At 40.9% G+C, this 72,089-nt stretch overlaps 1 protein-coding gene across 1 annotated transcript; it reads left to right on the forward strand.

Annotated features, from left to right (window-relative positions):
* Positions 1 to 6,325: 6,325 nt before the first annotated feature.
* LOC128694868 (cleavage and polyadenylation specificity factor 73) lies at positions 6,326 to 33,120 on the forward strand (the record flags this gene model as incomplete). The annotated part of the gene is made up of 8 exons (XM_070081004.1): positions 6,326 to 6,455; positions 7,438 to 7,613; positions 11,717 to 11,869; positions 13,770 to 13,878; positions 14,090 to 14,289; positions 20,002 to 20,136; positions 25,225 to 25,347; positions 32,885 to 33,120. Coding segments are annotated over 8 exons (1,125 nt in total), but the record flags the coding sequence as incomplete, so codon positions are not given.
* Positions 33,121 to 72,089: the final 38,969 nt, after the last annotated feature.

The following is a 72,089-nucleotide window of genomic DNA, read 5'->3' on the forward strand; positions in this document are numbered from 1 at the left end:
AACAACCCTTCCTCAGCCCTCTGGACAAAAGTTTTGGTAATCCCGCACCTCCTCCTAACTTCCAAACTACAAATTCTCTGCATTATATTCACACCACACATTGCCCTCAGACATGACATCTCCACTGCCTCCAGCCTTCTCCTCACTGCAACATTCATCACCCATGCTTCACACCCATATAAGAGCGTTGGTAAAACTATACTCTCATACATTCCCCTCTTTGCCTCCAAGGACAAAGTTCTTTGTCTCCACAGACTCCTAAGTGCACCACTCACCCTTTTCCCCTCATTAATTCTATGATTCACCTCATCTTTCATAGACCCATCCAAATATCTGAATACATTCACCTCTTCCATACTCTCTCCCTCCAATCTGATATCCAATCTTTCATCACCTAATCTTTTTGTTATCCTCATAACCTTACTCTTTCCTGTATTCACTTTTAATTTTCTTCTTTTGCACACCCTACCAAATTCATCCACCAATCTCTGCAACTTCTCTTCAGAATCTCCCAAGAGCACAGTGTCATCAGCAAAGAGCAACTGTGACAACTCCCACTTTATGTGTGATTCTTTATCTTTTAACTCCACGCCTCTTGCCAAGACCCTCGCATTTACTTCTCTTACAACCCCATCTATAAATATATTAAACAACCACGGTGACATCACACATCCTTGTCTAAGGCCTACTTTTACTGGGAAATAATTTCCCTCTTTCCTACATACTCTAACTTGAGCCTCACTATCCTCGTAAAAACTCTTCACTGCTGTCAGTAACCTACCTCCTACACCATACACCTGCAACATCTGACACATTGCCCCCCTATCCACCCTGTCATACACCTTTTCCAAATCCATAAATGCCACAAAGACCTCTTTAGCCTTATCTATATACTGTGAACAGTATTTAGATAAGGGTAGGGAAGTTTTCATTGCATTTATGGATTTAGAAAAGGCATGTGATAGAGTGAATAGGGGAGCAATGTTACAAGTACAGTACAGTGGACCCCTGATTATCGGCCAACTCGGTTATCGGCAAGTTTTTCGGCGCCCAGTTATCAGCCATTTTGGACACGTCCATCCGCCGGCTGGGGCAGTTTGCGCTTTAGTTTGGCTTTGTCTCTTGGTGGCTGAGGAAGCTTCTGCTCATACATCCAAACATTTCACTTGTTTACCATTGTTTTTAGTGGTTTTTCTTTCAGTGCAACTGTGAAATAAGTAAAGCTGGTTCCAAAGAAAGTTCTTAGTAAACTTCCTATGGTAAAGAAAGTGAGAAACACCATGGAATTTAAGCGTGAAGTGATAGAAAAGTTTGAGAGTGGTATGAAGGCGATGGAACTTGCCAGTATGTACAGCAAGAATAAATCAACAATTACATCCTTCCTGGCAAAGAAAGAACAAATCAAAGACACTAATGTTGCAAAAGGAGTAACTTTTCTAACTAAACAAAGGCCACTAATAATGGAAGAGATGGAAAAGTTATTATTATTGTGGATTAAGGAAAAAGAATTAATGGGAGACAGTGTTGTGGAGTCGATCATTTGTGAGAAAGCAAAGCAGTTGCATGAGGATCTTGCAAAGAAAATTCCTGGAAAAAGTGCTGCAGTTTGTGAATTTAGGGCCAGCAAAGGATGGTTTGATAGATTTAAGAAGCATAGTGGCATACACAGTGTTGTAAGGCATTGTGAGGCTACAAGTTCTGACAAATGTGCAGCTGAAAAGTATGTTCATGAATTCCAGGACTATATAAAGGCTGAAGGATTCAAACCCCAACAAGTGTTCAGTTGTGATGAAACAGGCCTGTTTTGGAAGAAAATGCCAAACAGGACCTACATTACCCAGGAGGAAAAGGCACTGCCAGGACACAAGTCTATGAAAGGCAGGCTTACTCTTTTGTTGTGTGGTAATGCTAGTGGGGATTTCAAAGTGAAGCCTTTACTTGTGTATCACTCAGAAAATCCCAGAGTGTTCAAGAAAAACAATGTCTTGAAGAATAGATTGTGTGTGATGTGGAAAGTTAATTATAAGGCATGGGACACAAGGCAAATTTTCAAAGAGTGTGTTAATGATGTGTTTGGCCCAAGTGTGAAAAAATACCTCCTGGAAAAGAAATTGCCACTCAAGTGCCTCCTGTTACTGGACAGTGCTCCTGCACATCCTCCAGACTTGCAAGACCAAGTGTTTAGGGACTTCAGTTTCATCACAGTGAAGTTCTTGCCTCCTAACACCACTCCTTTCCTCCAGCCCATGGACCAGCAGGTCATTTCTAACTTCAGAAAACTCTACACAAAAGCAGTGTTTCAAGAGTGCTTTGAAGTGACCTCGGACACTCAGTTAACCCTAAGAGAGTTCTGTAGGAATCACTTCACTGTTCTCCATTGCATAAGCTTTATAGGTAAGGCTTGGGAGGGAGTGACCTCCAGGACTTTGAACTCTGCTTGGAGAAAACTGTGGCCAGATTGTGTCCAAGAGAGAGATTTTGAAGAGTTTGAGGCTGACCCTGACCCTACCGACCCTGTGGACTCTATTGTAGCACTGGGGAAGTCCCTGGGGTTGGAGGTGAGTGGCGAGGATGTGGAAGAGTTGGTGGAGGACCACAGGGAAGAGTTAACCACTGAAGAACTGCAAGAGCTTCATCTCGAAGAGCAACAGACTGCAGCTGAGAAACTTGCTTCAGAGGAGGAAGAGGGAGTGAAAGAGGTGCCTTCTTCAGAGATTAAAGAGGTGTGTGCAGTGTGAACTAGGGTGCAAGCTTTTCTAGAGGAACACCACCCTGACAAAGCTGAAACAAGCCATATCTGCAACATGCTTAGTGACAAAACCCTGTCTCACTTCAGGGAAATCTTAGAGATGCCAGAAACAGAGCACTCTGGACAGTTATTTTGTGAGACAGGGGTCCAGTGACTCAAGCTGGTCCTAGTGGCAATAAAAGACAGAGAAGGGAAGTAACCCCAGAGAAGGCTTTGCTACCTAAAGCTTTTGTGGAGGGGGATTCCCCTTCCAAACACTAACTCCTCCCTCTTTCCTCCTCCCTATCATCCAGAAGCCAGCATTAGCCTTCAATAAAGGTATGTAATACTTAGATAATTGTTAAATTCTTTTTTGTGTGAATATTTTTGTTTGGAACGGATTAATTGTATTTCCATTAATTATTATGGGAAATATTAATTCGGTTATCGGCCAACCTTCTGGAACGGATTTCGGCCGATAACCGGGGGTCCACTGTATGTGGAATAGGTAGTAAGATACTAAATGCTGTAAAGAGTCTTTATGAGGATAGTGAGGCTCAGGTTAGGGTGTGTAGGAGAGGAGGAGGTTATTTCCCGGTAAAAGTAGGTCTTAGACAGGGATGTGTAATGTCACCATGGTTGTTTAATATATTTATAGATGGGGTTGTAAAAGAAGTAAATGCTAGGGTGTTGGGGAGAGGGGTGGGATTAAATCATGGAGAATCAAATACAAAATGGGAGTTGACACAGTTACTTTTTACTGATGATACTGTGCTTATGTGAGATTCTAAAGAAAAGTTGCAAAGGTTAGTGGATGAGTTTGGGAGGGTGTGCAATGTGAAAGTTGAAAGTGAACATATGTAAGAGGGTATCAAATGATTTAGATAAAGAAAAATTGGATATCACATTGGAGAGAGGGAGTATGGAAGAAGTGAATGTTTTCAGATATTTGGGAGTTGACTTGCCAGTGGATGGGTTTATGAAGGATGAGGTTAACCATGGAATTGATGAAAGAAAAAAGGTAAGTGGTGCGTTGAGGCATCTGTGGAGACAAAAAAAAGGTTATCCATGGAGGCAAAGAAGGGAACATACGAAAGTATAGTGGTACCAACACTCTTATATGGATGCGAAGCTTGGGTTGCAAATGCTGCAGCGAGGAGGCGGCTGGAGGCAGTGGAGATGTCTTGTCTAAGAGCAGTGTGTGGTGTAAATATTATTCAGAGAATTCATGGTGTGGAAATTATGAGGAGGTGTGGAGTTACTAAAAGTATTTGTCAGAGGGCTGAAGAGGGGTTGTTGAGGTGGTTTGGTCATTTAGAGAGAATGGATCAAAGTAGAATGACTTGGAGAGCATATGAATCTGTAGGGGAAGGAAGGCAGGGTAGGGGGTCTTCCTAGAAAAGGTTGGAGGGGAGGGAGTAAAGGAGGTTTTGTGGGAGAGGGGCTTGCACTTCCAGCAAGTATGTGAGAGCATGTTAGATAGGAGTGAATGGAGACGAATGGTTTTTGGGACCTAACAAGCTGTTGGAGTGTGAGCAGGGTAATATTTAGTGAAGGGATTCAGGGAAACCAGTTATTTTTTATATAGTCGGACTTGAATACTGGAAATGGGAAGTACAATGCCTGCACTTTAACCCTTAAACTGTCCAAACGTAGATCTACGTTCACATGTGTAGCGCTTCGACCTAGATTTTCTCCATTTGAAAGCATATAAAAAAAAATGTAGATCTACGTTTGGAGCCCACCGCACGTGGATGTAGATCTACATTTGGACAGTTTAAGGGTTAAAGGAGGGGTTTGGGATATTGGCAGTTTGGAGGGGCATGTTATATATCTTTATATATGCTTCTGAACTGTTGTATTCTGTGCACCTTTGCAGAGACTGTGATTATGTATAAGTGAGGTGAAAGTGTTGAATGATGATGAAAGTATTTTCTTTTTGGGAGAATTTTTCTTTTTGGTTCACGCTGCCTCGGTGGGAGATGGCCGACTTGTTGAAAAAAAAAATTAAGAAAAGATGTAAGAGGATGACTGAAAGGAGGATCTTGGAGAGAGAATAAGAGCCAAGGAAGGTAGTGATTTCTATATATTTTTATTTCATAAAAAAAAATGTGAAATGTACTGTGATAGTCTTGTGAAATGTATCTATTTAATAACACAGTTTTTAATCGTTGTGTAGTTGTAACCCATCTCAGATTTTCCCTTTTCTTCTCTGATCTTCGCTTCTTCAGCTGTTGTCGTAGACCTGGTTAAATATTTACTTTTGATGTACCTTTGATGGGTTTCAAGAGTTTGTCTACTATGCAGTCAGGCCCCACACCAGGCTTGTTTGTTGTAAATATTTTTGCAATACTTTGTGAGGTAGAGAGACAAGGGGAGATAAAAATTTGGTTTAAAGTCAGGAGAAACAAATGTGATTCAGTGCAAAATACAAGAAAAAATATGATTAAGGTCATTATAGAAGCTATGATATAAGGTCAAGTGTTTTTTTTTTTTTTTTTTAACATGTCGGCCATTTCCCACCAAGGCAGGGTGACCCAAAAGAAAGAAAAACCCAAAAATATAGAAAAAACTTTTATTATCAGTCAACACTTTCACCATCACTCGTATATAATTACTGTCTTTGCAGAGGCGCCTAGATACGACAGTTTAGATAGTCACTCCAAATTGCCAATATCCCAAACCCCTCCTTTAAAGTGCAGGCATTGTACTTCCCATTTCCAGGACTCAAGTCCAGCTAACCAGTTTCCCTGAATATTACCCTGCTCACACTCCAACAGCTTGTCAGGTCCCAAAAACCACTTGACTTCATTCACTCCTATCTAACACATTCACGCATGGTTGCTGGAAATCCAAGCCCCTCGTCTACAAAACTTCCTTTACCCCCTCCCTCCAACCTTTTCGAGGACGACCCCTACCCCGCCTTCCTTCCCCTACAGATTTATATGTTCTCCAAGTCATTCTACTTTGATCCATTCTTTCTAAATGACCAGACCACCTCAACAACCCCTCTTCAGCCTTCTGACTAATACTTTTAGTAACTCCACACCTCCTCCTAATTTCCACACTATGAATTCTCTGCATAATATTTACACCACACATTGCCCTTAGACAGGGCATCTCCACTGCCTCCAGCCGCCTCCTCGCTGCAGCATTTGCAATCCAAGCTTCACATCCATAAAAGAGTGTTGGTACCACTATACTATTGTACATTCCCTTCTTTGCCTCCATGGATGACGTTTTTTGTCTCCACAGATACCTCAACGCACCAAATCTTTTTCCTTCACCAAATCTATGGTTAACCTCATCCTTCTTAAACCCATCCGTTGGCAAGTCAACTCCCAAATATCTGAAAACATTCACTTCTTCCATACTCCCTCTCTCCAATGTGATATACATATGATTTATGGGCAGGAGAGATGATCCAGTTTAATTTTAATTATAGTGAGGGTGAGTTGTATTCTTATGAAGTATTCAAGCTAGAAAATTTAAAAAAATATAATGAAGTTTAATCTTTTGATGTTATTATTCTTCTTCAGTTCAGCACTTCAAAAAAATTTCTTAATATTTATAAATTAAATGTAACTTCTTATTTAGGGTATGGACCAGTTTGAGGATATTGGGCCATGTGTCATTATGGCTTCACCAGGTATGATGCAGAGTGGGCTCTCCCGGGAACTCTTTGAAATGTGGTGCCCCGATCCTAAGAACGGTGTCATTATTGCTGGTATGTGTATAATCTGGGAAAGCATGTATTGTATATTATTATTATTTTATCCATCATTGGCAAGTGGCTAAATTGTTATTCAATACCAAGGACCATGGGAACAGAACTGTCATTCTTGCAGCTGCAAGTTCACAATGCTACCCCACACAATACACAAATAATCACAGGTAGGAGACTGGAACATACAACGTTTCAGTCCGATTTAGACCATTAACTCTGTGACTAGTTAATTGTCCGAGTTGGACCAGATTGTTGTCATGAGTTGCAGTATTCTACATGCTAATTATTTGTATATTGTTCCAGTCATGGTATTGTGCTTTTTATTCTTCAAAACTATAGCTAGTGAGAGGGCTTGTTATACTGCAGAAGTTTGTTATTTATAATTTGGTATACAAGTCAGTCAGTGCTCTAAGACATTACTTTTGTGTTGGCAAAGACACAGTAGGCAGTGAAAAATTTGGTTGCATGTTTTCACACAAGTGAAATGCAGATTTTGGCCAGTAAATTTCTAAAACAAAATGTGATAATAAAGATGGCAACAGTCACAGAAAATGGGTTACCAGCTATGCCAAAGCTTGAGTGTCTGATTATCTTTTTATATTTTTAATCACCAAGGGGAAAAGCTTCAGTCATTGTGGATGACTGGGGCTAGTTCTATTACCGGGTCTAGTGGTTTCATTTTATGATTTAGATATCAGTTTAAGGTTTGTTGAAACATATGCTGTGAAGATTCCGTATGTGTATGCCAATTTTCTTCGACTGTTGAATGTAATTCAGTATAGAAGATACTTAATTACTTTCCGTATCTTCTATACTGAATTACAGAGTAGTTCAGTATAGGATATCTTAATTTTTTATGTTATGGTACTAGTATTTAAAATTTATGTATAATGTGTGTATACACATATAAATATTTTTTATTAATTTTATTTATAACATTATTGAACCAATAATTCAAATCTGATGACTCATGTGTATTCAGGTTACTGTGTGGAGGGCACATTAGCTAAAGAGATTTTGAAAGAGCCAGAAGAAGTCACCACAATGTCGGGCCAGAGACTTCCAATGAAGTGTTCAGTTGAATACATATCGTTCTCTGCTCACACCGACTTTGAGCAAACTTCTCACTTTATCCGGACTATTCGACCTCCAAATGTGGTAAGCATTTTATCAGAAAACAAACTGTATTTGTGTGTGTGTAAATAATTTATGTATATATATATATTATAGGTAGTAGGTTGGTAGACAGCAACCGCCCAGGGAGGTACTACCGTCCTGCCAAGTGAGTGTAAAACGAAAGCCTGTAATTGTTTTACATGATGGTAGGATTGCTGGTGTCCTTTTTTCTGTCTCATGAACATGCAAGATTTCAGGTACGTCTTGCTACTTCTACTTACACTTAGGTCACACTACACATACATGTACAAGCACATATATACACACCCCTCTGGGTTTTCTTCTATTTTCTTTCTAGTTCTTATTCTTGTTTATTTCCTCTTATCTCCATGGGGAAGTGGAACAGAATTCTTCCTCCGTAAGCCATGCGTGTTGTAAGAGGCAACTAAAATGCCGGGAGCAAGGGGCTAGTAACCTCTTCTCCTGTATATATTACTAAATGTAAAAGGAGAAACTTTCGTTTTTCCTTTTGGGCCACCCCGCCTCGGTGGGATACGGCCGGTGTGTTGAAAGAAAGAAAGAAATATATATATATATATATATACTGGCTTAACCCTTTCAGGGTCCGTCCCATAGATCTACGGCTTCACGTTGAGTGTCCAAACCGTAGATCTACGCCAAAATTCTAGCGGCATCAAATTTAGCGTGAAAACGCTCATAGGCATACATGTGAGAGAACGGGTCTGCTTGGTGGGTGTGCGTCATAAACAAAAAATCTAGGCGCCTGCATAGCATTGTGGGAACGCCGGCTCAGTTACCCTTGTTCACCATGCCTCGTCGCAAGGCAGCTCTCACTCCAAGGAAAATTGGGACTCTCCTGTTCCTATCTGATAGTTCTGACAGTGATGGAAGTGGAAATGAAGACGAATTCTTTGGCTTTGATCAGTTAGTGACCGAAAGGAATGACCAGGATATCGATAATAGTGCAGAAAACCCTGACAATCCTCAACCTTCTACCTCTGGTGTGGGCACTCGTCAGTCATGGTCGGTTGTACCTCAACGCAAGAGAAAACTATTATTTTCGCGTGGCCAGGCCTCTGACTTCAGTAATGATGATGATAGTGACGTGGATTGTGATTTTATTGCTCTTGACGATCATTCGAGTAGTGATAGTGAGGAATCATATTCACCTGTGAAGCGTCGGTATGTACGCCGCCGCATGCGCTCGGGTAGTGTACCCTATGCCATGCCCAGGGGACGGAATACATCCCGGAATACATCCCGGAGTACATCCTGTGGCCCTACACCAGGTATAGATAGTGATAGTGAGGATGATGTGGCTACACTTGGCATGGATAGACCACAGGCATCAGTAGATGGTGGTAGTGGTGATGGTAGTGCCACGGCCATGCGTGACTCACCAGCCCAGGCTGGGACCCATGCTGCTGACTCCGCAGTTCAAGGACAAAGCGGAGCGTCAGCCACCAGCCCACCACAACCACAACTACCTGCACAACCAGCCTATGATGTCCAGTATCCACCAGCAAACCGTATCTGGGATTGGCAGCAAAATCCCAATTTTGTTCCCAAGCCCCACCACTTTGATGACTCTGAAAGTGGAATTCTACCAACTTGTCCCCTTGGAAACACTGCAAATGAACTGGAATTCTTTGAACTATTCTTTGACCAGCCATTGATGGAAATTATTGTCAGGGAAAGTAATAAGTATTTTGAGTACACCATGGCAGATACGATCATATCACCACAGTCAAGACTACACCGGTGGAAAGAGACGACTGTTGCAGAAATGTATTTGCTTTTTGCAACAATAATGCTTATGCCTCATGTCTATAAGCATAATATAAAAGCATACTGGTCCACAGATCAGCTAATTTCTACCCCGGTCTTCAGTGAAATCATCCCAGTGAACAGGTTTATCTTACTGTTACATATGTTGCACTTCTCTGACAAAACCAGGCCTGACAGAAGTGACAGGTTATACAAGATTAGAAATGTTTTTATGTATCTCAAACAAAAGTTCAGCATGTACTTTTATCCATTCAAGAATCTTGTAATTGACAAGTCTTTGATTTTGTTCAAAGGTAGGCTGTCATTCAAGCAGTATATACCAAGCAAGAGGAAACGCTTTGGTATAAAACTGTTTGTACTCTGTGACTGTGACAGTGGCCTGGTATTGGATATTGTTGTATACACGGGAAGTAAAACATTGAAAGATACCAAGATGTTATTGGGTATCTCAGGTGACGTAGTGAGAAGCATGATGGCACCTTATCTTGGTAAGGGGCATACATTATATACCAATAACTGGTACACAAGCCCATTACTCAGTGATTTCTTGTGAGTGAACAAGACAGATGTGTGTGGCACAGTGCGTTCTAATCGTAAACATATGCCCAGGCTCAAAGCAGGTGCTCGTGGTGATGACGTGCAGGTGTTTACTGCCAATGACATCATGGCATTACGGTGGCATGACAAACAAGATATCATATTGTTGACAACCATTCACCGTAATGAAATGCAAGACAGTGGCAAAGTTGATTGAGTGACTAATGAACGTATGTATTCGAAAACCAGTGACAGTGATTGATTATACACAAAACATGCGCTTGGTTGACAAATGTGACATGCAGATTGGCTTTGTTGATTGTGTTCGTAAAAGTTACAAGTGGTACATGAAACTTTTCTTCCATCTCATGGACATTTCAATGCTCAATGCATATAGTATGTACCAAATGAAGACTGACAACAGACCACCGTATGGTGAATTTTGAAGTACCAGGTAACAACACCTGCTATACAACAAGGTCCTCGAACTCCTCAGGATATACCCAAGCGAGTGAGGAGGGAAGGTGATCATTTCATAATACGGCTTCCTTCAACTCAGAAGAAATTTGCTCAGAAGAGATGCATTGTCTGTGCACAAACAAAACGACGGCAACAAAGACGCAAAGACGCTCGGTTTATGTGTGAGGAATGTAAGGTACCTCTGTGCATGGTGCCTTGTTTCAAGGAGTTCCACAAGCTCTAGCAGTTATAAAACCATGTCCAGTGATTGTAAATATGTAAATATAAGATAGAACATTAGTATTACACAAGATTTGTGCATGTTTATTGTAATATACAACAGTGGTAAACAATAATATGATAATAACTTTAGTGGTGTAATTGTGTTCAATACAGTGAGTTTATATATATACATTATATACAGTATTGGTCTCTCAGGCCCCAAATGTTAGTAGGAAAAGAAAAAATTAGAAAAGAAAAGAAAAAACTACAAAAAACGGTAAACAAAGTAATGTGCGTATGTGGAAATCGTCGCTGTTGCCACCACCACGTCATTTGGGGTAAACTTCTCGGCATTGTATCTCGGTAAGTACTGATCAGAATTTATTTTTTTGTCTTATTACCTTCACAAAAATATACTCTTTAATTCTGTAAGAGAAAATAATTTTTTTTTTTTTTTTTTCAAAATTTCTTGGACACTGGAGCACCACTTCAGATTTTGGCCTTGGACCCTGAAGGGGTTAAATTAAAATATTAATACTACTGGGTTAAATATTTTTTAACATAATAGCCACCTCCCACTGAGGCTGGATATACCCCCCCTCACAAAAAACAAACAAACAAAAAAAAAGCTTGCCAGAAGTGCTCAGATATCACAGTTCAAATGATCTTTCAAGCTACAACATCCCCATCTCTCTCCAAGAGTACAGGCACTGTATTTCCCACCTCCAGACACAGGAGGTTTCCCTGAATCCCCCCTCACATTTCAAGAGTATTGTGAAATTCCTAATGGCATAAATACCCTATAGGATTTAGTGCTTTCTTCTGAACCTAAGAATAATAATAAGAACGTGAGTAGAAATACATGATTTTGAGCCATTACAAAATAGAGTAACTAGTTGACCTATGCAGAACCAGCCTATGCAGGCTACATTTATGAGGTTTTGGTCTACATACTGTATCAGTCTTTGACAAATTAGCTATGCAATAGGCCAAACCCATAATTAATCAAAGCAGTTATTACCTCCAGTTTGTTTTCTTTCCTATCAAGGAAGGCTAAAGATGTTTTTGTAAGTTTTTCATTATTTTTTAATTAAATCTAATAATTTTTTTACCATCAGGTTTTAGTTCATGGAGAAATGACAGAGATGTCTCGCCTGAAAGCTGCCTTAGAGCGAGAATACGAAGGTAGCGATGAAAATCCTGTTAAGGTGTACAACCCAAAGAATCTTGAGACTATTACTTTCCACTTCAGGGGTGAGAAGATGGCCAAGGTAAGCTGAACACCATACTTCTTTGAAGAACAAGTTGATTTCTTGTTTAACCCTTTCAGGGTCAGACTCCCTGATCTGAAAATTGTTCTCAGGGTCAAAGAATTTAAAAAAAAAAAATATTTTTATGAAATAATAGAGAATCTTTTTCCCAAGGTAATGAAACTAAAGTATGAAATTTGATGGAAAACTTACTGAAATATGCTCTTACAAAGTTAGCAGTTTCGGCAGTATTCATGCATTGGCAATTTTGCCCACTTCAGCCCTATTTTTGGCCAGTTCCATTGTTCCAGTCCACCAGACTCATAGCCATTTCACTAGTACTTCTTATATTCTATCAATTAAGTACAAGAAACTGCCCATTTACCTATTTCAGAAATTGGTAATTTGGCCAATATCACACAAAATTAAAGAAATGTCATTTTAAAAAGAGGGTCCAGAATAAACAATGTAGACATTCATGGCATTAAAAAACATTTGTCCAGAGGGCTGAGGAAGGGTTGTTGAGGTGGTTCGGACATGTAGAGAGAATGGAGCGAAACAGAATGACTTCAAGAGTGTATCAGTCTGTAGTGGAAGGAAGGCGGGGTAGGGGTCGGCCTAGGAAGGGTTGGAGGGAGGGGGTAAAGGAGGTTTTGTGTGCGAGGGGCTTGGACTTCCAGCAGGCATGCGTGAGCGTGTTTGATAGGAGTGAATGGAGACAAATGGTTTTTAATACTTGACGTGCTGTTGGAGTGTGAGCAAAGTAACATTTATGAAGGGATTCAGGGAAACCGGCAGGCCGGACTTGAGTCCTGGAGATGGGAAGTACAGTGCCTGCACTCTGAAGGAGGGGTGTTAATGTTGCAGTTTAAAAACTGTAGTGTAAAGCACCCTTCTGGCAAGACAGTGATGGAGTGAATGATGGTGAAAGTCTTTCTTTTTCGGGCCACCCTGCCTTGGTGGGAATCGGCCGGTGTGATAATAAAAAAAAAAAAAAAAAAAAAAAAAAACATTTCCTCTGTTCACTAGTTATGTCCCCAGGCCTCTCCTATATTACACTTGCTGTCCATTTTGAATTTTTATTCACACAAAAAATAGAAGATTTACTGATATTTTTTGTGCATTATTGATAACTGTATAAATAATGTCAGTGCATTTGTGGGCATATATTAGACTAATCAGTTGGACGCATATTGGACGAGTGATGTAATTTCAGTTCTCTATAATGGTAAAAATCAAACATTCTGTTACTTTGAGCTCAGTTTCAAGCTACTTTCAGTCCTGAAACCAATCAAAATCTGTAAGATATCTTCCATACTATCAAATGAGACCAAGAAACCATGTGAAAATACACAAAGTTGCTGTTTTAAACCAAAAACACAGTTGCCATTTTTTCCCATTGTGCACTGCTTGCTGCAGGATTTTTTTTTTATATGGTGCACACTTATCGCATAGACCTGTTTTCTCATATCTAGGCCCAGATTTACTGCTCACAGCTTATCCCAGTGAGTCGAGTTCATGGCGTAGTACTACAGGACCAGCCTGTACTTCAAAGCCGTAGTACAATGAGACCCACCACGAAAGGGTTAATTACACTCATTGTATTCTTCTTTAAGTACTGCCATCTCCCACCAAAATTGGGTGACCCACAGAAAAAAGAAACATACACCATTATTTATTCAATCACTGTCTTGCCACAAGTGTTTTGATATCTCATTAGTAGTCACTGTTTACCACCCAGCTATTTAATCTCCAGATTTATAGTCTTGGTGTTTTCTTAGTGTATAGGAATTACTGAACAGTTTATTTTTTGACACTTTCTTAGGTAATCAGTATATAAGTCCTGTATATGATGTTTTTATTTGTGAATTGCTTATATTAGCTTTACTGAGTTTTTTTTTTTTTTGGCCACCATTTACAGGTCATGGGAGAATTGGCCATACACAAACCGAAGGAAAACGATGTTGTTTCCGGTATTATGGTTAAACGCAATTTCAACTGTCATATTATTTCCCCCAAAGAGTTAGTCAGTAAGTATTTAACCTGTTTTGTTTGTTACTTCAGTGTGTCTACATCCTCATTAGAAATTTATTTTTCTTTGCATAAAAAAAGGAAATTATCCTTGTGTAAAAAAGGAATGAACTGATGTCCAAGGATATTTTTTAGGGACTTCAATTTTTTTTTTTTAAATGTATAGAGAACATTTGTTCTTGTATTTTGATAATGTATATTATCTTTCAGAATACAGTGATCTGTCAGTTTCTACCATTAGCCAGAGGACCAGTATCCACTATACTGGATCGTGGCAGCTGCTGCATTACCTCTTGGCCTCCATGTACGGCAGTGTGGAAGTCATCCTCTCAGACAACTCTGAAAATAAAAGTCTTCGAATATTTGATACAATTACCATAGTGGAGGAGCCACCCGTTGTGGTGTTAGAAGTAAGTTACATGTCTTTAATGCTTTCACTGTCCAGACTCCTGAAATTGATACAGCTTGGTCTCAGTTAGTGTGAATAATGAATCTCGGAAAGTGGCCACATTATTTGAATTTGCACTATTCACATTATATATACTTTTTTTCAGGTGATCTGAAGAGTTTGGGGGAAAATTAGCATAAAATAATTTTGCACGAAATTGAAAGCCACACCTTTCAAATTCACACTAATCAAAACTTGTGTGTACTGCTCTCAGCAAAGAGACTCTGGCATCGTTAACATAGGTGTACATGACGGCCAGTCAAAAGGTTAAAAATTCCTCGTTATGCTGATACAGTGGTACCTTGACTTATGAGTGCTCCAACTTATGAGTTTTCCGAGTTACGAGCCGTCACTTGGTCGATTTTTTTGCTTTGAGTTGCGAGCCAAAATCCGAGTTACGAGCGAGCTTCAGATATGCTGCCACTCGCAGGAGAGAGAAGAAATATCAAACACCTCTATAATAACCAATATGTAACATTGTATCAATTTTGATATCACTGGTAATGCCATCCTGCCAGAATGCTCTATAACGTATGCCCTAAGTAAAGAGAAACAATTCTGGAATGTGTAATACATGTTCGGCAGGCCAGCTGGTTGGGTGGCCGGCTGATTTACTTTGGCTGTCTCTATCTCCTTCTGTCTGTCTGTATCTGTCTCTGTCTCTATCTCACAGGTACACACAAATACAGTTATACATAGTGTAAATTACCCAAGATAACCCAAAAAATCCAGACAAAGTGCTATACTATGCTTGTAGATATAAGGCATAATAAGCATGACTGGCAAGTAATGCACATTTTCACTTGTTCAGGAATCAGACTTTGCATCGTGTGTAATACCTGTTGGTTCATGAGCGGCTCTCTCTCTGAGACAGAGAGACAAGTAGAGAGACAGGAAGACAGAAACACAGGCAGACAGAAAGACAGATAAGCAGAGACAGAGATAAATATAGACAAAGCTAGACAGAAACAGATAGACATGTTTATTTGTAACTGTGAAAAATAAAGCCAAGGCAGTGCATGATTATCAAATGTCACTCCACGAGTGACACTCCACTGGCAGTGGAGTGACACTCATCTTACACCGTGCTTCAAGGAGTTTCATATATACTCCAGCATTTCTAAAACATTGCTGGAACCTGTCAAAAAAGACAAAAATCATTTCTTATTTATAAATACATTTTTCTTATTTAAAAACCCGTAACAAAAAAATTGGGGTGATTTTTCAGGGGCTGGAATGGATTAATGGCATTTCAATTAACTTCAATGAGGAAAATTGATTTGATATACGTACAGTGGACCCCCGCATAACGATGGCATCACATAGCGATTTTTCCGCATACCGATTACTTTTATCGCAAAATTTTTGCCGCGCATACCGATTAAAAACCCGCTTACCGATTTTCGTCCGAGACGCGTCCAATGTGCCCTCAGCCAGCCTCACATGTGCCGGCCGTCCCATTGTTTACCAGCCAGCCTCCGCGGTAACATCCAAGCATACACTCGGAATATTTCGTATTATTACAGTGTTTTCGGTGCTGTTTCTGGAAAATAAGTGACCATGGGCCCCAAGAAAGCTTCTAGTGCCAACCCTGTGGTAAAAAGGGTGAGAATTAGTATGGAAATTAAGAAAGATTTTGAAGGGTTTGGGGCTAACCCTGAGAAGCCTATGCCAGTTGTGGAATCCATTGTGCCTACTTCAAAGATTAAGGAAATGTGTGCACAGTGGGTTGAACTGCAAACCTTTATAGATGAAAATCACCCTGACACAGCTGTTGCAAGCCGTGCTGGTGACTATTTCAATGACAATGTTGTGGCCCATTTTAGACAAATCGTAAAGGAACGGGAGGTACAGAGCTCTATGGACAGATTTGTTGTGCGACAGAGGTCCAGTGACTCTCAAGCTGGTCCTAGTGGCATTAAAAGAAGAAGGGAAGTAACCCCGGAAAAGGACTTGCTACCTCAAGTCGTAATGGAAGGGGATTCCCCTTCTAAACAGTAAGAAGATAATGCTCTCCCCTCCTCCCATCCCATCAATCATCACCAGATCTTCAATAAAAGTAAGTGTCATTTAATTGTGCATGCCTTTTTCAGTTTGTGTGTATTAAAATTAACATTTCATGTGGTAAAAAAAATTTTTTTTCATACTTTTGGGCGTCTTGCACGGATTAATTTGATTTCCATTATTTCTTATGGGGAAAATTCATTCGCATAACGATTATTTCGCATAACGATGAGCCCTCTTGCACGGATTAAAATCGTTAACCGGGGGTCCACTGTATAAGCAAATTGCGATACGAGCTGGGTCACGGAACAAATTAAACTCGTAAGTCAAGGTACCACTGTACAAGGAAACCAGCACAGTAGGTCCCTCACTTAGAACATTATAATGTGTTCCTTAAAAATTTTGGTAAATTGATTATTCAGAGCTCAAAACCCATTTTCCCATAGACACCCATATTATGACCAGAGATGTGTTTCCCAGACATAAAATTGCCTTTTTAAATTCATGTTATTTTAACTATGAATTTTTGCCCAATATTTTACATTAGTGAGAATAATTGTGTGAGGCTGTGGGATGAGTCCCACTGGACATTGAATGTCCCACTGGACATTTTTTTTTTTTTCAATACACCAGCCATCTCCCACCTAGGCAGGGTGACCCAAAAAAGTTTTTCTTTTTACATTTAGTAGTTTATACAGGAGAAGGGATTACTAGGCCCTTGCTTCCGGCATTTTAGTTCTCTCACACTATGCAAAAACTCAATGCACATAAAAGGCCCTAAAATCTGGAATTCATTACCTGTAAATATAAAAGAAACACAACCTGTTTATAAATTCAAGTCTCTTCTCAAAGATTACTTACTCACCCAAAACCAAATAAATACTGAATAACTGAACATTATAAATTGTATATCTTAAATGTTTCTCACAATTATATCACATAAATGTTAAACCTAAAACCCAATCTAACTTTATTATTTTTTAAATACACTACCTAACAGAATCACTACCTAACTGAATGCAACCATATGACCTGTCTTTGTAATACTCACTTGTGCTTTATAGTTATCTGTTTACATTAATGTTTTATCACTGATTTCATCATTGCTTAGTAGCAGCGCTGTATAGTCCTTGTGGCTTAGCGCTTCTTTTTGATTATAATAATAATAATAATCATTGCTTAGTTAATCTTAAGTTAATTTTAAGCCAGCCCGTAATGCTATGCATAGTATAAGTGGCTTTGGCATACTGCTCTTATCTGTATTTTTTTTTGTACCTCTGTATGTGTGCACAAATTGGAAATAAATAAATAAATAAATAAATAAAAATAACACACATGGCTTACATAGGAAGGATTCTTTTCCACTTCCCAATAGAGACCTGTACATTTAATGTACAGTTCTTAGCCACTCTCTACCAGAAAACATGAACTTTCCACACATACATAATAGTAACATAAAGAATGAATGCATTTAAAAAACAGCTGAGAAAAATATTTACAATTCAACCTTAAGAGAATTTTTAGTAAGTAGTTCTGCCAAACAAATGTGAGCTCTCTATAATGCATAAAATGAACATTAACAAAGTATGAATGCAAATAGGGAAAAACAGAAAAAAAAATTATAATTATTTCTGTATAAATATTTGCAATACTTGTAGCTGCAGATGAGCATTCATAAGTCATTACATAATTAGTTCCAAAGTGCCAGTATTGTAAATGAGGATCATTGTAAATTGGGGCATGTTGTATTTTAAATTAAATTAGTGTGTTAACCATGAAAATATGTATTCATGACAATATGTACATATTTCCAAAGAAAGATGTCTAATAAGTTTTTATATGCAGAATGTAATGCACTGCTATTTCACACCAGTGCTGGGAGCCCAAAAACAGAATACATTCACTGTCATTCTAGTTGTCTTCACAGAAAGGCACAGACGGGAGAAAATTGACATGTGTGGATGCCAGCACTAGCCTGAACAATAGTCCAGGCTAGTGCTGGTTCACTTAACTACATTATCCCCACCTCACTGTCAAAGTACAAGCACTGTACCTCCATACTTCCATAAGTTAAGCTGGTCTACTCTTCATGGTCATTGCTTTTATGCCAGTAAGTTTATTTAGGTATAGGTACACATAAGTACAGTTATCATACCTAGTAACATATATGTAAATTGATGAAAACTTAGACACATGTGCAACATCTGGGTGCCTTTATTGTAGACCTTTGCCATCCAGTGGCTTTATCAACATAAATTCAAGGATATAATGAAAGACGGAAGAATTATATACAGAAGATGAGGTAATCAGTATATAATTCTTCTGTCCTCCATTATGTCCTTGAATTTGTATTGATAAAGCCACTGGATGGTAAAACATCTACAATGAAGATATGTACCCAGATGTTGCACATGTCTAATTTTTCATCTAGTCAGTATTGTATACATTCATGCAGTATATGTAAATTACCTAGAATAACCCAAAAAGGATGCTGGTGGAAGGCTGTTGAGCCGTGGAATTGTAGCTGCTTTCCCCTTTCTTCGGTCAAACCTGAGAACATTTCAGGCACTGTATGACTCCTATATGTTTAGTGCTAATCATAAATTTTTAACACTTAATCATAAATTCTTTCTTTCTTTCAACGCACTGACCGTATCCCACCGAGGCACGGTGGCCCAAAAAAGAAAAACAAAAGTTTAATCATAAATATAATACATTGTAAATAAATGAATATGTTGTCTTATTGTGCCAGGCTAGTACTGAGTTTATTTCCACAGGTATTTGGTCTGTTCCTTTAACACTTTTTTCTGATTATTTATCCGTCAGTGACTTCGACACATGGTATTCTTCCTTGCTTAATGCACTCTTTATTTTGAGCCATTTCACTTGCCAGTTTTCTTTGATGTGGGATTTTCTGTTATTCTTTTAGTGATCTGCTAGATCACTACAGGATGAAATTCTGATAATGTTTGTTGTGGATATCCTGAAACATATTAATGATAATAGATATGTCGTAGATATGTTGCTTTAACTAGTTATACTGTATGTGAGGTGTTTAAAAAAGAGGAAGTCTGTAAAGTCAAAGTGAGGTCAAAGGAATTATCCTTAGGATAATTTAACTTCTGAGGGTTATTATGTAAGGATAATCCAACAAGAGCAAGTAGTATGGCTTATTTTCAATTGGGTTCTGTTGCTGGATGTGACGTATGACATAAAATAAATCCTAGATATTGTACCTTTTAATTGCAAGATGGACATGGGCTGCAGGTGTAAGAATTTCCCATATATCTAGTCCCCCACCTTGGAATTAAACCTGAGACTTTTCTGTTGTAATCAGAATGCTCTACCGCTGAGCTACAGGAACATTGGAAGGATTAACAAATGACTGATAAATATCATAATTTGTGACTTTCAAACATCAGTTTAACAAGTGATAGTGTAATGAAATAGTCAAGTTTTCCTGATTGGTTGAGTCTGAAAATATTTTTAACATTTAGGACTTGGCATTGATTGTAAAAGTGTTTCTTTTTTCTGGTCACTTTGCCTCAGTGGGAGGAGGCCATTGTGTTTAAAAAAGTTCATTCCACATCAGGAGCCCCTTGATAGACATACAGTAGCTGTGGTGTATTATAGATTATTTTAAATACTAAAAGTTGTCTTATTCTTTCAGTGGGTCGCTTCTCCAACAAATGATATGTATGCTGATGCTGTGATGAAGGTGATTCTTAAGGCCCAAGAGTTAGATAGTAACGCTGTCTCCATACCAGCAGTGACGAGTGCAACATTTGACAAGATGCATTACAAGGTTAGTACATCTCTGCCAACTGATTTGTTGTACAGGTGCTCCTTGACTTACGATGAGGTTTCATTCTGACGAACCCATTGTAAGTTGAAAATATCATAAGTCTTTTATGAATATGATATGCTAAGTAAATAAGTAAATAAATAACTACTGTCACTGAATAAGTAAATAAATAATTACTGTAACTAATTGCTTTTGCACTGTTGTAAAGTTGAAATATCGTAAGTCAAACTGTCATAAGTCAAGGAGCACCTGTACATCTTAACACTTCCTATATTTCCAGTCTGCCAAAATCTTCCTTGGGTAACTGAGGAGAGTCTCTCTATTAGACCAGAAATATTTGTATGTTTTTTCTATACTTTTGAATGTAAGTTATTTATATACAGTGGTACCTTGACTTATGAGTGCCCCAACTTACGAGTGCCCCAACTTATGAGTTTTCCGAGTTACGAGCCGTCGCTCAGTTGATTTTTTGCTTTGAGTTGCTAACCAGAATCCGAGTTACGAGCAAACTTCACATACGCTGCCACTCATAGGAGAGAGGAAACATCAAAAACCTCAATAATAACCAATGTGTAACATACTTTCAGTTTTGATACCACTGGTAGTGTCATCCTGCCAGAATGTTCTATAACGTATGCCCTAAGTAAAAAGAAACAATTCCGGAAGGTGTAATGCATGTTCGGCAGGCTGGCTGGTTGGGTGGCAAACTGGCTGGCCGGCTAGCTGGCCAGATGGTTGGCCGGCGCTGGCTGGCTGTCTCTATCTCCTGTCTGTCTGTATCGTCTCTGTCTATCTCTGTCTCTCACAGGTACACATAAATACAGTTATCTTTCTTTCAACACACCGGCCGTATCCCACCGAGGCGGGGTGGCCCAAAAGGGAAAACGAAAGTTTCTCCTTTTACATTTAGTAATATATACAGGAGAAGAGGTTACTAGCCCCTTGCTTCTGGCATTTTAGTCGCCTCTTACAACATGCATGGCTTACGGAGGAAGAATTCTGTTCCACTTTCCCATGGAGATAAGAGAAAATAAACAAGAATAAGAACTAGAAAGAAAATAGAAGAAAACCCAGAGGGGTGTGTGTATATATATATATGCTTGGACATGTATGTGTAGTGTGACCTAAGTGTAAGTAGAAGTAGCAAGACATACCTGAAATCTTGCATGTTCATGAGACAGAAAAAAGGACACCAGCAATCCTACCATCATGTAAAGCAATTACAGGCTTTCATTTTACACTCACTTGGCAGGACGGTGGTACTGTACCTCCCTGGGCGGTTGCTGTCTACCAACCTACTACCTAGGAATTACTGAATGTACTGTACATATACTATTTTATCGCTCTGGGGAGCTTTAATTAAATGTAGTATATTATGTGTGGGTGGGGTGGGCTGACCTGGCTGGCTACCATACCTCCCAAACCTGACTTCCTACAAATTTAACTCGCCTCTCACCCTACATTAAGACTACAAATATTTTAAGGTAAGTAATGGGTGTGCTGTGTGTATTTTACTTTTTATTGTTTTTAATGCCTAGTTCTATTGCTATTAGCAATAGATATTGACATTAGCAGTTTGGAGGGATATGTTGTGTATCTTTATACGTACGTATATGCTTTTAAACTGTTGTGTTCTGAGCACCTCTGCAAAAACAGTGATTATGTGTGAGTGAGGTGAAAGTGTTGAATGATGATGAAAGTATTTCTTTTTGGGGATTTTCTTTCTTATTGGGTCACCCTGCCTCGGTGGGAGATGGCCAACTTGTTTAAAAAAAAAAATTCTATTGCTAATGTAACATATGTTAGTGTAAACTTGTTACGTGGCATTTATATGCATTTATAAGTGGAAAAAATGGCATTCTGCTTTCTGGCAGTAGCCTGGAACTAACCTGCTGAATAAGTGGGGCCCTACTGTATCTAAAAATGAACAATTAAATTAAGAGTAGGCCATTATTATAATGATTGGAGATTGGTTCCAACAGAAAAAATATTCTGCTCAGAAACTTGCATTAAAATTTCTACCTACACATTAGGTACTATGTTTACCTAATATATTGGAGGTAAGAAGGGCAGTGCCTGCACTCTGGAGGAGGAGGGATGGGGATATGTATTGTAGTTCAGAGAATCGTCTGAACTTTGATGTCAGCACTCTTCTGACAAGACAGTAACTGTATGAGTGACAGTGAAGTGTTTCTTCTAGTTTGGGTCACCCTACCTCAGTGGGAGAGGGCCAGTGTATTAAAAAAATAATCCTGCAATACACACAATATTAAATATAGTTCAGCAGGATGTTCTCTAAGATCACTGGGGAAAATAATTAACTTTTATTATGCTGAAGACCTGTAGTGTATAGCCACCTCCAAATATTTCTAGCAAAATGCTGGTTTAGTGCTTCCTTTTATTTCAGTAATTTGTTTGTAGAAATGTGATATTTAAGTGGCATAGAGCATTATTTGCCACTGATTCCAACCAGCTTCCCTCCTTCCTTTCAGCCACATAAATATGTTTCCTTGCATGATTACCAGTTTTTTTATTTTTTCAACAAGTCGGCCGTCTCCCACCGAGGCAGGGTGACCCAAAAAAGAAAGAAAATCTCCAAAAAGAAAATACTTTCATCATCATTCAACACTTTCACCACACTCGCACATTATCACTGTTTTTGCAGAGGTGCTCAGAATACAACAGTTTAGAAGCATACACATATAAAGATACACAACATATCCCTCCAAACTGCCAATATCCCAAACCCCTCCTTTAAAGTGCAGGCATTGTACTTCCCATTTCCAGGACTCAAGTCCGACTATATGAAAATAACCGGTTTCCCTGAATCCCTTCACTAAATATTACCCTGCTCACACTCCAACAGATCGTCAGGTCCCAAGTACCATTCGTCTCCATTCACTCCTATCTAACACGCTCACGCACGCTTGCTGGAAGTCCAAGCCCCTTGCCCACAGAACCTCCTTTACCCCCTCTCTCCAACCCTTTCGAGGACGACCCCTACCCCGCCTTCCTTCCCCTATAGATTTATATGCTTTCCATGTCATTCTACTTTGATCCATTCTCTCTAAATGACCAAACCACCTCAACAACCCCTCTTCTGCCCTCTGACTAATACTTTTATTAACTCCACACCTTTTCCTAATTTCCACACTCCGAATTTTCTGCATAATATTTACACCACACATTGCCCTTAAACAGGACATCTCCACTGCTTCCAACTGTCTCCTTGCTGCTGCATTTACCACCCAAGCTTCACACCCATATAAGAGTGTTGGTACTACTATACTTTCATACATTCCCTTCTTTGCCTCCATAGATAACGTTTTTTGACTCCACATATACCTCAATGCACCACTCACCTTTTTTCCCTCATCAATTCTATGATTAACCTCATCCTTCATAAATCCATCCGCCGACACGTCAACTCCCAAGTATCTGAAAACATTCACTTCTTCCATACTCCTCCTCCCCAATTTGATATCCAATTTTTCTTTATCTAAATCATTTGACACCCTCATCACCTTACTCTTTTCTATGTTCACTTTCAACTTTCTACCTTTACACACATTCCCAGACTCATCCACTAACCTTTGCAATTTTTCTTTAGAATCTCCCATAAGCACAGTATCATCAGCAAAAAGTAACTGTGTCAATTCCCATTTTGAATTTGATTCCCCAAAATTTAATCCCACCCCTCTCCTGAACACCCTAGCATTTACTTCCTTTACAACCCCATCTATAAATATATTAAACAACCATGGTGACATTACACATCCCTGTCTAAGACCTACTTTTACCGGGAAGTAGTCTCCCTCTCTTCTACACACCGTAACCTGAGCCTCGCTATCCTCATAAAAACTCTTTACAGCATTTAATAACTTACCACCTATTCCATATACTTGCAACATCTGCCACATTGCTCCTCTATCCACTCTATCATATGCCTTTTCTAAATCCATAAATGCAATAAAAACTTCCTTATTTTTATCTAAATACTGTTCACATATATGCTTCAATGTAAACACTTGATCTACACATCCCCTACCCACTCTGAAACCTCCTTGCTCATCCGCAATCCTACATTCTGTCTTACCTCTAATTCTTTCAATTATAACCCTACCGTACACTTTTCCTGGTATACTCAGTAAACTTATTCCTCTATAATTTTTACAGTCTCTTTTGTCCCCTTTTATATAAAGGGACTATACATGCTCTCTGCCAATCCCTAGGTACCTTCCCCTCTTTCATACATTTATTAAACAAAAGTACCAACCACTCCAACACTATATCCCCCCTTGCTTTTAACATTTCTGTCAGGATCACATCAGTTCCAGCTGCTTTACCCCCTTTCATTTTACGTAATGCCTCACGTACCTCCCCCACACTTACATTCTGCTCTTCTTCACTCCTAAAAGATGGTATACCTCCCTGACCAGTGCATGAAATTACTGCCTCTGTTTCTTCCTTAACATTTAAAAGTTCCTCAAAATATTCTCGCCATCTACCTAATACCTCCATCTCCCCATCTACTAACTCCCCTACTCTGTTTTTAACTGACAAATCCATACTTTCCCTAGGCTTTCTTAACTTGTTTAACTCACTCCAAAATTTTTTCTTATTTTCATTAAAATTAAAATTAAATGATTACCAGTAGTACTATATTATTTGCATTATTTTAATATATTTTCTTCCAGATGTGTAACCTCTTTAATTGGCTTCAAGTTGGAAAAATTCAGATTCAGGAAGGATATAGGAAAGCACTGGTTTGGTAATAGAGTTGTGGATGAGTGGAACAAACTCCCGAGTACAGTTATAGAGGCTAAAACGTTGTGTAGTTTTAAAAATAGGTTAGATAAATACATGAGTGGGTGTGGGTGGGTGTGAATTGGACCTGACTAGCTTGTGCTACTAGATCTGATGCCATGCTCCTTCCTTAAGTGGAAGTGACCTGACTAGTTGGGTCATTGGGGCAATCGGGAGGACATGGACCTGCTGCAGTGTTCCTTCTTTCTTATGTTCTTACTGCTTTTCCTTCCCACCTTTTTTCTTTGAAAGAAGTCTAATAAAAAATTTACTCTTGTACAGGAGTGCTTGATAGAATTATTCCAAGAAATGTTTGGAGAAGACTCTGTGCCCAAGTTGTTTAAGGGAGAGAAGCTCTATGTGACTGTCAACAATATCAAGGCCAACATTGATCTAACCTCATTGGTAAGTCTTTCAAGATAAGCTTTTGCCCAAATCTTTTGTTCGTCTCCTAGCATCACACCGGCCATTATTGTGAACTTGATAGGATTTCCTACAAGTTTGGTAATAGGACACTATTTGCAGACAAAACCTTTATTTTAAAGACTACGTTTAACCCACACATAGGGTTTATCAAGTTAATACATGGCATATGCTACATGACAGTATATACAAAAAGGTGAAATGAAGGCATGTGTAGTCAGGTGATGGATGATCAAGTTTTGTTGTCAGGTTGCTGGGTCACCTGCACACAATGTTTTGGAGTACAGTGGACCCCCGCATAATGATATTAATCCGTTCCTGAGAGCTCAATGTTATGCGAAATTATCGTTATGCGAATTAATTTTCCCCATAAGAAATAATGGAAATCAAATTAATCCGTGCAAGACACCCAAAAGTATGAAAAAAAAAAAAAATTTTACCACATGAAATATTAATTTTAATACACACAAACTTAAGAAAACATGCACAGTTACATGACACTTACCTTTATTGAAGATGTGGTGATGATTGATGGGATGGGAGGAGGGGAGACTGGATGGTTTTAGTGTTTAGAAGGGGAATCCCCTTCCATTAGGACTTGAGGTGTCAAGTCCTTTTCCGGGGTTGCTTCCCTTCTTCTTTTAATGCCACTAGGACCAGCTTCAGAGTCACTGGACTTCTGTCGCACAACATATCTGTCCATAGAGGTCTGTACCTCTTGTTCCTTTATGACTTTCCTAAAGTGTTTCACAACAGTGTCAGTGTAATAGTCACCAGCACAGCTTGCAATAGCTGTCCGAGGGTGATTTTCATCCATGAAGGTTTGCACTTCAAGCCACTTTGCACAGATTTCCTTAATCTTTGAAGTAGGCAACTTCTTCAGTTTCTCTCTCCCCTCCTCTGAAGCAATTTCCTCAGGTGTGGCCTCTTGCTGCTGAAGTTGATCTAGCAGCTCATCAGTGGTTAGTTCTTCATTGTCCTCCTCCACCAACTCTTCCACATCCTCCCCACTAACCTCCAACCCCAAGGACTTCCCCAATGCCACAATTGATTCCTCAACTGGCATAGGATTCTCAGGGTTAGCCTCAAATCCTTCAGAATCCCTTTGGTCTACACATTCTGGCCACAGTTTCTTCCAAGCAGAGTTCAAGGTCCTCTTAGTCACTCCCTCCCAAGCCTTACCTATAAGGTTTACACAATTGAGGATACTAAAGTGCTCTCTCCAAAACTCTCTTAGAGTCAATTGAGTTTCTGAGGTCACTACAAAGCACCTTTCAAACAGAGCTTTTGTGTACAGTTTTTTGAAGTTTGCAATAACCTGCTGGTCCATGGGCTGCAGGAGAGGAGTGGTATTAGGAGGCAAAAACTTCACCTTAATGAAGCTCATGTCCCCACAAAGTCGCTCTGCCAAGTCTGTAGGATGACCAGGGGCATTGTCTAACACCAGGAGGCACTTAAGGTCTAATTTCTTTTCAGTTAGGTAATTTTTCACAGTGGGGGCAAATGCTTGGTGTAACCAGTCATAGAAAAAGTCCCTAGTGACCCATGCCTTATTGTTTGCCCTCCACAGCACACACAAATTAGCCTTGAGGATATTCTTTTGCCTGAACACTCTGGGAGTTTCAGAGTGATACAATAATAAAGGCTTCACTTTGCATTCACCACTAGCATTGGCACACATGAGAAGAGTAAGCCTGTCTTTCATAGGCTTATGTACTGGGAGTGCCTTTTCCTCCTGAGTAATGTAGGTCCTGCTTGGCATTTTCTTCCAAAACAGGCCTATTTCGTCACAATTAAACACTTGTTCAGGTTTCAGTCCTTCACTGTCTGTGTACTCCTTGAATTCATGTACATATTTTTCGGCTGCTTTTTGGTCCGAACTGGCAGCCTCACCATGCCTTATCACACTATGTATGCCACTACGCCTCTTAAATCTCTCAAACCAACCTTTGCTGGCCTTAAATTCACTCGCATCACCACTAGTTGCAGGCATTTTTCTAATTAAATCCTCGTGCAACTTCCTAGCCTTTTCACTTATGATTGCTTGAGAGATGCTATCGCCTGCTATCTGTTTTTCGTTTATCCACACCAATAACAGTCTCTCAACATCTTCTATCACTTGCGATCTCTGTTTCAAAAGCACAGTTAAACCTTTGGCAAGAACAGCTTCCTTGATTGCCGTTCTCTTGGACACAATAGAAGCGATGGTTGATTGGGGTTTACTATACAACCTGGCCAGCTCGGAGACACGCACTGCACTTTCATACTTAGCAATGATCTCTTTCTTCATCTCCATAGTAATTCTCACCCTTATTCCTGTAGGGTTAGCACTAGAAGCTTTCTTGGGGCCCATGGTCACTTATTTTTCAGGTGAAATCACTATAAAAAGGCTGTAATAATACGAAATGTTCCGATTGTATGCTTGAATGTTACCGCGGAGGCTGGCTTGTAAACAATGCCACTGGCAGAACAAGTGAGGCTGGCTCAGGCCGCATGGACGTGTCTCGGACGAATCGCGTTGAGCGAATTTTTTAGCACTACGCGAGGCAAAATTTTAGCGATCAAGTGTATCGCTATGCGGATTTAACACTATGCGATGCCAACATTATGCGGGGGTTCACTGTATTTTTTAAGATTTTAACCCTTTCACTGTTGAGACCCCTGCTCACAAACTTGCTCTCAGTGTCAAAGAATTAAAAAAAAAAATTATTTTTATATGAAATGATAGAAAATCTTTTTCCAATGGTAATGACAAAAAAGTACGATATTTGATGAAAAACTTATGGAATTACGTTCTCGCAAAGTTAGCGGTCTCAGCGATATATATACATCAGCGATTTTGCTCACTTTGAGCCTATTTTTGGCCAATTGCATTGTTCCAGTCAACCAAACGCATAGCTATTTTGCTAAAACTCCATATGTTCTATCAATTGAGTTACAAGAAATTGCCCATTTACTGATATCAACTACCCAATAAAGTGGTCAGATATTGGCAATTTGGCCACTTTCACACAAATTTCAAAAGTTGCCAATTTCAAAGTAGGGTTCAGAATAAACAATGCAGACATTCCTGGCACTAAAATAACATTTTTTCTGTTCATTAGTCATGTCTCCAGGCCCCTCTTTCATTACTCTTGTTTTCCATTTTGAATTTTTATTCACACAAAAAATAGAAGATTTACTGTTATGCAGACTGCTGCATTATTGTAATAATTGTATAAATAATGTCAACCCATTCGTGACTGTGTATTAGACTGGCCAGGTGGACACTTATTGGACGGTGATGTCATTTGTTTACTCTTGAACATCAGCAAAAATCGAACATTTCCACTACTTTGAGCTCAATTTGAAGGTACTTTTCATCATGAAACCAATCAAAATCCTCTCTATTTCTGTAATATATCTTCCATTCTATCAAATGAGACCAAGAAAATGAGAATACAACCATAAATACCATATGAAAATACACATCAAACTCAGCATTTTAAACAAAAAACACAGTTGGAGTTTTTTTCTCTCATGCATTGCGTGCTGCAGGTTTTTTTTTATACTGTGCACACTGACTACGCAGACCCATTTTCTCAGAAGTAGGTTTACCAGCTTTCTCCCGCTATATTTGAAGCCGCTAGAATTTTGGTGTATTAATACAGCGCCAACTCTGGCTTGTAAGCCATACTAATACGACACTGACAGTGAAAGGGTTAACATTGGTTGTGTAAAGCTAATTGCCCTTTACTGTAGTTCTGTTTATTAGTATTAGAAATCTGTACACGTGCGGCCAATAATCACCATCATCATGTTCTGTTTTGTCTTTGATAATTATTTTAGCCTTTGTCTAGTCTCATTAGATGTATTCTTTTTCCTTACAACTGACTCATGTTTGGCTCTTTTTGTGTGTCTTGCTGCCATATTTGTGTTCAGAGGCACAGACTTCCAATATCATCAAATAGAACAAAGGGTCAGTATTGCAAAACCTCTAGTTAAACTCGTGTTGAAAATCCTCCTAAACACAGTGTGTAGGTGACCCAACAAACTGACATCACCACTTTGTCATCCTTTACCTGTCCCTGCCTTTCTTTATTTTACCATTTTATTTAAATATTTATATGTTGCATGTGCCTTGTGTTTTGATAAAGCTTCTGCAAAGTGACAGCGCTGTATGACCCTTGTGTGTTTAGCTCTTAGTTGTGATTATAATAATAATAATCCTGTAAAGTCAAAATGTTGTGTTTAAATTTAAAGCTTTGTCTAGAAATAGTGTTTATTACCATATTGACAATTGCTGCTTTTCCCTGTGATCAAAGAACTTAGTATTATTCCAGTGAAGGCAATGTGGAGACTAAAATACTAAGTATTCAACCTTTCATTTTTTAGGATGAAAAAGAGACAAATGCAGTGTAATGTGATACTTTATTGACAACATTTTGCCCACACAGTGTGCTTTGATAAAGCTCACAGAGAAAAGCAATTAGCCATAATGCTGAATGTAGTGCACAGAAGCGAGATTGTGTTGCCTTGATTGTAACAACGGACAGTTATTATTACAACAGTACCCTCAATTGATTGACTCAGTGGATTTTGTCCAGTACAGTAGAACCCACATATCCGGGGATTCGGGCATCCATGGTGGGTCTTGGAATGTATCACCCTTGGATACAGGAGGGACTACTGGTAGTCTCCCCCATATCTGCAGGTGATATGTTCAAAGACCTACTGCAGATGCCCGAAACCGTGGATACTGTATTTTCATTGTTAAATCAAGAGTTGACTGTACCTACTTTTTTTTTTCCACTTCATTCTTGACCGTGACTTAGTTCAGGTGGCCTCTGTATATATTCTATATCCCTTATTAGTCCATGGTTGTATTCTCTGCATGGCAGGGTTCATTTATAAATAAATAAATAACAAAAAGGCACAATACCGTGACTGGAACGATACACAAATAACCCGCACATAAAAGACAGAAGCTTACGACGACGTTTCGGTCCGACTTGGACCATTGACAAAGTCACACTAACAGAGGAGGAGCAGAACGGCTATATATAGGCAGGAAGAGGTGGAGGTAGTAGTAGTACAAGAATTGTATATAATACCGACAGGATGAAATGACACATGCACAACACCCGGGCATCCCCACCGTAGACGTTTCGCCATCCAGCCAGCCACTGGATGGCGAAACGTCCACAACAAAGACAACCAGACGCCGCACATGTGTCTAATTTCATCAGTAGATGTAGTAGAAGAAGAAGAGGTAGTAGTAGTGGTAGTGGTAGAAGTGGGAAATAAGGAAGACGAGCCAGTCAAATACAAAGGAAGGGGAGCACTGCAAGAGAGCTAGAAACCCACAGGGAGAGAGCAAGCGCACCGAGGTGCGTGAAAGGGGAAGTGGTGAAATAAAATAAAGAAGGAACAGAAACACGAGACAGGAGAGAGAAAGACAACCCAGAGGAGAAAAGGAGAGAGGAAAGGGGAAGAGGAAGAAGAAAAAGAAGAAGAAGAAAAAATGAGGATTCAGGTTAAGTCACGGGTGTTCTGAAGTTTGGAGCATTTTACAATGTAGTGGGAGAGGAAGGCATCTACAGAGACGAAGCCAGGGCTAAGGTTCATACAAGGAAAGTTGTGTATAAGAGAGGATTCAACTAAACGGCGACTGTTCGAGTTGGAAGTAGGGAAGACAGTTTTAGCAGAAGACCAGTCAATAGGTGCACACGACGTTTCGCCATCCAGTGGCTTTATCAATACAAATGAACCCTGCACACACACGTCGTGTGTGTGCAGGGTTCATTTGTTCTGTACGTTTTCTCAGTTAACATTTTTTCTTTCTTCTAATGTATTATTATTATTTTTTTTATTATCACACTGGCCGATTCCCACCAAGGCAGGGTGGCCCGAAAAAGAAAAACTTTCACCATCATTCACTCCATCACTGTCTTGCCAGAAGGGTGCTTTACACTACAGTTTTTAAACTGCAACATTAACACCCCTCCTTCAGAGTGCAGGCACTGTACTTCCCATCTCCAGGACTCGAGTCCGGCCTGCCGGTTTCCCTGAATCCCTTCATAAATGTTACTTTGCTCACACTCCAACAGCACGTCAAGTATTAAAAACCATTTGTCTCCATTCACTCCTATCAAACACGCTCACGCATGCCTGCTGGAAGTCCAAGCCCCTCGCACACAAAACCTCCTTTACCCCCTCCCTTCCACTACAGACTGATACACTCTTGAAGTCATTCTGTTTCGCTCCATTCTCTCTACATGTCCGAACCACCTCAACAACCCTTCCTCAGCCCTCTGGACAACAGTTTTGGTAATCCCGCACCTCCTCCTAACTTCCAAACTACGAATTCTCTGCATTATATTCACACCACACATTGCCCTCAGACATGACATCTCCACTCCCTCCAGCCTTCTCCTCGCTGCAACATTCATCACCCACGCTTCACACCCATATAAGAGCGTTGGTAAAACTATACTCTCATACATTTCCCTCTTTGCTTCCAAGGACAAAGTTCTTTGTCTCCACAGACTCCTAAGTGCACCACTCACTCTTTTTCCCTCATCAATTCTATGATTCACCTCATCTTTCATAGACCCATCCGCTGACACGTCCACTCCCAAATATCTGAATACGTTCACCTCCTCCATACTCTCTCCCTCCAATCTGATATTCAATCTTTCATCACCTAATCTTTTTGTTATCCTCATAACCTTACTCTTTCCTGTATTCACCTTTAATTTTCTTCTTTTGCACACCCTACCAAACTCATCCACCAATCTCTGCAACTTCTCTTCAGAATCTCCCAAGAGCACAGTGTCATCAGCAAAGAGCAGCTGTGACAACTCCCACTTTGTGTGTGATTCTTTATCTTTTAACTCCACGCCTCTTGCCAAGACCCTCGCATTTACTTCTCTTACAACCCCATCTATAAATATATTAAACAACCAGGGTGACATCACACATCCTTGTCTAAGGCCTACTTTTACTGGGAAAAAATTTCCCTCTTTCCTACATACTCTAACTTGAGCCTCACTATCCTCGTAAAAACTCTTCACTGCTTTCAGTAACCTACCTCCTACACCATACACTTGCAACATCGCCCCCCTATCCACCCTCTCATACGCCTTTTCCAAATCCATAAATGCCACAAAGACCTCTTTAGCCTTATCTAAATACTGTTCACTTATATGTTTCACTGTAAGCACCTGGTCCACACACCCCCTACCTTTCCTAAAGCCTCCTTGTTCATCTGCTATCCTATTCTCCGTCTTACTCTTAATTCTTTCAATTATAACTCTACCATACACTTTACCAGGTATACTCAACAGACTTATCCCCCTATAATTTTTGCACTCTCTTTTATATACATTTTTTAAACTTTCCAAAACATATGAATGCAGATACAAGAAAGTCCTATAATTCAACTTATTTAATACTGACTTTACTAAAATTTCATCTTATTGCATAGTAAAAAAAAAAAGGTGTTGCCATACTGGAATTTTATATCTTTTTTTTTCAGGAGGTCACATGTGAAAACGAGAAGCTACAGAGGATAGTACAGACAGCTGTAACAAAACTGTACGAGTCCTTAGCACCGGTGACGTTAGGTATAAAGTAACAGTGAAAAAAGATGAGTATGCACTGTTTTCATAGTGTATTTGGAAAAAAAAAATTTAAGTATGAATACATTAAATAATCACACACATTCTTTGTATTTTATATTGATGAACAATTCAAAGTTTTGACAAATTTGTCTTCAGTTGTACAGATTAAGAAATTTATAAAATGTGTAAAAAGTTGTCTTAATTGGGTTAAAATTTTCAAAATGTTCCTAGTTGAGTCATTAAGTTCACAGTGATGAGTACAAGAACATTTGGAAATTTTACATAAACTGAAACATGTTTTTTGATGTATTCTTGGTTAGATCTTTATGAAGTCATATGCAGGAAAAGATGGAGAGGATATTTTAATGTTGAATGTTAGTGATAAAGAACTAGGCAGATGCAACATCATCTTAATTTGTAGACATTTTGCCATCCAGTGGCTTTATCAATACAAGGACATAATGTGAAGAATGTAGAATTTTAGACAAGAGATGAGGTAATCAGTCCCTCGGAGTTGGTGAAGAGCACCATAATCTTGAAGAATCTGAAGCATTCTTCAGAGTCTTCAATACTATGATGCTCTTCACCCACTCCGAGGCCGAAGGACAGATTACCTCGCCTTTTGTATATAATTCTACATTCTTTACATTATGTCCTTGTAGTGATAATGCCACTGGATGGCAAAAATGTCTACAAATTAAGATACCCAGATGTTGCATATGTCTAATTCTTCATCTTGTCAGTACTGTATACCATTCATGTACAGAATTAGTGGTGAATGGGAGGCAGGGATTTCATGTGTTGGGCAATGATGTCTAGGACCGTATAGGAGCCTGCGGTGGATATGGAAATAGTGCACAAGACAGTGGGTGGAATGAAAGAGTGTAGTAACTGGGGCAAATGTTAAAAACAGGTGGTTATACATTGTTCAAGTGGTAGATGTATTTGGTCACTATATGCATGAAAGACTGGAAGATACATAGGGATTATCAGAGAGCATAGCTCCTTGTATGAGGGATAATGGGACAAGAGAGAATGTAAGAATTACAAGGGAACGAGTATATTGGGTGGAGTGTATGATAGAATTATTATTGAAAGGGTTACAGTAAGACAAAGTAGACTTGCAGAGACACGGAGGATTTAGGAAGGGTAAGAAAGGTGTAGGCCATTGTTTATGCATATATGTGAACAGTACTTAGGTAATTGTAAAAAGCTGTTAGTTACATTTATGGATTTAGAAAAGAATTGTGATAGAATGAACAGGAGAGACTTTAAGCAGAAGTTGGAAATATTTGGAATAGGTGGTAGGTTACTAAGATCAGTCAAGAGTGAGGCTCTGGTTAGGATACATAGGAGGGAAGGAGACCATTTCCCAGTGAAAGTAGGATATCAACATGGTTATTTAGCATATTTATAGATGGGGTTGTAAAAAAAAAGTGAATGCAAGGGTGTTCGGGAGGTGTTGCATCTGATACGAAGTGGGAATTGTTCTTAACCGATGACAGTTCTTTTGGTTGATTGTGAAGAAAAGTTGCAAAGGTTGGTGGATGAATTGAAGAGGATATGTAAAAGGAAGAAATTAAGTGAACAGAAAAGAGCAAAGTGATGCGGGGTAATAAAAGGTCCCATCACCTTGCTCTTTTTATGTTCATTTATAATCTCTTGTTTTTATATACCTTCCCAAATTCCTCCATCAACCTATGCAACTTTTCTTCAGAATTTCCCAAAAGATACATGTCATCAGCAGAGAGCAATCTATGACAACTCCCACTTTGTGTCAGATTTGTTGTCCTTTAATCCTACACCTTATCATTTACTTTTAAAATCCCATCTATAAATATGTTAACCATGGCAACATGCATCCCTGTCTAAGGGTTACTTTTACTTGAAAATAACCCCCTCTCTCCTAAATACCCTAACACGAGCTTCACTATCCAAAAAACCCTTTTACTGCTTTTAGTAACCTACTACTTACTCTGTACACTTGCATAATCTGTTATATTACTCTATCCTCCCTGTCATACCTTTTCTCAATTCATAGATGCAACAAAAAGTTTTGTACTTTTATCTAGGTGTTGTTCATTCATATATTTTAATATACTCCTGGTTTACACAATCCCTATCCTTCCCAAAATCCTCATTGTTACTCTGTATTCCTACTTTTTTTGCCCTACCTTTAATTTTTTTTTCAGTAATTCTACCATACACTACCAATTTTACTCAACTTTCTATAATTCTTGTCCCTTTTTTTTTTCCTCTTTGTACAAAGAACTATACATTCTCTCTGCCAGTCCCTAGGTATCCTCCCTTCATTCATACATATATTGAACAAATACATTAAAATTGTATATCCCCACCTACTTTTAACATGTCTGTCTTGATCCCAGCTGCTTCAACCCCCCTCCCCTTTTATTCTACCAACTACCTCATGCCCAATACATGAAATCTTTGCTTTTAACTGCTAATTTGTTACCGTGTATGTATGTATACTAAAATTCACACTCCTAGTAGAGAGAGAAGAGGTAAGTTAGTGAAATTGTTGTGTGATGCATATTTGATCAGTGGCATTATACAATAAGAACACTGGTTAATGATATTGAGCTGATATATTTGCTCCAATCCTTTACAGCCCTGCTGCCAAGACTAACTGTAGTATGATGCAAGTCATTAGTTTAGCTAGGCTAAATGCCACCTTGGCTCTGTTCAGTGTATTGTGTATACTAAAGTGTTTTCTAGATATTTAGTCCTGTCACCTCTGATGAGTTTAGCATCTTGCCATGCCATAAAGTGTAAGTGTTTATCCTGATGAACTATGTATATGCTGGATCCTATAAGCAAATTGGTGTTCTTAAATTCTGGTGGTTAGATTGAAAGCTCGCCAGTGATGGCTGTGGCACAGAATGTTGGTGATCTGAATTCAGGAACACCAATATGCTGATAGGACCCCACAACACCAGCTATGTATGAGTAGTTCATCAGAATAAACATTGACACTAAGGTAGTGCAACATGGCTAGAATGCACTTTAATTAGTACACACACACTATTGAACTGAGCCAAGGTGGCATTGTAGCTTAGCTAAACCACTGGCTTACATCATACTACATAGTCTTCACAGTAGGGTTGTACAGGATTGAAGCAAACATGTCAGGTAGAACCCAGATGTCAGTTCAACAACATTGTCCAGGGTACCTCTTACCCAGAACTCCAATAATATATGCTTTGAAAATAAAATATCTATACTACTAAGCCTATTATAAACTACCTTGATAAAAATTAATTTTACATGTCAGTGGTATTGTTATAGGAGAGAGGCAGGGGTCCAATGCCTTGGATAAAAGCATGTGTGTCTAGGAACTGCACTTGTGGTAAATACTGTGGGTAGCAAGGAAGGGAAGTTACCAAGACTGGAGTGTGGAGGAAGACTCACAGTTATAGCATTAAGGGAAACTTTGCCACAGGTGACTTCTTCAGTCCTAATACAGAAATGACTAAGAAAAAAACATATTTAGTGGGTGGAGACAGGTGACACACAGCATAGTGGATGTCACTTGCTGGCAGGCTTCTGTGGGATGGTGTTTGAGATTCCTATAAGCATTTTCATGCATGACTAGTCATCAATGGAAATGCTTAGAATCCTTCCTTAGAGCAATTGCAAACACCATCCCAAAGAAGTCTGGCAGGTTCAGCATCCCCAAGTATTTGGGAGTTAAAATGTTGACCAGACACAGTCATCAGGTAATTGCAGTGGGAACTTTCATATCACCTGTCTCCATTCACTGTGTGTTTTCCCTTCTTAGCTGTCTTTCAGGACTGAAGAAGCCACTCAAGACAGTAGAAATGAAGAGGTAATTTGAGATGGTCAGTTCCTTAGTTTGAAGCAAATGCTAAGCAACTGGAGATAATGTCACAGATGAGTGTGGCTCACTGGTAGAAGTAGGTCATGCATGACCTACATCCACTAGGGACCCACACCTCACTTCTGCTTTAGGCTAAATGACTGACCACCCTCAAAACTGCCTCTCCACTTGTCTCCAGTGCTATATTCATCTGTATTCAACAGAAAAGGCCTGTTGCCTAGGCAAAACATTTACATAATGAAGATAACTAAATGTTGCACATGCATCTTAGTCATCAAATGTTATAACTGTACATGTGTCTTCCACATATTATTGGTATTACCATACCTTGTACAACTAAGACTGGAGTGTTATTCAAACCTCTAGAATTATTCTCTTAGCCCAAACTCATTCTTCTATCCTAAACAGGGTAGATAATTAGGCCAAATTTGAGCCTTTCCAGAGCCTAATAAATACATAGGACATTAACATTTTCAGTGGAGGAACTCATAATCCTCAAGTAACCATACAGCCCTAAGTCTCTCACAAGCGGAATGAGGAGCCAAGATGTAAAACAGTGTAGCTCAAGACCTAGCAGTTTGTTTCCCAATCATTTAGATTTCACTTGTAAGTAGGAATAATGACCGAACTTGCTTTTGTTAATTCATAAAAAACTATTAAAGATATGGCAAAAGTCACAAGAGTAAAAAGGTCTTAGAATAGACCACTCTATAACATGCTAGAAGCACATTCAAATCCCTTTAATATTTTGATGAACAAATGCTAAAAAGCTAAATGTTTTCATAAAGACAAAGAAACAAGTTGCAGAACAATTAGGACATTATTTTGGAATACACATGCCAAGAGCATCTTCATAAAGTTAGATTGACGTGCCACCCATGAATCGATGTTAACAAAAATGTACAATATACGTACACTAAACTCTTCAAAAGAGGTTGATGCAGGTGAGGGGCTTTTTTTCATCCAAGGAATGAAACTTGAATGCCTTCCTTTTCCTCAGTGGCTGTATGACTCGTATGGGTTTTACCCTCCATGAATGTAATAATTACATTCATGGGGAATGGTAAACCCATAGGGGTTACACATCACCTGGGAAATAGAAAGCAATCATATTTGATCGGGGAGGGGGGGTTTATCCAATTAATTTGATTATTTAAGAGCTTCCCTGCATCAAATAGCCTCCCTTGATGGGATTAATACTTTAGAGGCCTTCAAGCAATGATGGCCTTACCAAAATCACAGGTGAAAGAGACCATATGGATTAGATGAGAGATTTCCTAATCAATGCACAAATAACCCACACATAGGATAGAGGAGCTTATGACGTTTCAGTCCAACTTGGACCATTACAAAGTCACGCTCTTAATATTGGTACAATTACCAACAATATGTTAAGTAAAAGGACACAAGTGCAACTAATGTGACATTTTACTGTGGCAACGTTTTGCTCTCCAGGAGCTTTGTCAAGCTGTTACTCCTGGAGAGTGAAATGTTGCCACAATAAGAGATAAGATAAGATAAGATAAGATTTCGTTCAGATTTTTAACCCCGGAGGGTTAGCCACCCAGGATAACCCAAGAAAGTCAGTGCGTCATCGAAGACTGTCTAACTTATTTCCATTGGGGTCCTTAATCTTGTCCCCCAGGATGCGACCCACACCAGTCGACTAACACCCAGGTACCTATTTGCTGCTAGGTGAACAGGACAACAGGTGTAAGGAAACTTGTCGAAATGTTTCCACCCGCCGGGAATCGAACCCGGGCCCTCCGTGTGTGAAGCGGGAGCTTTAGCCACCAGGCCTGTCGCATTAGTTGCACTTGTGTCCTTTTACTTAATGTAAAGTCACACTAACAGAAAGGAGAGAAGCCAATATATATATACAGTATATGCAAGCTGGCAGTGATGGGACAAGAGAGATGTATTATCTCATTGTTTGTGTTAATGCTATTCAAACACTGTAGAAACTTTGATGATTAAGTTTCTCTGTCATGTTCTGTTTATAATGTGTTAGGTTTTAGAATGCCTGAAAATGCTCTGCATAAGCAGGGGTTTTCCATGTATACTATTAAATGTCATCCAATTTTGTAAACTTATGTATCATGTGGTAATAAAGTATTATTATCATCAGACCTGAGTTTCACTGTTTTTGATCTATATGTAGTGTGTGTGTGAGAAATGACAATCCATATAGAAAGTTACACAGTTTCTGACTATAAATCACAATGTGACAGTTGTAGACAACTGGCATACTGAGGATCACAGTTGGCACCTTGAAAAGCTTCCTATAATATACAAAAATATACCTAGTTTGAATAATCCTACCCTAATCCCTGGTGCAGTAGGTAATACACTGGCCTCTTAGTCATTGGACTGCTTTGCCATGAGTTCCAGCCCTCCATGTGGTGTTTTATTTACACAATTTACACTTACCAATTAATGAAGATTCTAGCTGTGCTTTATCAGTAGAGGAGCCAGGATGACCAGTGACACATCTAGTGGCAAAACTGACATATTCTACCTGTTGCAGACTTTGCTGACATATTGAAGTGCTAACATTTTCAACCTTTAAGTAGTTCCTTTTTCCTGCCCTTTCCTCTCACTTCTTCCAGAAATATGTACACATTATTTCTTTTGATTGATTGATATGGTGAGTCCTCAAGGTATTTGATTATCTGAAATACAAAACCAGCATCAGAAATCTGTTTGAACTTGAATACAAAGTTATTTCTAATTGGTTCAGACTTTTGAAATATCCTGTCACTGAGCCAAGAAAATAGAATTACTCTCCCCTTCCTCAGATCAAACCTAATTACACCTCTACTAAATATTTTACATAAAGAAGGTCCCAGCTAATACAGCAGGTTAGGTTCTGGGCTACTCATAGTGTAAACATGTTAGCAGGCATATTTTTTACTTCCCTTTCCACCTGATCACTGGACTATTAATAGTTCACCATTTATACACTATAAGTTGGATTGAGAAAAATGCTTAAAACCACTCTGTTACAAAAAATGCGATTCTAAAAGCTTAGAGATCTCCAGTGAATACTAGAAAGGACTGCCCTTCTAGCATCCAGCCTATTACTGGGTTTTTGTAACAAGTAGTCAGTATCCTTGTCCAATTATCCATTAGAATTCAGTATAATTCAATAGTGCTTCAGGATTACAACTGGTAGGATACTAACTAGAGAAAATAAAAGTTAATAAATTTATTAGTCATTAAGTTGTCTAGGCGTATATCAAATTAAATTAAATTAATAATAATCACAGTAATCAAAATAATATTAATCACTTCTCTCGAGTACAGTATTATTGTGCTGAAAGCACATATCGCATTTATAATTCTTAAGTACTGTCTGGTACATTAACATTTAATAAAATATTACAAATATGTACAAGTGTGTGTGTGTGTGTGTAAGTGCTCTAAGTAGTTCGCTATGTCTCACGACTCGACTAGACTTAAACAAGTGACTGACAAAGACCTCAAATAAACTAACTTCTTGACCAACTGGCAATCAGAACAGTCTGCTTGAACAACAAAGAGAATGCTAAGCCCAATAGCAATATAACAAGCAACTGCGACACAGAATCAGGAACAAGGAGATAATATAACGACACTAAGTAGGGACCATCAGCAGATCCTCCACAAAAGTCACAAAACTCCCATACTACTGAATCTAAGTTCAGCATAAGAAAATACCCGACTGTGATAATACACAGATACCAGGAGAAGTTAGGTCAGAAGCTACAGCTCAGGACCTGAGTTGCTCAGAGTGTCTAAGAGACACACAACCTCAGTACAACGTCGAAAATCACTAAGTCTATACAATGTTCTGTGAACAGAGTTCTACAGAACTACCCCTCAAGGAAGGTTCCTTGATGTTGGTGAGGGGCTCTTGATTTAGGGAATTGGATCTGTGCTCCAGTTCCCCGAATTAAGCCTGAATGCCTTCCACATCCCCCCCCCAGGCGCTGTATAATCCTCCGGGTTTAGCGCTTCCCCCTTGATTATAATAATAATCTACAGAACTAACAAGAATAATGAGACAGACAATCTGTCCAACCACCAAGAGAGTCTAGACCAGACTGAATACTTCAGGCGAGGTGAGGACACCCCCCCCCTCGATCACGTGATAGCTCCGTGGACAGCTGCAGCTCAGAAACAGAAGCCGGCAGTCTAACGAGCCACAAGCGATAATTACAGTAGTTAGACAATCAAGACTTGAACTGAGCACATGTTACATCCTACCTAACAAAATTTAACTAAGTCAAATAATAATAATATAAAGCAATATATTTACGATTTAGCTATTATCGCAAATATAAGCAATATAAAATTATATGAAAAGATAATAATTATATATATACATAATAATCATTGCAACCCATTCAGGGGTTGCAACACACTCCAATTGAACTATTTTTTATCCTATTACAGAATATGCACTTTAAAATATCATGAGTTAGTTTTAGCATTAATAGTATAAGGCTGTTTTTTCCTCAGATTTCTTAAATGTTTGAACATCTTTTATAGCACATTTTATCAAAACTCTTCTAACCTTCCATGAAAACTATATATACATGTAATAGTAATAATATCTTTATTTACTACAAGTACATGTACAAGGCATACAGTCCTAGCTGACATCAATGACATACTACTACAGAAAGCCGCTTGTTATACTGAACATTTTGGGCAAATTAGATCAGTGTCCCAGGATGCGACCCACACTAGTCGACTAACACCCACTGGAACAAATTAATGGCATTTCATTTTAATTTAAATGAGGAAAATTGATTTGATATACTAGCAAAATGAGTTACAAGCTGGGTTACAGAATGGATTAAACTCGTAAGTTAAGGTACCACTACTATTTTTTATGCTGAATAAGAATATACACTTAAAAGGGTAAAATCAGATCATTTTTAGCATCATACAAGGCACAGAAAGTACTGGAGAAGGCACTATTGTTAGTACAAGTGCTGAAGATAGTAGAGCGACAGAAAAACATGCACCAGTAGGGAATGCAGTCATGCAAAACCAAGGCAAACAGAAATCAGACCTATGTAAATTCTATGCATTAGGTATCTGAAGGCATGGAAAAATAGACCACTCTCTGGAAAATCTTTCAGCTCCTTCCCCAAACATCTTGCTCCTGGGGGGATTTCAACCTAAGGCACCTAAAATGGAGGAATGTAGCAAATAATGCTGTAGCAGAGATAACCCCAGGAGGCAGCTCAGATGAAAACTCGCACACACACACACACAAACACACACGAGCTTTTAAAAATCTGCAGCAAATTCACCTTACACCAGTAAATAATAAAGCCAACAAGATTGGAGAATACACTGGACCTCATCTTCACTAACAATGATCTGATACGAAATATTACCATATAAAAAGCAATATACTCAGATCACAACATAATAGAGGTTCAGACATGTATGTGTGGGGCCCCAGACCTACAAAATATGATTAGTCACGAGGGAACCTTCACCAAATTCAACTTCAATAACAAAAACATAAGGTGGAACCAAGTCAACCAGGTCCTAAATGATATAAACTGGGAAGATATCCTAAGCAACAGGGATCTAAACCTATGTCTAGAACAAATTTACTTTATGGCACTCGAGGTATACTCAAGGCATATTCCATTTAGAAAGAGAAGATGTAAACTAGAAAAAGAAATGACTCAAGAAATCGTAATGACACGATTGCAAATAAACCATACCCCCGGCCGGGATTGAACCCGCGGTCATAGAGTCTCAAAACTCCAGCCCGTCGCGTTAGCCACTAGACCAGCTAGCCACAATAAGATTCATCCAACTAGGTATATTTCTACACCATAGGAAAGTTAGCACAGGCACCTCTGTGACCACAAATGCAAGTTTTTACAGACGAACCTCCAGCTAGCGTGGCCGTGACGAACTCTAGCTCAAGTCCCTTCACTGCCGTCAACATGACTCAAGAAATCGTAATGACACGATTGCAAATAAACCATACCCCCGGCCGGGATTGAACCCGCGGTCATAGAGTCTCAAAACTCCAGCCCCTCGCGTTAGCCACTAGACCAGCTAGCCACAATAAGATTCATCCAACTAGGTATATTTCTACACCATAGGAAAGTTGTGCATTTGTGGTCACAGAGGTGCCTGTGCTAACTTTCCTATGGTGTAGAAATATACCTAGTTGGATGAATCTTATTGTGGCTAGCTGGTCTAGTGGCTAACGCGACGGGCTGGAGTTTTGAGACTATGACCGCGGGTTCAATCCCGGCCGGGGGTATGGTTTAGAAAAAGAAAGGCGCTCCCTCAACAGGCGAATTTAAAGAATAACAGAGCGGCCAATGTATCTGTAATACGAAGGGAGGCACTGGTCAGAGTAATAGCAAAAACTGAACTTAATCTAAAGGAATCTTACAGGAGTCAAGAAACACTGAAAGAACTAAAAGCCATAAATGAAATTGAATGAAACTCAAAATATTTCTTTTCTTATGCCAAATCTAAGTTGAGAACAACATCCAGTATTGGACCCCCTACCTAGACGAGATGGGTCCTAAACAGATGACAGCAAGAAAATTTGTATTTTTATATTACTAGTTTATACCTAGTTGTACTTTAGTTCATTCCAGCACAACACATAGACAACATCAACTTCATTATGTGTAGTAGTGACTATACTCTATATGACCAAAATACTCTAGCTATATACTTATCCAAGCTTCCCACCACTACAGATATCAGTACCAGAACTCAACACATAACTCAGGATATAAATAACCATAATTTAAACCTAGAAGATGATTGATCACGTTGACCCTGATCTAAACCTCCATAATCTGACACCCAATCAAAACCTATTGGAAAGTAACTGTCTTCATTACACAGCATCACAAGCCAGCACTATCCTAAACAATGCTAAAAGCCTATCAGTACTTAACTACAACATCAGGTCCTTAAGCAAACACTATGATGACCTCCTGGCACTCCTTGAATCACTAAAGACACCCTTCTCCTGCATTATTCTTACTGAGACCTGGCTTAAGCAGGACACAATAGATATCTACCCTCTACCAGGATACACAGCAATTCATAACTGCAGACCAAACCAAGTTGGGGGTGGTATTGCAATCTATTACTCTAACCAATTATCTTGTATTAGTACCACTTGCTTTAGTGATGAATATGGGGAATACATTTTTGCTAATTTTACTGTAAAAAACCTTAAGACACCTATAACAATCGGTGCCATTTACCGGATACCTCACACAAACATCCCAAATTTCAGTGAGAAATTCAAGTCACTAATAACAAACAGACAAATGAATAAGCACCACCTTCTCTTAGCTGGAGACTTCAACATCAACCTTGGCTTAATAGATGATCAGCCTGTAACTGATTTCATCAACAATAAGAACAACACACTTCTCATACCAACAATAACTAAACCAACCAGGCTCACTGAGACAAGTGCAACCATAATAGACCACATATGGACCAATATACTAGCCCCCCTTAAATCAGGGATAATCACAGATAGCACTACAGACCACTACCCTACCTTCCTCCTGACAAACATTAATAAACCACCACTTGAAAACAACAAAGTCTCATTTAGACTCCATGACGAGGCCTCAATAAGGAAGTTCACAACTGACCTAGAGATTGTTGACTGGCCTACAGAATTCTCCAAGGCCAATGGTATTGATGACTGGACAGACATTTTTCTTAACAAATTACTTAGACTATACAACAAACATTGTTCTATAAAAACGAAACAGATCACAAACAAACGGCTTGGTTGCCCATGGCTAACCAGCACCATTCTGAAATCCATTGACAAGAAACACCAATATGAAAAGCAATGTAGACAGGGCTTAATACACAAAGATATTCTTAAACACTTCATCAGTTCTCACCAAAGTAATAAAGAAAGCCAAACAACTATACTACTCCAGTAGATTCACAGACACTAGAGGAGATATAAAAAAGACCTGGAAAACACTCTCTCAGATTCTAGGGACCCACAAACTGAAAAAAAACAAGAATATTGTCCTAACTAAACCTAATGAAACACCACTACATCCCACTGACACAGCTAACAAGATAAATGACTTCTTCTCAACCATAGGATTTAATCTCGCCAATAAAATCCCACATACTAGTGCCCATGCCGGGGACTACCTAGATGGGAATTTCCCAAATTCCTTCTATCTTGCACCAACTGAGCCCTCAGAAGTCACCGAGATTATAAAGTCACTTAAAAACAACTCAGGGAATCTGTCTAATGTCCCATCATTACTGTACAAGCGAGCGGCCCATATCCTTTCGCATGCTATTTCATTACTTTTTAACAAGTCACTAGAAACTAGCACCTTCCCGAAACTACTCAAGATGGCAAGGGTTACACCAATACATAAAGGTGGTGACCCTACAGACTTAAACAACAATAGGCCAATATCAAACTTACCATTGCTATCCAAAATCTTTGAGAAACTCGTGCACAGGAGACTATATTCATTTATAACAGCACAAAACATACTCAACCCCTGCCAATTTGGATTTAGGAAAAATAAAAGCACTAATGATGCAATCATAAAAATGCTAGATCTGCTTTACACAGCATTGGAAAATAAGGAATATCCACTAGGAATTTTTATTGACCTAAGAAAAGCTTTTGACACAGTAGACCACAACATCCTACTCCACAAACTTGACCATTACGGTATAAGAGGCCATGCGCTTATTTTAAATCTTACCTTACTAATAGGTATCAGTATGTTACCATTAAAGACACAGCATCAACAACACGGCCACTTGATACTGGAGTTCCGCAGGGAAGTGTCCTTGGTCCCCTGCTCTTCCTCATATACATCAATGATCTTCCAAACGTATCCCAACACATGAAACCCATTCTCTTTGCTGACGACACGACTTATGTCATCTCTCACCCTAATCTTGCCACCCTCAACACCATTGTTAACGAGGAGCTGATCAAAATATCGACTTGGATGACAGCCAATAAACTTACGCTTAACACTGACAAAACCTACTATATTATGTTTGGTAGCAGAGCAGGAGATGCACAAATTAACATTAAGATCGACAACACTCTAATTACCAGACATAATGAGGGCAAATTCCTAGGCCTATACCTTGACAACAACCTGAATTTCAGCACCCATATCCAACACATAACCAAAAAAGTATCCAAAACAGTTGGGATCCTCTCCAAGATACGATACTACGTGCCGCAAAATGCCCTTCTCACACTATACCACTCACTTATTTATCCATACCTCACCTATGCTATTTGTGCTTGGGGATCAACTGCAGCAACACACCTAAAGCCAATAATAACCCAACAAAAAGCTGCAGTAAGAATAATCACTAAATCCCATCCCTGGCAACACCCCTCCACTCTTCATAGATCTAAACTTACTCCCTGTTCAGTACATCCACACTTACTACTGTGCAATCTACATCTACAGGACTTTAAACTCCAATATCAACCTTGACCTAAAACGCTTTCTTGATAGTTGTGACAGAACCCACAGGCATAACAACAGACACAAACATCTCTACGACATTCCCCGTGTCCGACTAAACCTTTACAAAAATTCAATGTATGTCAAAGGCCCTAAAATCTGGAACACCCTACCTAAGAACTCTAGAACTGCAGACACATTCATCACCTTCAAAACTACCATTAGAAAACATCTTATCTCCCTGATAAACCCCATCAACTAACTACACGAATACCACCTGGTGGTTCACACTTTCACTCACCCATTTGACCATAAACAAAAATATTAATCTCAATCTTAAAATAATGAATCCTATGATACTCCAATACTGAAACTATGTACTGTGCCAAAACAAAAGCATTCACATTGCTAAACTCACAAACTAGTATTTAGTCACTTAGCCATAATACCAACTTACCTCATAATTTGTAATATTTTAAAATAAAGAATTAAACTAAGTCTGCCCGAAATGCCTAGCCATGCTAGGCGTTCTAGTGGTACACTCTGTAATCATTATTTAACTACATGTAAACCACACAACAACCAAATTCTGTAAATTCAACATTGTAATCTTTATAGAGAATAAACTTTGAATTTGAATTTGAATTTGAATGAGTGAGCTACTCAAGTCCCAATATGACTCGGCTTTTAGCGAGCAGCTAACCAGACTGAGAGCCGTAGACCTAAATGAATTTTACGAGCGAGACACAGAATTTGGTAGACTTAAATCTGATATTATCCTGATGCCAAATGACTTCAAGAAGGCAATCAACAACATACCCATGCACTCTGCCCCAGGCCCAGACTCATGGAACTCCGTGTTCATCAAGCACTGCAAGAAACCCCTATCATGTGCTTTTAACATCCTATGGAGAGGAAGCATGGGCACAGGGGTCGTCCCACAGCTGCTAAAAACAACAGACATAGCCCCACTTCACAAAGAGGTCAGTAAAGCAATAGCAAAGAACTACAGACCGATAGCTCTAGCATCCCATTTCATAAAAATCTTTGAAAGATTGCCACTTATCTAGATACCCATCAGTTACACAACCCAGGGTTGTGGATGCTCTAGAAGACAAACACAATGCAGATGTAGTATACACAGACTTTGCAAAAGCCTTTGACAAATGTGACCATGGTGTAATAGCGTACATAATGCATGATAAAGATATAACAGGAAAAGTTGGTAGAGGGATCTGTAAATTCCTAACAAATAGAACGCAAAGAGTAGCAGTAAACAGAGTAAAGTCTGAGGCGGCTACTGTGAGAAGCTCTGTTCCACAAGGCACAGTACTCGCTCCCATTCTGTTCCTCATCCTCGTATCTGACATAGACAGGGATGTTAGCCATGGCACCATGTCCTCCTTTGCAGATGACGCCCAAATTTACATGACAGTGTCCTCCATTGGAGACACCGCAAGACTCCAGGTGGACATCAACCAAATATTTAAATGGGGCGCAGAAAACAATATGAAGTTCAAAGATGAGAAATTAAAACTATATCGGAGTATAAAACAAATTCCAACCACACAATAGAGCAAAAAATTAATGTAAAAGACCAGGGAGTGACAATGTCAGAGGATCTCACTTTCAAAGACCACAACATTGTATCAATCGCATCTGCTAGAAAAATGACAGGATCGATCATGAGTACCTTCAAAACTAGGGACACCAAGCCCATGATGACACTTCAGATCGCTTGTTCTATCTAGGCTGGAATATTGCTGTGCACTAACACCACCTTTCAAGGCAGGTGAAATTGCTGACCTAGAAAATGTACAGAGAACCTTCACGGTGTGCATAACTGCTATAAAACACCTCAATTACTGGGAACACTTGAAGTTCCTCAACCTGTGCTCCCTAGAATGCAGGCGGGAGAGATACATGATTATTTGCACCTGGAAAATCCTAAAAGAATTAGTACCAAACTTGCACGTGAAAAATCACTCCATATGAAAGCAAAAGGCTCGGCAGACGATGCAACATCCTCCCAATGAAAAGTAGGGGCGCCACTAGCACGATAAGAGACAACACAATAAGTGTCAGGGGCCCAAGACTGATCAACTGCCTCCTAGCATACATAAGGGGGATTACCAATAGACCCCTGGCTGTCTTCAAGAAGGCACTGGACAGGTACCTAAAGTCAGTACTTGAATAGTTGGGTTGTGTGCAGCCAACATTAACAGCCTGGTTGATCAGGCCCTGATCCACCATGAGGCTTGGTCACAGACCAGGCCGCAAGGGCACTGACCCCCAAAACCCTCTTCAGGTATACTGAATGTGTACTCACCTATTTGTGGTTGCAGGGATTGATTCATAGCTCCTGGACCCGCCTCTTCACTGATTGCTACTAGGTCCTCTCTCTCCCTGCTCCATGAGCTTTATCAAACCTAGCCTTAAAACTATGTATGGTTCCCGCCTCCACTACGTCACTTTATAGGCTATTCCACGGCCTGACTACTCTATGACTGAAGAAATACTTCCTAACATCCCTTTGATTCATCTGAGTCTTCAACATCGAATTGTGACCTCTTGTTTGTGTGTCCCATCTCTGGAACATCCCGTCTTTGTCCGCCTTGTCTATTCCGTGCAGTATTTTATATGTCGTTATCATGTCTCCCCGACCCTCCTGTCCTCCAGGTGTGTGTGTGTGTGTGTGTGTACTCACCTATTTGTACTCACCTATTTGTGGTTGCAGGGCTCGAGTCATAGCTGATTGCTACTAGGTCCTCTCTCTCCCTGCCCCATGAGCTTTATCATACCTCGCATGAGGCTTCTAGCAGTGAGGTGCAGTCTGTCTCTCACTGTGAGGAGGCTGTAGGTGGGGTGGTAGCAACGGCTACCAGCAGTGAGGTGCAGCCCAGCACCTGCTACAAGTGGCGAGTTGTTCACAGTAATGGGAGGCGCATCAGAGTAAGGAAAGTTAAGAGTGCAGACCTGAAGGTAGGAAATCGCTTCTCTGTTCTCCAGGATGAATGTACTTCAGTGGCCAGTGAAGGTAAGGGTACTACTGCCCCTGCTAATGAAGGTAAGCGCATTCTTGTGGTTGGTGACTCTCAGGTAAGATATGTTGATCGTGCTTTTTGTAATAGGAATAAGAAGATGAGAGATAGAGTGTGCTTCCCTGGAGCTGGTGTTGGGGACATTGTCAACAGACTGGATAATATCATGTCAGGTAATGGGAACAAGCCCATTATCTGTCTCAGTGCTGGTGGAAATGATATTGGGAAGGGTAGGAGAGAAGAGCTGCTAGATAAGTACAGGTCAGCTATAGATTTCATTAAGTCTAAGGGAGGGATCCCAATCATATGTAGCATCTTGCCTAGAAGGGGAGTAGGAAATGAATGGTTGTCTAGGGCAATTGGTGTAAATTGCTGGCTAGACAGATACTGCAAGGAACTTGCAATCCCATTCATTGACAACTGGAACAACTTTTATGGCAAACATGATATGTATGCAAGGGATGGGGTTCATCTCTCTGGGGCAGGGGTGGTAGCACTTGCAGACTCGATTGAGAAGGCCATTGGTGAAATGCCTATGATTTTAAACTGATGGAAGATAGAGGTATGGGTGTGTGTGGGAAACAAGCAGGTTGCAACACTAGGGTTGGAAACAGTAAATGTATAAAAGGCATTCAGCATGAAGTTATAAATAAAGACAATAGAACAGGTCAGCAAACAAAGGGGGACAGCAGAGGGCAGCAAGGGACTAGCTCCCTTAAGGTTTACTATACTAATAGCAGGAGTGTTAGAAATAAGATAGATGAGCTAAGATTAATTGCAAGTGCAGGAAACATAGATATTATTGCTATAACAGAGACCTGGCTCAATCTGAAAGATAGAGAGATGCCCTCTGAATGTCACATACAAGGCTATAAATTATTCCACACTGACAGGGTCAACAGGAAAGGTGGTGGAGTAGCGATGTATGTCAGAGACAATTTAAATTGTTGTGTTAGACAAGATATTAAATTAGAAGCGTCAGCCACTGAATCTGTTTGGTTACAGCTTCTCGAGGGCCGAGAAAAACTAATTTTGGGTGTGATTTACAGGGCCCCAAATCTTGATAGGGAGTGCAGTAAACTTCTATGGGACGAAATTCGTAAGGCATCTACATACGAAAATGTTGTGCTAATGGGAGATTTCAACTATAGACAGATTGACTGGAGCAATTTGACAGGAAATTTAGAGTCGGGTGACTTTCTTGATACGATCCAGGATTGTTTTTTAAAACAGTTTGTGACAGAGCCAACTAGGGGAAATAACCTCCTTGACTTGGTTCTTGCCAGTAGGGAAACACTAATTAATAATCTTGAGGTTAATGATGAGCTTGGGGAGAGTGATCACAAATCACTCAGTTTTAACATATCATGGAATTCCCCTAATAATGGCAATCAAGTCTCCGTCCCTGACTTTCGCTTGGCTGATTTCATAGGACTGAAAAATTACTTAGGTGGGCTGAACTGGAATGACCTGACTAGGGGTCAGGTAGGTGGTGATGGTTGCCGATATGATGCTTTCCAGGGCATAGTTCTAGCTGCTCAGTCAAATTATGTTCCAAATAGGGAAATCAGATCAAACAAAAATGATCCTAAATGGATGAACAATAGATTAAAATATCTGATTGGTCAAAAGAGAGGCATATATAGGCAAATCAAAAGAGGAGAGGGGCAATTAAGAAATCGATATATTCAGTTAAAGAGAGAAATAAAAAAGGGAATTAGAAAAGCAAATAGAGATTATGAGGTTAAAGTTGCAAGAGAATCGAAGACTAACCCAAAAGGATTCTTTCAGGTATACAGAAGTAAGATCAGGGACAAGATAGGCCCACTCAAAAGTTCCTCGGGTCAGCTCACTGACAGTGATAAGGAAATGTGTAGAATTTTTAACACATACTTCCTCTCAGTTTTTACACAGGAGGATACCAGCGATATTCCAGTAATGATAAATTATGTAGAACAGGACGATAATAAACTGTGCACTATTAGGGTCACAAGTGACATGGTCCTTAGGCAAATAGATAAATTAAAACCTAACAAATCCCCAGGCCCTGATGAACTGTATGCAAGGGTTCTAAAGGAATGTAAAGAGGAGCTTAGCACACCTTTGGCTAATCTTTTCAACATATCACTACAAACTGGCATGGTGCCAGATAAGTGGAAAATGGCAAATGTGATACCTATTTTCAAAACAGGTGACAAGTCCTTAGCTTCGAACTATAGACCAATAAGCCTAACCTCCATAGTGGGAAAATTTATGGAATCAATAATTGCCGAGGCAGTTCGTAGCCACCTTGAAAAGCATAAATTAATCAACGAATCTCAGCATGGTTTTACAAAGGGGCGTTCCTGCCTTACGAATTTATTAACTTTTTTCACTAAGGTATTTGAGGAGGTAGATCATGGTAATGAATATGATATTGTGTATATGGACTTCAGTAAGGCTTTTGACAGGGTCCCACATCAGAGACTATTGAGGAAAATTAAAGCACATGGAATAGGAGGAGAAATTTTTTCCTGGATAGAGGCATGGTTGACAAATAGGCAGCAGAGAGTTTGCATAAATGGGGAGAAATCAGAGTGGGGAAGCGTCACGAGCGGTGTTCCACAGGGGTCAGTGTTGGGCCCCCTGCTGTTCACAATCTACATAAACGACATAGATGAGGGCATAAAGAGCGACATCGGCAAGTTTGCCGATGACACCAAAATAGGCCGTCGAATTCATTCTGACGAGGACATTCGAGCACTCCAGGAAGATTTGAATAGACTGATGCAGTGGTCGGAGAAGTGGCAGATGCAGTTTAATATAGACAAATGCAAAGTTCTAAATGTTGGACAGGACAATAACCATGCCACATATAAACTAAATAATGTAGATCTTAATATTACGGATTGCGAAAAAGATTTAGGAGTTCTGGTTAGCAGTAATCTGAAACCAAGACAACAGTGCATAAGTGTTCGCAATAAAGCTAATAGAATCCTTGGCTTCATATCAAGAAGCATAAATAATAGGAGTCCTCAGGTTGTTCTTCAACTCTATACATCCTTGGTTAGGCCTCATTTAGATTATGCTGCACAGTTTTGGTCACCGTATTACAGAATGGATATAAATTCTCTGGAAAATGTACAAAGGAGGATGACAAGGATGATCCCATGTATCAGAAACCTTCCCTATGAGGATAGACTAAGGGCCCTGAAACTGCACTCTCTAGAAAGACGTAGAATTAGGGGGGATATGATTGAGGTTTATAAGTGGAAGACAGGAATAAATAAAGGGGATGTAAATAGTGTGCTGAAAATATCTAGCCTAGACAGGACTCGCAGCAATGGTTTTAAGTTGGAAAAATTCAGATTCAGGAGGGATATAGGAAAGTACTGGTTTGGTAATAGAGTTGTGGATGAGTGGAACAAACTCCCAAGTACCGTTATAGAGGCCAGAACGTTGTGTAGCTTTAAAAATAGGTTGGATAAATACATGAGTAGATGTGGGTGGGTGTGAGTTGGACCTGATAGCTTGTGCTAACAGGTCGGTTGCCGTGTTCCTCCCTTAAGTCAATGTGACCTGACCTGACTAGGTTGGGTGCATTGGCTTAAGCCGGTAGGGACTTGGACCTGCCTCGCATGGGCCAGTAGGCCTTCTGCAGTGTTCCTTCGTTCTTATGTTCTTATGTTCTTATGCATTAAAACTATGTATGGTTCCCGCCTCCACTACGTCAACTCTATGACTGAAGAAATACTTCCTAAACTCCCTTTGATTCATCTGAGTCTTCAACTTCCAATTGTGACCCCTTGTTTCTGTGTGTGTGTGTGTGTGTGTATATATATATATATATATATATATATATATATATATATATATATATATATATATTTTACTAAACTGCGGCAGGCCAAGATTCGACCCCACGACACATTGTTCCTCCTTAAGAGACAACATACGTGCCACCCTATCCACTATGCCATCAATCCTACAAACAACATGAGCCTAGCGAACTAGACTTGTTTCATGTTGCGAGGACAGTCGTGTCAGTGGAAGTTCAAGGATTAATTTCAGCCTCCTCCTGTTTGAATACCCGCCTCAACAAGCAGTCTATATAGCAATGAAACCACGAAACAAGTGGTACTGAATCATTTACCAAACTGCGGCAGGTCATATATATATATATATATATATATATATATATATATATATATATATATATATATATATATATATATATATATATATATATATATATATATATAAAGAAAAATAGGTAAAATTGGTCAATTAGGAAGAACTCGTTTAAAATTATTTTCATTTATGTTAATGTAAAAAATGTAATGTAAAAATTTTGTGCCAAAAGAACCTTAGAAAACTTACCTAACCTTATTATAACAAGCGCAATTTAATTAAGCCTAATCCAACTAAATATATTTTAGATAAGTTTACAATAATCTAATAATAAACAAACACAATGAAATATTTTTTCCGTTAGGTTCAGAATGATTTTTGCAAAATCTTTGCACACACAAATTTCGCTTGCCTTATTCGGCAAGAAGAGCGTTAAGCCCAAACCGCAAGTTTTACCTATTCGGCACGACATACACACATACACGAAGGGTGTATGGGTAGACTGAAAGTATTCAATAGTGGCAGGTGACCACTACAGTTGTGCCAGCTCGACACCTGCGCACTAACACCGTGTAACATGTGGCGAGGTTGGTCACTGACACCGTGTAACATGTGGCGAGGTTGGTCACTGACACCGTGTAACATGTGGCGAGGTTGGTCACTGACACCTGCTCTGCTGTACCATGTACCGCAGTCTTATATATCCGTTAATTACATGCAGGAAACACCATTCAACTCCTGCTGAGTGTTTGTGTGCAAATTTAAAAGATTGTTCTCAGTGGAATATATCAAGATACTGCTTGAGAAAGCTCCTGGAGAGCGAAACGTTGCCACTATAAATTACATTAGTTACATCTGTGTCCACATACCTTCCATTCTCTCGGTAATTCTAACATCATTACTGTAATGTGTTTGTCACTAGTCAAGAGTGGTTTAATCCCTAAGCTGTATAGCCCTTGTGGCTTAGCGCTTCTTTTTTATTATAATAATAATTTAATCCCTAAAACAGATGAGAGTCAACTCTTAAGAAGCTTCCTCGTTGTTTAGCGAGTCGAAGCTGTATTTATAAGAGGTTTCAATTGTTAATTTGTTATATGCATTGGGATTAGATCTTAGGGGTAATACAGCGCTTTGATCAGAGGAAGGGTAAGGATACCTCATATTCTTTGGATCAAGAGCTCCTCTCTGGCGTCAAGTCACTTCGATCCCTCCTCATTGAAGGCAGAGATTTGCTTTTTAGTAGGACAGAAATTCATCTGAAAGGAATCTTTAGGTTTTCTAAGGGAAAGTTGGAAGTCTAAGACTGAAACCTCTGGTTTCTAACGTGCTAGGGTGGTCAGCACATATTACGTGACTGAAACCTCTGGTTTCTAATGTGCTAGGGTGGTCAGCACATACTGACGTCCTCGTTTGACGCGCATAAGAGTGAGTCTTAGTGTGACGCACAATATTACGATCTCTCTTACTCATCTGAGAGTTGGTATTTGTTTAATCTTACAGCAGTTAAAGCTTAGGCAACATTTACAGTTTATAAACCTATTATTACTATTTACTATTACTACTACTACTACTGACTATTTAAGTTCTATTTAGCCCATCGACTCGGAATTATTATCATTATAATCAAAATTAAGCGTTAAACCGCCAAGGGCATACAGCGCTGCTACTCTGGAAAAACGAAATTCAGTCTGTTTCTCTATCATCTATTATCTTCTATTAGCCTCTATTTTCAACTACATTAGTTATGCAAATCACTCAGGGGAGAATTGTTACAAGACACACAATAGCCGCAGATTGGTCATAAAAAAAGAACGTGAATTGGCTGCCTCTGACAGAAGATAAGCGTTATGGTCATATTATCTACAAAGTGAAGCGATAAATCTTTTGAAGAGGTAATCACTGTTGATCCCAAGAAGACAGAGCCGCTGTAAATCCTTTGAGAGCCAGAGCTCTTCACCAGCATCGGCTCTAAGAGCCAGCTCAATATTCCTCCCGTCAACATTAAGGACGCCAGTGGAATAAATCAGTGACTTTTTTTTTTTTTTTGGGGGGGGGGGGGGTGGAGTTATCCTGAGTAATCTACACACATGCTGCTATGTATGATAATTTATATAACTGTATTTATGTGTACCTGTACCTAAATAAACTTACTAATATTAGAGCTTACCCCAGTACTGTCAACATCATCTCAAGTGCTGGAGAGATGACCGAGTGTTGTCAGTCTACACTGAATATAACCTACTTTACGCACTGGGAGGTAAAACGTCAACAGGGACTTGCTAAACACGGGCTATGGATAAACAACATCGATAGATGAGCTATCGATAGATACTTTCGTTTCACATGTATGCAGCTTGTTCCGTAACCTTCATGCTTGAAAACCGAATTGGTCATACAGCCCACTAACTTCAGAATATACAGAGATGTGACGAGTTACAGAGAACTGTGAACGTCTGTATCAGCGTCTGAGAGTTGTGTTCATAACTGACTGAACCTGGATTAGTATCCCATGTGAGGGGGATGGGAAGAAGACGTCTAGGCTTTCTTACCCCTCCTTATGTACTTTTTCACCTAACAATAAATAGGTAAGATAAGATTTCGTTCGGATTTTTAACCCCGGAGGGTTAGCCACCCAGGATAACCCAAGAAAGTCAGTGCGTCATCGAGGACTGTCTGACTTATTTCCATTGGGGTCCTCAATCTTGTCCCCCAGGATGCGACCCACACCCAGGTACCTATTCGCTGCTAGGTGAACAGGACAATAGTGTAAGGAAACGTGTCGAAATGTTTCCACCTGCCGGGAATCGAACCCGGGCCCTCCGTGTGTGAAGCGGGAGCTTTAGCCACCAGGCTACCGGGCCACAGCCACCAGGCCACTTATGCAGGAGCTAGGTGACTATTGCGGGTCAAGTGTTAGAGGAAGAACCTGACGATAATAATCCGTATTTCTTGGCTTAGTATTATCCTGGGTTTAATATCTATTGGGATATATTCACAATGTGTTGCTCGGTTAGGATAAGCACTGGTGAGTCTGGATACTAACTGGATGATTAATATTATTATTATAATCAAGGGGAAGCGCTAAACCCGGAGGATTATACAGCGCCTGGGGGGGGGGGATGTGGAAGACATTCAGGCTTAATTCGGGGAACTGGAGCACAGATCCAATTCCCTAAATCAAGAGCCCCTCACCAACATCAAGGAACCTTCCTTGAGGGGACTAACTGGACGAGTGAATATGTCCCTCTCATGAATAGGATTTCGGCAGGATAATTTACAGCTTCCTGCCTCCTGTTGTCTGCCCTGAATACGTAACATAGAAATTGAAATAATTATAAACAATTTTTAAAGGGTTGGAAGGGTAAGCCAGTTGAAGGCCTCGGTCAGATGACCAAAAGCTCCAGCTATTAGTCATTATATGACTAAGACCCGAGTCAGGAAACACTTGTCCTGTTTCCTGACAAACTTTACCTAACCTAATGCAAACACCAATCATAAATAATGGTTGCCATGCAGTGTTACCATGTATGGTTGATAGTGTTGCAATGTATAACATAGCAAGCTGTTACTGAATCAAGACCCCGTCACCAGCATTAAGGGAGGCCTGAATCAAGACCCCGTCACCAGCATCAAGGGAGACCTGAATCAAGATCAAGACCCCGTCACCAGCATCAAGGGAGACCTGAATCAAGACCCCGTCACCAGCATCAAGGGAGACCTGAATCAAGACCCCGTCACCAGCATCAAGGGAGACCTGAATCAAGACCCCGTCACCAGCATCAAGGGAGACCTGAATCAAGACCCCGTCACCAGCATCAAGGGAGACCTGAATCAAGACCCCGTCACCAGCATCAAGGGAGACCTGAATCAAGACCCCGTCACCAGCATCAAGGGAGACCTGAATCAAGACCCCGTCACCAGCATCAAGGGAGACCTGAATGAAAACCCCGTCACCAGCATCAAGAGAGACCTTCTGAATCAAGAGCCTGTCACCAGCATCAAGGGTTACCTCTTATAAGATAACAGTACACCAAATCTGCGTCATTCAGTGCCAGGAGTGATGCAGGCTCGACCCTACGTCCACTAGTCTCCAGACACACTAAACTCACAGCCAAGCTTCGCATATATACATAAAAAAATATCCATGTTTGAAGGTCATAAGGTCAGGGCCACAACAACCTTGTCTATACACTTTTTCCATAAGAAGACACTGATGAACTGACACAATATACTCGCTTGTACTCACCCAGATAGATGAGTACAAGCTAGTACATCACATGACGTCAGCACATAGTCATCTGGGTCATCAGGGGAGCCTTCTTAGTTTCTTCTGACATATATAATTTTTTCTTCATTTCTGATATATATATATATATATATATATATATATATATATATATATATATATATATATATATATATATATATATATATATATATATATATATATATATATATATATATATATATATATATATATTACTGTAGCAGGTTGATGACTGGTAGCACTTTCGGCTCACAACCGAAGGGCCTGGGCACGATCCTAGGGCGGATGTGTTTCCTGACGCCTGTTGCCCCTGTTCACCTAGCAGCAGTAAATAGGTAGCCGGTTGTTAGATCACTGTTGTGGGTGGCATCCTGGGGGAATAGGTCCTGAGGATTTTGTTGGAAATAAAGTGAGCAGTGGCTTTGCTGGGTTACCCTGGGTTAACCCACTAGGGCTACCCTGGGTTGCTAACCCACTAGGATTAATTACCTAAGTAAAATATTCCTACTATTTCTTGCTATTCTTACTATTTCTGTTCTTTATTACTATCGCTAGTCTTTATTATCAGTAATTACTATTATTTGCGTTTATTATCATCGGTGTTCAATTAGTTTCAGAAAAACTACATCATTACTTTATCGGGAAACTCTGAACGTGACTCAACACTCGTTTGATATTCCACGTTTATTGAAGATAAACGAGGTGGATGTTATCTGGTGGGAATAAACGAGGATATCTGTCGGTAATAAGGTCCGGTTAGGTCAAATTCGTCAGGAAACAGGAAAAGTGTTTCATGACGAGGGTCTCAGTCACATGATGACCCACAGCTGGAGCTTTTGGCCATCTGACCGAGGCCTTCCTCGGGCTGACCTTCCACCCCCCCCCCCCTTCTAAAAGTTATGGTTATTATATTATCGGAAATGAAGTCAAATAGTTCGACTTAACCGGGTTATACTATAAATCTGCTTAATTTTTGTTCATATGTTCCCTCAACATTTTTGTTCCCATCGTAAAGAACAATTATTTATGCAAATCTGCAAGACAACCACGATGTGAATGATTTCTCTAGGCCTTTCGAGTAACAATCAGCACTATCAGGAGCTTGCAGTGTTGCAGAAAAGAGAATGACGTCCGAGCAAATACGTTCATATGACGCTTCCTTTGAACGTATTTGCTATGGACTTCTCTTTTCTGCAACATTGCAAGCTGGAATGCAACTCTGAAGAGAGATTTGTTTACTCTCTAGAGGATAAACGTACACGGTACTCGTGGCCTAATTCGTTGGAAATTGAGCGCTTGTTATGAATACTGATAAGGAGTGAGTGTATATAAGCACGCTTGAGGGAGAAGGGTGAAGAGAAAGTGGAATGGAGAGAGGGAAGGATAAGACGGAGAGTGGAAAAGGGGAGGAGGGAGACTGAAGGAGGGAAAGATAGCAGGTTGAGGGTGAAACATAAAGGGAGGAATAAAGGAATGTAAAGGATGAAGGAGAGAGAGGGAGAGTGAGGAAAGAAAGGGAGGGGGAGAAGGAAAGGAAATGGAGGGAAAAGAAGCTGAATGTGAAGGGAGGGAGGGAGGGAACAAGCTGGAGGGAGTAAATTGGAGTTGGAAAGGGAGAAAGGGAAGGAGGGAGAAAGGGAAGGAGGGAGTGGGTCGGTACATAGGTATGTGGGTCGTGGGTTGTGTATTCCACCCACTTCCTCCCAGCCAGTCTTTACTCTCAATAGAAACTTCAGCACTGTAGTACCCAAACCTTTGACATTTCCAGTAGACCCAGTAGCTACTGGACCCAGTAGCCACTACGCTCAGTAGCCAGTAGACCCAGTAGCTACTAGACCCAGTAGCTACTGGACCCAGTAGCTACTGGACCCGGTAGCTACTGGACCCAGTAGCTACTGGACCCAGTAGCTACTGGACCCAGTAGCTGTTGGACCCAGTAGCTACTGGACCCAGTAGCTACTGGACGCAGTAGCTACTGGACCCAGTAACTACTGGACCCAGTAGCTACTGGACCCAGTAGCCACTGGACCCAGTAGCCACTGGACACAGTAGCCACTGGACCCAGTAGCAACTGGACCCAGTAGCCACTGGACCCAGTAGCCACTAGGCTCAGTAGCTACTGGACCCAGTAGCCACTGGACCCAGTAGCTGTTGGACCCAGTACCTACTGGACCCAGTAGCTACTGGACCCAGTAGCTACTGGACTCAGTAGCTACTGGACCCAGTACCTACTGGACCCAGTACCTACTGGACCCAGTACCTACTGGACCCAGTAGCTACTGGACCCAGTAGTTACTGGACAAAGTAGTTACTGGACCCAGTAGTTACTGGACCCAGAAGCCACTGGACCCAGTAGCCACTGGACCCAGTAGCCACTAGGCTCAGTAGCCAGTAGACCCAGTAGCTACTGGACCCAGTAGCTACTGGACCCAGTAGCTGTTGGACCCAGTAGCTACTGGACCCAGTAGCTGTTGGACCCAGTAGCTGTTGGACCCAGTAGCTACTAGACCCAGTAGCTGTTGGACCCAGTAGCTACTGGACCCAGTAGCTACTGGACCCAGTAGCTGTTGAACCCAGTAGCTACTGGACCCAGTAGCTACTGGACGCAGTAGCTACTGGACCCAGTAACTACTGGACCCAGTAGCTACTGGACCCAGTAGCCACTGGACCCAGTAGCCACTGGACCCAGTAGCCACTGGACCCAGTAGCCACTGGACCCAGTAGCCACTGGACCCAGTAGCCACGGGACCCAGTAGCCACTGGACCCAGTAGCTACTGGACCCAGTAGCTACTGGACCCAGTAGCTACTGGACCCAGTAGCCACTGGACCCAGTAGCTACTGGACCCAGTAGCCACTGGACCCAGTAGCCACTAGGCTCAGTAGCTACTGGACCCAGTAGCCACTGGACCCAGTAGCTGTTGGACCCAGTACCTACTGGACCCAGTAGCTACTGGACCCAGTAGCTACTGGACTCAGTAGCTACTGGACCCAGTACCTACTGGACCCAGTACCTACTGGACAGAGTACCTACTGGACCCAGTAGCTACTGGACCCAGTAGTTACTGGACAAAGTAGTTACTGGACCCAGTAGTTACTGGACCCAGAAGCCACTGGACCCAGTAGCCACTAGGCTCAGTAGCCAGTAGACCCAGTAGCTACTGGACCCAGTAGCTACTGGACCCAGTAGCTACTGGACCCAGTAGCTGTTGGACCCAGTAGCTACTGGACCCAGTAGCTACTGGACCCAGTAGCCACTGGACCCGGTAGCCACTGCACCCAGTAGCCACTAGGCTCAGTAGCTACTGGACCCAGTAGCTACTGGACCCAGTAGCTACTGGACCCAGTAGCTACTGGACCCAGTAGCTACTGGACCCAGTAGTTACTGGACCCAGTAGCCACTGGACCCAGTAGCCACTCGACCCAGTAGCCACTGGACCCAGTAGCCACTGGACCCAGTAGCCACTGGACCTAGTAGCCTCTAGGCTCAGTAGCCAGTAGACCCAGTAGCTACTGGACCCAGTAGCTACTGGACCCATAGCTACTGGACCCAGTAGCTACTGGACCCAGTAGCTGTTGGACCCAGTAGCTACTGGACCCAGTAGCTACTGGACCCAGTAGCTACTGGACCCAGTAGCCACTAGGCTCAGTAGCTACTGGACCCAGTAGCTGTTTGACCCAGTAGCTAGTGGACCCAGTAGCTAGTGGACCCAGTAGCTACTGGATCCAGTAGCCACTGGACCCAGTAGCCACTGGACCCAGTAGCCACTAGGCTCAGTAGCTACTGGACCCAGTAGCTGTTGGACACAGTAGCTAGTGGACCCAGTAGCTAGTGGACCCAGTAGCTACTGGATCCAGTAGCCACTGGACCCAGTAGCTACTGGACCCAGTAGTTACTGGACCCAGTAGCCACTGGACCCAGTAGCCACTGGACCCAGTAGCCACTGGACCCAGTAGCCACTAGGCTCAGTAGCTACTGGACCCAGTAGCTACTGGACCCAGTAGCTGTTGGACCCAGTAGATAGTGGACCCAGTAGCTAGTGGACCCAGTAGCTACTGGATCCAGTAGCTACTGGACCCAGTAGCTACTTGACCCAGTAGCTACTGGACCCAGTAGCTACTGGACCCAGTAGCTACTGGACCCAGTAGTTACTGGACCCAGTAGCCACTGGACCCAGTAGCCACTGGACACAGTAGCCACTGGACCCAGTAGCCACTGGACCCAGTAGCCACTGGACCCAGTAGCCTCTAGGCTCAATAGCCAGTAGACCCAGTAGCTACTGGAACCAGTAGCTACTGGACCCATAGCTACTGGACCCAGTAGCTACTGGACCCAGTAGCCACTAGGCTCAGTAGCTACTGGACCCAGTAGCTACTGGACCCAGTAGCTGTTGGACCCAGTAGCTAGTGGACCCAGTAGCTAGTGGACCCAGTAGCTACTGGATCCAGTAGCCACTGGACCCAGTAGCCACTGGACCCAGTAGCCACTAGGCTCAGTAGCTACTGGACCCAGTAGCTACTGGACCCAGTAGCTGTTGGACCCAGTAGCTAGTGGACCCAGTAGCTACTGGATCCAGTAGCCACTGGACCCAGTAGCCACTGGACCCAGTAGCCACTAGGCTCAGTAGCTACTGGACCCAGTAGCTGTTGGACCCAGTAGCTACTGGACCCAGTAGCTAGTGGACCCAGTAGCTACTGGATCCAGTAGCCACTGGACCCAGTAGCTACTGGACCCAGTAGCTACTGGACCCAGTAGCCACTGGACCCAGTAGCCACTAGGCTCAGTAGCTACTGGACCCAGTAGCTACTGGACCCAGTAGCTGTTGGACCCAGTAGATAGTGGACCCAGTAGCTAGGGGACCCAGTAGCTAGTGGACCCAGTAGCTACTGGATCCAGTAGCTACTGGACTCAGTAGCTACTAGACCCAGTAGCCACTGGACCCAGTAGCCACTGGACCCAGTAGCTACTGGACCCTGTAGCCACTGGACCCAGTAGCCACTAGGCTCAGTAGCCACTATGCTCAGCAGCTACTGGACCCAGTAGCTACTGGACCCAGTAGCTGTTGGACCCAGTAGCTAGTGGACCCAGTAGCTAGTGGACCCAGTAGCTACTGGATCCAGTAGCTACTGGACTCAGTAGCTACTAGACCCAGTAGCCACTGGACCCAGTAGCCACTGGACCCAGTAGCTACTGGACCCAGTAGCCACTGGACCCAGTAGCCACTAGGCTCAATAGCTACTGGACCCAGTAGCTGTTGGACCCAGTAGCTACTGGACCCAGTAGCTGTTGGACCCAGTAGCTACTGGACCCAGTAGCTGTTGGACCCAGTAGCTACTGGATCCAGTACCTACTGGACCCCCCCTCACAGTGCCTTCCTAAAGGTACCTACCTGAACCGTTAGTACCACTGAGCTCACCCTCTCGACCTACTGATTTACTCGACCCACTAATTCACTCATCATCCTGATTCACTCAGCACACTGATTCACTCAACACATTGGTTCACACAACACACTGGTTCACTCAACACACTGGTTCACACAACACACTGGTTCACACAACACACTGGTTCACACAACACACTGGTTCACACAACACACTGGTTCACACAACACACTGGTTCACTCAACACACTGGTTCACACACACTGGTTCACACAACACACTGGTTCACTCAACACACTGGTTCACACAACACACTGGTTCACACAACACACTGGTTCACATAACACACTGGTTCACTCAACACACTGGTTCACACAACACACTGGTTCACACAACACACTGGTTCACACAACACACTGGTTCACACAACACACTGGTTCACACAACACACTGGTTCACACAACACACTGGTTCACACAAAACACTGATTCACACAACACACTGGTTCACAGAACACACTGGTTCACTCAACACACTGGTTCACACAACACACTGGTTCACTCAACACACTGGTTCACTCAACACACTGGTTCACACAACACACTGGTCCACACAACACACTGGTTCACTCAACACACTGGTTCACTCAACACACTGGTTCACACAACACACTGGTTCACACAACACACTGGTTCACTCAACACACTGGTTCACTCAACACACTGGTTCACTCAACACACTGGTTCACACAACACACTGGTTCACACAACACACTGGTTCACACAACACACTGGTTCACACAACACACTGGTTCACTCAACACACTGGTTCACACAACACACTGGTTCACTCAACACACTGGTTCACACAACACACTGGTTCACACAACACACTGGTTCACACAACACACTGGTTCACTCAACACACTGGTTCACACAACACACTGGTTCACTCAACACACTGGTTCACTCAACACACTGGTTCACACAACACACTGGTTCACACAACACACTGGTTCACACAACACACTGGTTCACTCAACACACTGGTTCACACAACACACTGGTTCACACAACACACTGGTTCACTCAACACACTGGTTCACTCAACACACTGATTCACACAACACACTGGTTCACACAACACACTAGTTCACACAACACACTGGTTCACACAACACACTGGTTCACACAACACACTGGTTCACTCAACACACTGGTTCACACAAGACACTGATTCACACAACACACTGGTTCACACAAGACACTGATTCACACAACACACTGGTTCACACAAGACACTGATTCACACAACACACTGGTTCACTCAACACACTGATTCACACAACACACTGGTTCACAGAACACACTGGTTCACTCAACACACTGGTTCACACAACACACTGGTTCACACAACACACTGGTTCACACAACACACTGGTTCACACAACACACTGGTTCACACAACACACTGGTTCACACAACACACTTGTTCACACAACACACTGGTTCACTCAACACACTGGTTCACTCAACACACTGGTTCACTCAACACACTGGTTCACTCAACACACTGGTTCACTCAACACACTGGTTCACTCAACACACTGGTTCACTCAACACACTGGTTCACTCAACACACTGGTTCACACAACACACTGGTTCACTCAACACACTGGTTCACTCAACACACTGGTTCACACAACACACTGGTTCACTCAACACACTGGTTCACACAACACACTGGTTCACTCAATACACTGGTTCACACAACACACTGGTTCACTCAATACACTGGTTCACTCAACACACTGGTTCACTCAACACACTGGTTCACTCAACACACTGGTTCACACAACACACTGGTTCACTCAACACACTGGTTCACACAACACACTGGTTCACTCAACACACTGGTTCACTCAACACACTGGTTCACTCAACACACTGGTTCACTCAACACACTGGTTCACACAACACACCGGTTCACACAACACACTGGTTCACACAACACACTGGTTCACACAACACACTGGTTCACTCAACACACTGGTTCACACAACACACTGGTTCACACAACACACTGGTTCACACAACACACTGTTTCACACAACACACTGGTTCACGCAACACACTGGTTCACTCAACACACTGGTTCACACAACACACTGGTTCACACAACACACTGGTTCACTAAACACACTGGTTCACTAAACACACTGGTTCACTCAACACACTGGTTCACTCAACACACTGGTTCACACAACAAACCCCTTCACTCAACACACTGGTTCACACAACACACTGGTTCACACAACACACTGGTTCACTCAATACACTGGTTCACACAACACACTGGTTCACACAACACACTGGTTCACACAACACACTGGTTCACATCCACTTCAAATATATATATAATGCTTAATTTCTATTATATTAGTCTGACGATGGGCTTTAATGTGCCAGAAATGTTCTGCGATTTTACAAAAATCTATGAATCATGTGAAAATTATTTATTATTATTATTATTATTATTATTATTATTATTATTATTATTATTATTATTGTCTTGACAATATTCGCTATTGCCGTACTAATGTCTCACAGCTCCGGCTGACACATTTCAGCACGAAATATAATAGGGGAAAAAAAGCTAGCTTTTGTTCCCACAATGTAACTATGAGAGAGAGAGAGAGCACAGCTACTGTATAATTTTAATAACTTTAAACAAAAAAAATCTTCATTCTTACCGAGAATGAATTTTTCCACCTCTTCTTTCTGTGTTTCCTTAACAAAAATACAACAGAAAGTAAAACAACATAGGTAACTCAGAGCTACATCTCGAATACTTCGAGAGCGGTTGGCCGCGTGCCCAGAAGAGAGAGAGAGAGAGAGAGAATTGCAACAGCACACTGCTACTGTATATAATTTTAATAACTTTAAACAAAAAAAATCTTCATTCTTACCGAGAATGATTTTTTCCACCTCTTTTTTCTGTGTTTCCTTAGTTTTCTTCTGCCCAACTTACCTCAATGCAATATATATATATATATATATATATATATATATATATATATATATATATATATATATATATATATATATATATATATATTCTTATCCCTCCATCACCTTCCAAATTTTCTTGTTCGTTATTCTTTTTATCTTTTGGAATAAATTGTTCTAATCCCTCATTGTTTTTATTCACTTCTATATACTTTTTTTCCTTTTTCGCCTAAGTTTTCCTCTATAATCACAGCGCATGAATTTCTAATAACCTTCGGTCTGTGCTAGACCATTATCAGGTCACGAATTTCAGCCATAATATTGAAGCTTAGTTGTTTATATTTAAGATGTCCTCCCATAAACTTGTCTGTGTTTTCACTCTTCTTTTAGATTCTCGCAATTTTTTCCCTGCTCAGTAATGCGGGTACAAATTATCTGCGACATTATGCAAGGTTGCACCATATACTACTTTCTTTTCACTAGTCAGATTTAACTTGAAGTTAATATAGATTCAATATCAACTGCAACTTCGATTTCCATCCTTGAAGAAAGTCTGTAGAGATTCTTGCGCTGGAGCGTCACCACCACAAACACAACAGCAGTAATAATAATAATAATAATAATAATAATAATAATAATAATAATAATAATAATAATAATAATCTATTTCTACAAGTACATGTACAGCGTATGCAGACCATAGCTGACATCACTGACGTATTATATAGAAAGATCCTTGTTATCCAGAGCATTTCTGGGAATTGGTTAATTTTCTCCCCAGGATGCGACACACACCAGCCGACTATTACAATTACGTCTATAATTGTTCTTCCTTTTTAAAAAATATGATTAGTATATATGTGCATAGGGAAGCGGTAAGCTCGTAGGGGTCGCGTAGTGCCTGGTGGGGTGGGGTGAGGAGCAGTGAAGCGATTGACAAGGGAAAACAATATTACTAACAAGAGAAAGCTGCCGTGTTGACTGGTGTTTGAAGCACGGCCAGTCGTTGATCACTTTCTCCCGTCTAGCCTTCAGCACTTTTCCAGGAAGGAGAGTCCTTGGTCGTCCATATCTTGCAGCGCGGGACGACATAACCTTGAGAGTCCACGACACCTGGTCAGGATCCAACTTGATAAAGATTTGTCCACCCTCCCCCTACTTAACTCTCCGTCTAATACAAATGACCCGAACAATGACCACTTCACGATTCGGAAACTAACATTAAAACATCTTGTCGACCTACATTAGCCGAGTCTGATAATATACATATTTACTTGTTATAACATCTCCATTCCACAGCACTTGTTCAATCAAGTTGGCTAAGAAAGTATTTTACTCCTATAGTGGAAAATTGCACTGGTTCCTCTCTTGCGGAAAGATTAAAATCTAATGATTTTGACTTCTTGAAGAATGTTGACACAAAGAAAACATAAGTCCCCAGGTTACGATTAACTTTTTTTCCAAGGGTTTTTGCGGACTGCAGGATGGAACTAAGTGAATTACTAACATTTTTTAATATATCACTGCTGTCAGGTGTTGTGCCGGAGACGTGGAAGATATCTAATGTAATTCTTATCTTGCAGGTTGCCTGCAATACGGTACACGAAATAAAGTCATTCAGAAAAGCAGTATACACATCTCTGGCATGACTCCTCCAGATCTTATCACACTAATAACAGTATACTAGAAGCCGAGAGATTGACAAAGACAACTGGTCATCCGATACTTTTATTTTGAGGTCTGCAAGTGTATCGTGCGAGTTTCAAGCTTACTCTGGGTTCACCCGGATCTTCGCACTCTGGGTGAATTCATCCATCGCCTTAAAACTAACATTTTGTCAAAAGCAGTGTTGGTGCTGATGAGTAAGTCATGTACAACACTTAGATAGCTTTATCGTTTCAATGTATCTCCTGAATAGCTGACTTCTTCGGTCGAACATAGGCGACTATAATACTGAAGACATTAGAAGTAGATACTAGAGTGGCAACGTTTAGATAATAAATATACCTCAGTGTTGCACATGTGTCATAGTTATAAGTTTGTCGGTTCTGTTTACCATTTACATTACGCTGATGCTCTAGGGGTTCTAACGAAAAGGGATTCATTTTCTGGCCTACACATGGAGAGCTGTCCTGCATAAGGAACCTCCAGGACCTAGATCCAGTAAAATTTGCGATGACAGAAGAACGAGCATAAGACTGTGGTGTCCCTTTACCTCAGAGTTAGTTTAATATCTTTTATTATGCATCTCATACCCATCCTGTGGGCGGTAGTCAAAAAATTACATAGGCAAATATTAGGTCCATGGACTGGGCCGCAAAGTTTTGATAACTGAGAATGTTCCGGAATACCAGATTCTTGAAGACTACGGTGCTCTTCACTAACTCCAAGACTGAGCGATTGATTACCTCATCTTTTGTATATATTTCTGTCTTCCAATTATGTCACTGAATTTGTATTTATAAAGCCACTGGATGGTGAAACGTCTACAATAAAGATACCTAGATGTTGCACACCTGTCTAATTCTTCATCTTGTCGGTATTGTATATTATACATACATCACGCAAAGGTCTTGAAATGGCTCCACTGCGGCTGTAGCAGCAGTGAAAAGTTCCGCTTTTGTCTTAGATTTGGATGTGCAGCTGATCATCTCCCTTGTTTTGTACTTTGCAAATGTGTTGGATCTGACGGATGTTTAGACTACATGACAAAGGACACTCCTGAAGATGCCACAGAGGAAGAAGGTCATGATAATGATGACACGGATGATGACACTGCAGTGAATTCAGTTCATTAGCATCCCAGTCGTCAGTTTAGTGTTGGGGTGGGGGGGGGGATAAGATGTAATGTCATGGTGTCAGTAGAAAGCCTAAAGCTTGAAGTTTCACCTTCGTTTTCTTCTCATGACATAGTTGGTCGTCTGCAGAGCCGAAAGCAAACCGGAGAAATATAACTGTCATGGTGTTTCTCCCCGTGCGCGTCGTGTTCACACTGTGTACCCTGACGTTCATTCATAATGTTTATATCGGTAAGCTGAGGTGGGGAGAGTAAATCTTGGCTATTACATCAAATATTTACGAAGTCATTACATGATTATAGCGTTAAAATTTTAGTTGTGAGTTTATTATCTGTACAATCATAGGCAGCAGTTATTAGACAAGAATGATCAATAGTGGCCTGTTGATAATCGACTGTCACAAACATTGTCCTGTTAACAAATAACAATGATTGTTGATCATGGCGTTATCTATGCGAATGGCATCTGTAGATACATAATCAAATGCTAAGTTAATGTTCTCTGAATCTGACTCAAAGTCAGTGCATGATTTACGAAACTGAATATTACATAATTCACATTCCTTTCCCTGACAAACGTAAGACGCTGGGAAGACAGAGTTTCAGTGATCATAATCACAGCCTTGTCTCCCCCCCCTTTCTCTCCTATACATACTGGCTCCCTCACTTTCGTGTGTCACTGTGACTTGTAAATGGTCCAAATTCGACCGAAACGTCAATAACCTCCTCTCTCCTATGTGCGGGTTGTGTACGTATAACCTTAAGATAAAAGGAGCAGCTATCTTGAATATCCGACTTACACTGAGTCATCCTACCAGCATCACTGTCAACAGGAAAGTTACGAATGCTGCTTCCTTCACCTACAAATATTTTGTGACCAAACTGATTTCATGTTAATCTATATTTTTTTTTTTTATTTTGAATTCATGGATGACTGACAACCACCTTGACATTTATATTGAATTTCCCCAACTTCCTCAAGGATGACAGTGGTAACATAAGAAAGAAGGAGCACTGCGGCAGGCCTACTGGCCCATGCTAGACAAAATCAGGAAAAAAGAGTAACAATAAAAGTCACAATCTAACGTAATGTGACCTTTTTAACAGTGACCTTTATTTCCCTTTTAGTCAAAATTGTGACTTATTTTCTGTGACTTTTTTTCCCGGGCACCGCTAGGCAGGTCCTAGTCACCTACTGGCCTAAGCTAGGAAGGTCCTAGTTACCTACTGGCCTAAGCTAGGAAGGTCCTAGTTACCTACTGGTCTAAGCTAGGAAGGTCCTAGTTACCTACTGGTCTAAGCTAGGAAGGTCCTAGTTACCTACTGGTCTAAGCTAGGAAGGTCCTAGTTACCTACTGGTCTAAGCTAGGAAGGTCCTAGTTACCTACTGGTCTAAGCTAGGAAGGTCCTAGTTACCTACTGGTCTAAGCTAGGAAGGTCCTAGTCACTTACTGGTCTAAGCTAGTCAGGTCCTAGTCACTTACTGGTCTAAGCTAGTCAGGTCCTAGTCACCTACTGGCCTAAGCTAGTCAGGTCCTAGTCACCTACTGGCCTAGCTAGTCAGGTCCTAGTCACCTACTGGTCTAAGCTAGGCAGGTCCTAGTCACCTACTGGCCTAAGCTAGGCAGGTCCTAGTCGCCTACTGGCCTAAGCTAGTCAGGTCCTAGTCACCTACTGGCCTAAGCTAGGCAGGTCCTAGTCACCTACTGGCCTAAGCTAGTCAGGTCCTAGTCACCTACTGGCCTAAGCTAGGTAGGTTCTAGTAACGTACTGGCCTAAGCTAGTCAGGTCCTAGTTACCTACTGGCCTAAACTAGTCAGGTCCTAGTCACCTTCTAGTCTAAGCTAGTCAGGTCCTAGTCACCTACTGGCCTAAGTTAGTCAGGTCCTAGTCACCTACTGGCCTAAGCTAGTCAGGTCCTAGTCACCTACTGGCCTAAGCTAGTCAGGTCCTAGTCACCTACTGGCCTAAGCTAGTCAGGTCCTAGTCACCTACTGGTCTAAGCTAGGCAGGTCCTAGTCACCTACTGGCCTAAGCTAGGCAGGTCCTAGTCACCTACTGGCCTAGCTAGTCAGGTCCTAGTCACCTACTGGCCTAAGCTAGTCAGGTCCTAGTTACCTACTGGTCTAAGCTAGTCAGGTCCTAGTCACCTACTGGCCTAAGCTAGTCAGGTCCTAGTCACCTACTGGCCTAAGCTAGGCAGGTTCTACTCACGTACTGGCCTAAGCTAGTCAGGTCCTAGTTACCTACTGGCCTAAGCTAGTCAGGTCCTAGTTACCTACTGGTCTAAGGTAGGCAGGTCCTAGTCACCTACTGGCCTAAGCTAGTCAGGCCCTAGTCACCTACTGGCCTAAGCTAGTCAGGTCCTAGTTACCTACTGGTCTAAGGTAGGCAGGTCCTAGTCATCTACTGGCCTATGCTAGTCAGGTCCTAGTTACCTACTGGCCTAAGCTAGTCAGGTCCTAATCACCTGCTGGCCTAAGCTAGTCAGGTCCTAGTTACCTACTGGTCTAAGCTAGTCAGGTCCTAGTAACCTACTGGCCTAAGCTAGTCAGGTCCTAGTCACCTACTGGCCTAAGCTAGGCAGGTTCTAGTCACGTACTGGCCTAAGCTAGTCAGGTCCTAGTTACCTACTGGCCTAAGCTAGTCAGGTCCTAGTTACCTACTGGTCTAAGGTAGGCAGGTCCTAGTCACCTACTGGCCTAAGCTAGTCAGGCCCTAGTCACCTACTGGCCTAAGCTAGTCAGGTCCTAGTTACCTACTGGCCTAAGCTAGTCAGGTACTAATCACCTACTGGCCTAAGCTAGTCAGGTCCTAGTTACCTACTGGTCTAAGGTAGGCAAGTCCTAGTCACCTACTGGGTTAAGCTAGTCAGGCCCTAGTCACCTACTGGCCTAAGCTAGTCAGGTCCTAGTTACCTACTGGTCTAAGGTAGGCAGGTCCTAGTCATCTACTGGCCTAAGCTAGTCAGGTCCTAGTTACCTACTGGCCTAAGCTAGTCAGGTCCTAGTTACCTACTGGTCTAAGCTAGGAAGGCCCTAGTTACCTACTGGTCTAAGCTAGGAAGGTCCTAGTTACCTACTGGTCCAAGCTAGGAAGGTTCTAGCCACCTACTGGCCTAAGCTAGTCAGGTCCTAGTCACCTACTGGCCTAGCTAGTCAGGTCCTA

Source organism: Cherax quadricarinatus, unplaced genomic scaffold (genome assembly GCF_038502225.1).
Source record: "Cherax quadricarinatus isolate ZL_2023a unplaced genomic scaffold, ASM3850222v1 Contig1430, whole genome shotgun sequence".
In the NCBI taxonomy this organism is placed as follows: domain Eukaryota; kingdom Metazoa; phylum Arthropoda; class Malacostraca; order Decapoda; family Parastacidae; genus Cherax; species Cherax quadricarinatus.